The 72,089-nt window shown below is 33.3% G+C and overlaps 4 protein-coding genes and 2 long non-coding RNA genes across 6 annotated transcripts; 2 read left to right on the top strand and 4 right to left on the bottom strand.

Annotated features, from left to right (window-relative positions):
• Nucleotides 1-7,247: 7,247 nt before the first annotated feature.
• Nucleotides 7,248-9,062, bottom strand: LOC132743892 (streptavidin-V2-like). Its single transcript, XM_060732485.1, has 2 exons — nt 8,899-9,062; nt 7,248-8,376 (listed from the first exon to the last, which is right to left on the bottom strand). Exons 1-2 carry the CDS (start codon nt 8,972-8,974, stop codon nt 8,009-8,011), a joined length of 444 nt encoding a protein of 147 aa, XP_060588468.1. The 5' UTR covers nt 8,975-9,062; the 3' UTR covers nt 7,248-8,008.
• Nucleotides 9,063-13,543: 4,481 nt separating this feature from the next.
• LOC132743873 (uncharacterized) lies at nt 13,544-16,764 on the top strand. Its single transcript, XR_009627628.1, has 3 exons — nt 13,544-14,159; nt 15,407-15,518; nt 16,571-16,764. It is a non-coding gene; the product is annotated as an uncharacterized LOC132743873 (long non-coding RNA).
• A 19,142-nt stretch (nt 16,765-35,906) lies between these two features.
• LOC132743865 (multiple epidermal growth factor-like domains protein 10) lies at nt 35,907-38,694 on the top strand. Its single transcript, XM_060732444.1, has one exon. It carries the CDS (start codon nt 36,116-36,118, stop codon nt 37,811-37,813), a length of 1,698 nt encoding a protein of 565 aa, XP_060588427.1. The 5' UTR covers nt 35,907-36,115; the 3' UTR covers nt 37,814-38,694.
• Nucleotides 38,695-46,699: 8,005 nt separating this feature from the next.
• LOC132743887 (uncharacterized) lies at nt 46,700-50,411 on the bottom strand. Its single transcript, XR_009627630.1, has 3 exons — nt 50,311-50,411; nt 48,405-48,478; nt 46,700-47,698 (listed from the first exon to the last, which is right to left on the bottom strand). It is a non-coding gene; the product is annotated as an uncharacterized LOC132743887 (long non-coding RNA).
• An 858-nt stretch (nt 50,412-51,269) lies between these two features.
• Nucleotides 51,270-65,063, bottom strand: LOC132743856 (GTPase IMAP family member 9-like). The gene is made up of 3 exons (XM_060732433.1): nt 64,979-65,063; nt 63,247-63,338; nt 51,270-54,716 (listed from the first exon to the last, which is right to left on the bottom strand). The coding sequence occupies exons 2-3, from the start codon at nt 63,271-63,273 to the stop codon at nt 53,862-53,864; spliced, it is 882 nt and encodes a 293-aa protein (XP_060588416.1). The 5' UTR covers nt 63,274-63,338; nt 64,979-65,063; the 3' UTR covers nt 51,270-53,861.
• Nucleotides 65,064-68,393: 3,330 nt separating this feature from the next.
• Nucleotides 68,394-69,299, bottom strand: LOC132743816 (uncharacterized). The gene is made up of 2 exons (XM_060732387.1): nt 69,164-69,299; nt 68,394-68,968 (listed from the first exon to the last, which is right to left on the bottom strand). The coding sequence occupies exons 1-2, from the start codon at nt 69,297-69,299 to the stop codon at nt 68,394-68,396; spliced, it is 711 nt and encodes a 236-aa protein (XP_060588370.1).
• Between the last annotated feature and the right edge of the window lie 2,790 nt (nt 69,300-72,089).

Below are 72,089 nucleotides of genomic sequence, written 5' to 3'. Positions count from 1 at the left end.
TTTGGCAAAAAATAAAATAAATAAATACATAGAAATAAAACAAACAAAAAAACAAGGCCTATAACTGTTAGTTGTGTTAGCTTCACCGTTTACCCGGAGGACATCAGCTTGGGTTATATTGCGACTAGAACTCTCTAAAAAGCCTATCACTGTGGGTTTTGGGCGGAGGCTACACGAATAACCGTAAGATCTTTTGCGATAATACCCTCTAAAAAGTATCCGTGGGTTGCATGAACGTAACCGTTTTCCCTGAGATTATTACAGTGGGTTGAAGTGAGTTAGAACCTCCTTAAAGTCTATCACCGTGGGTTGAGTAATCTTGATTGTATTCCTTGAGGCTTTCACCATGGGTTTAATTTTAATTAGAGCCTTAATAAAGACTTTCACTGTGGTTGTATGAACTGGACCATTCCACGAGGCAATTAAAGGAGGTTATCTGCAAAAACAAGTCTAAAAGGCCTGTCGTGCGTTTGGTAAGTTTGACAGTATTTCCAGGGGCCAAAACCGTGGGTTTTATTGCGATAACAACCCTACTGTGGGTTGTGTAAGCTAGACCGTGTTTGCTATCACTTTTTTCTTAAAGGCGATAAGAGCATTCTATATAAAATGTATAGACTTTCCTTTTAAAAATGCACCATTCGTGGAAAAAACTGCACTAAAATATAATTTAGTGGTTTGTGACAAAAACGCACTCATAAAATGTTCTTACAAGGTTTCGCGTCATTCAGAGTAAGCCATTATTTTGTACAGTTGTGGAAGGTCTTCCTTACACAACATGAATTTCAAAGATCTAGTTCCAGAACTATGCCCGTGAGATTTCCGCATGGCATGTTTGTTTTTGGTACCAGCTTTTTGGTCTTTCTCTTTATAAAATGTATAAAATTAAGTAAAATGCACCATATCGTGAAAAAACCTCTGTGTTTTGTTACAAGAACGCACCTATCAAACATTCTTTCAGAGTTTCACGTCATCAAGAATAAGCCATTTTAAAATGAACTTTGTTTTTTAAAAAAAATGTATTTGATCCAGTATGTTGTATTTGTATAAATCATTTTCTTCACAGCAATATGAGTGTCAAAGCTCTAAGGCAAGGATAATGTTAGCAGGAGCCCGCGTAAAATGGTCGCTCTTTGGACCGGTGATTATTTATTTGAGTACTCGTATATAAAGCCTGAGAAATATCGAAATAAAGATTACATTTCAAGTAAAAACATTTTATAGACCGTTTGTCAGATTCAATTTTGTACACCTTTGGAGAGCACAATATAAGGACTAAAGTACTAACACAAGTTATATGTCCGAGAGATCTCCGCATGGCATGTTCGTTAGGAAACGTCTATTTGTTTCTCTCTACAAAGTGTATACATGTAATGTATTACTCAATTTTGTACAACTTTGGATGGTCATCTTGGCTCATGATGATCGGCTAAGCCTTAACCCAAGAAATATGTCCCTGAGATTTCCGTGTGGGATGGTTGTTTTTCAAGACCTGCAAGTTGTTCTTTACCAAAACGCACTCAAAAAACATTCTTACAGGGTTCCACGTCATTCAGATTTAGCCATTTTAAAATGAACACTGCGTACTAAAGTTATCTGATCCAATAGATTGTATTACTATAGAAGATTTTCTTCACAGCAATATGAGTGTCAAAGCTCTAAGGCAAGGACAATGTAAGCAGGAGGCCTGCGTAAAATTATCGCTTTTAGACCGGTGATTATTTCTTTGAGTACATAAAGCCTAAGAAATTCCTTCAAAATTACCACTTTTCTAGGGAGAACATTTAATGTTTTCGTTTCAGATTCAATTTTGTACAACTGTAGAGTGTCTTCTTTGCACAATATGAGGACTAAAGCCCTAACACAAGCAACATGGCACGGTCGTTTTGTAAGGCCTATTTTTTTCTTTCTCTATATGAAGTGTATACATTTTCGTAAAAAAACACCATATTTTCGAGCATACAGTTAAGACATTATTTGTCCGATTTCGTTGCGAATTCGATTTTGTACAACTTTATAAGGTCTTCTTTGAATATTAGTATTGTCAAAGCCCTAACCAAAGAAATATGTCCGAGAAAATTCCGCATGACATGGTCGTTTTTGGTAACGGCTATTCGTTCTTTTTCTATATAAAGTATATAGATTTTCGTAAAAAGCACCATATTGTCGAGCATACTGCAAAAACACCATTGGTCCGATTTCGCTGCGGAATAGATTTTGTACAACTTTGGAGGGTCTTCTTTGCACATTTTGATTGTCAAACCACTAAGCCAAGAAATATGTCCGAAAGATTTCCACATGGCATTGTTGTTTTTGGTAAGGTCTATTTGTTCTTTTTCTATGTAAATTATATAAATTTTCGTAAAAAACACCATATTCTGGAGCATACGTATAAGACACCATTGGTCCGATTTTGATAAGAATTCGATTTTGTACAACTTTGGAGGATCTTCTTTGCACATTATGATTGTCAAAGCCCTAACCAAAGAAACATGTCCAAGAGATTTCCGCATGGCATAGTCGTTTTTGATAAGGGCTATTTATTTTTTCTCCATATAAAGTGTTAAATTTTCGTGAAATGCAATATATTCCCTTGCATACTGCAAAAACACCATTCGTCCGATTTTGATGCAGATTCGATTGTGTACAACTTTAGAGGGTCTTCTTTACACATTATGCTTGTCAAAGCACTAACCCAAGAAATATGTCCGAGAGATTTCTGCATGGCATTGTTGTTTTTGGTAACGTCATTTTGTTCTTTTTCTATGTAAATTATATAAATTTTCGTAAAAAAACACCATATTCTCGATCAAACTTATAAGACACCATTGGTCTGATTTTGATAAGAATGCGATTTTGTACAACTTTAGAGGGTTTACTTTGCACATTATGATTGTCAAAGCCCTAACCAAGAAATATGTCTGAGAGACTTCCGCATGGTATAGTCGTTTTTGGTCAGGGCTATTTATACTTTCTCTATATAAAGTGTATACATTTTCGTAAAAATCAGCATATTCTCGAGCATACTGCAAAGACACCATCGGACCGATTTCGCTGCGGATTCGATTTTGTACAACTTTGGATGGTCTTCATTGCACATTATGCTTGTCCAAGCACTAACTCAAGAAATTTGTCCGAGAGATTTCTGCATGGCATTGTTGTTTTTGGTAACGTCATTTTGTTCTTTTTCTATATAAATTATATAACTTTTCGTAAAAAGCACCATATTCTCGAGGATACTTATAAGACACTATTGGTCCGATTGTGATTAGGATTCGATTTTGTACAACTTTAGAGGATCTACTTTGCACATTATGATTGTCAAAGCCCTAGCCAAAAAAATATGTCCGAGAGATTCCCGCATGGCATAGTCGTTTTTGATAAGGGCTCTATATTTTTGCTCTATATAAAGTGTATAAATTTTCATGAAATGCAATATATTCCCTTGCATACGGCAAAAACACCATTCGTCAGATTTTGATGCAGATTCGATTGTATACAATTTTAGAAGGTCTTCTTTGAACATTATGATTGTAAAAGCACTTACGCAAGAAATATGTCCGAAAGATTTCCGCATGGCATAGTCGTTTTTAGTAACACCACTTTGTTCTTTTTCTATGTAAATTATATAAATTTTCGTAAAAAGCACCATATTGTAGAGCATACTTATAAGACACCATTGGTCCGGTTTTGATAAAGATTCGATTTTTTACAACTTTGGAGGGTCTACTTTGCACATTATGATCGTCAAAGCCCTAACCAAAGAAATATGTCGGAGAAATTTCCGCATGGCATAGTCGTTTTTTTTAAGGGCTATTTATTCTTTCTTTATATAAAGTGTATAAATTTTCGTCAAATGCAATATGTTCCCGACCATACTGCAAAAACACCATTTGTCCGATTTTGATGCAGATTGGATTTTGTACAACTTTGGAGGGTATACTTTGCACATTATGATTGTCAAAGCACTAACCCAAGAAATATGTCCGTGAGATTTCCGCATGGCATTGTTGTTATTGGTAACGTCAATATGTTCTTTTTCTATAAAATTATATAAATTTTCGTAAAAAAAAACATATTCTCGAGCATACTTATCAGACACCATTGGTCCGATTTTGATTAGGATTCGATTTTGTACAACTTTGAAGTGTGTAATTTGCACATTATGATTGCCAAAGCCCTAACCAAAGAATTATGTCCGAAAGATTTCCGCATGGTATAGTAGTTTTTGGTCAGGGCTATTTATTCTTTCTCTATATAAAGTGTATAAATTTTCGTATAAATCACCACATTCTCAAGCATACTGCAAAGACACCATCGGTCCGATTTCGCTGCAGATTGGATTTTGTACAACTTTAGAGGGTCTTATTTGCACATTATGATTGTCAAAGCATTTACCCAAGAAATATGTCCGAGAGATTTCCGCATGGCATAGTTGTTTTTGGTAACGGCATTTTGTTCTTTTTCTATGTAAATTATATAAGTTTTCGTAAAAAGCACCATATTCTCGAGCATACTTATAAGACACCATTGGTCCGACTTTGATTAAGATTCGATTTTGTACAACTTTGGAGGGTTAGTTCTTTGCACATTATGATTGTCAAAGCCCTAACCAAAGAAATATGTCGGAGAGATTTCCGCATGGCATAGTCGTTTTTGGTGAGGAGTATTTTATTCTTTCTCTATATAAAGTGTATAAATTTTCGTAAAATGCACCTTTTTCCCGAGCATATTGCAAGAACAACATTCGTCCGATTTCATTGCGGAATCGATTTTGTATAATTTTTTAGGGTCTTCTTTGCATTTTATGATCGTCAAAGATCTAACCTAAGAAATATGTCCGAGAGATTTTGGCATGGCATAGTCGAGTTTTATAACGGCTATTCGTTTTTTTATATAAAATGTATAAATTTTCGTGAAAAGCACCATAATCTCGAGCATACTGCAGAGATACCATTCGTCCGCTTTCGCTGCGGATTGGATTTTGTACAACTTTGGATGGTCTTCTATGCACATTATGATTGTCAAAGCACTAACCCAAGAAATATGTCCGAGAGATTTCCGCATGGCATTGTTGTTTTTGGTAACGTCAATTTGTTCTTTTTCTATGTAAATTATATAAATATTCGTAAAAAGCACCATATTCTCGAGCATACTTATAAGACACCATTGGTCCGATTTTGATTATGATTCGATTTTGTACAACTTTGGAGGGTTTACTTTGCACATTATGCTTGCCAAAGCCATAACCAAAGAAATATGTCCGACAGATTTCCGCATGGTAAAGTAGTTTTTGGTCAGGGCTATTTATTCTTTCTCTAGTATATAAAGTGTATAAATTTTCGTAAAAATCAGCATATTCTCGAGCATACTGCAAAGACACCATCTGTCCGATTTTGCTGCGGATTCGATTTTGTATAACTTTGGATGGTCTTCTTTGCACATAATGATTGTTAAAGCACTTACGCAAGAAATATGTCCGAGAGATTTCCGCATGGCATAGTCGTTTTTAGTAACATCACTTTGTTCTTTTTCTATGTAAATTATATAAATTTTCGTAAAAAGCACCATATTCTAGAGCATACTTATAAGACACCATTGGTCCGTTTTTGATTAATATTCGATTTTGTACAACTTTGGAGGGTCTTCTGTGCACATTTTGATCGCAAGCCCTAACCAAAGAAATATGTCCGAGAGATTTCCGCATGGTATAGTCGTTTTTGGTCAGGGCTATATATTTTCTTTCTGTATATAAAATCTATAAATTTTCGTAAAAATCACCATATTCTCGAGCATACTGCAAAGACACCATCTGTCCGATTTCGCTGCGGATTGGATTTTGTACAACTTTGGAGGGTCTTCTTTGCACATTATGATTGTCAAAGCACTAACCCAAGAAATATGCCGAGAGATTTCTGCATGGCATTTTTGTTCTTGGTAACGTCATTTTGTTCTTTTTCTATGTAAATTATATAAATATTCGTAAAAAGCACTATATTCTGGAGCATACTTATAAGACACCATTGGTCCGATTTTGATTAGGATTCGATTTTGTACAATTTTCAAGGGTCTTCTTGCATATTATGATTGTCAAAGCTCTAACCAAAGAAATATTTCCGAGAGATTTCCGCATGTCATAGTCGTTTTTGGTAAGGGCTATATATTCTTTCTCTATATAAAATCTATAAATTTTTGCAAAATGCACTATATTCCCGAGCATACTGCAAAGGCACCATTCGTCCGATTTTGATGCGGATTCGATTTTGTACAACTTTGGAGGGTGTTCTTTGCTCATTTTGATCATCAAAGCCCTAACCCAAGCAATATTTCCAGGAAATTTCCGCGTGGCTTCTTGATTTTTCTGGACTTGCCATTTGTTCTTTATCTATACAAAGTCTGTATATTAAATTTTCGCAAAAAACACAATACATGTATTATCGAGCTTTCTATTAAGAAACCATATGTCCGATTTCGTTGCAGATTCAATTTTGTACGACTTTGTATTGTCATCTTGGCTCATGATGATCGTCAAAGCCTTAACCCAAGAAATATGTCCGGGAGATTTCCGCGTGGGATGGTCGTTTTTCAAGACCTGCAAGTTGTTCTTTACCTACATAAATTGTAAAGAATTTCGAAAAATATATTATTTTCTCGAGTCGACTGTACATAAATAAGAAAGATTTGACAATCTAAGTTAAATTCATTTTTTTTTTACCTCGAACAGTCAATGTCATTAAAAGGTCAAGGTGATATTTGAATTACTCAACATGCTGTTTTTGTAATAAATGTTCTTTTGTCTAAGTGAAAACAAAGGTAAAGCCAATTATAGCAAAATATAATAAAGCAAAATGCACTATTTCATTTTAGCATCGTCACTAGAGTGTTAAATCGCTGTAAATAATGTCTACTTCAAGGTCTTTGTCGGAAAGAATGCTGTGTGTGATTATGAAGACAAAACATTCAAAGACAATACACAAAAAGAAAAAAGAAAAACAAATAGGTAAAATAGTCACCGCCTAGCGGGAGTCACGCTCGACTTCTTATTACTAATATCAGGAAGAATATTATAGAAACGTGTTCTCCTAGAAAACATAATTTTATAGTAAAATAATCAAATTCAGATTTCATAGTGCTCTTATTCTGAGAATGAATCAAATCCATTAACAAATAACAAAGTAATGACAAGTTAATGAAATATAAATAATTTGACATTGACGGTCAATGTCACATAAATAAATGAAACAATAAAAGGTGATTTCTTTCTTCTTTATTGTCATTATCTATTAAGTGGCTTGACTTCTTATTTCTTGGAAGGCAAATGAAAAATGAAAATCATACACTCTTAAAAGACGATGAAAGAATATCTCTTTCGCATGTAAAAAATCAACTGCAACTTTTCGTCCCTTTCCGTTAAATACGTATAACGACTCCCGGTATTTGGCCAGATGCCCAAAATGATAAGAGTATAATACTATTATTTGTGTAAAGTTGTTTCGTTATTATAAACGTTTTATGTACAAGTACTTAAAGTACTTTTATAACTGTGTTACAAATATTTTACTTTCATACTTAAATTATAAACAATACATGTCACTTGAAAGCAAAGTTTGTATTGTAATATAGCAAATACAGAGCATAGAGATACAGTTAAGGATTTATTTATCCATTTGATTGCCAATAAAACCGAATTGTTAAAACATAAATAATAAAAAGGCCTTTAAGCTGTTACTTTTTATGAAATTGTTGAAAACCCTTTCCCGATCATAAGGCGTATATAATTGATTACTAGTAAGTACAGAATTCCGTTTTGAGGCATTTTATCATATTAATTAAGAAGACGACGAAGGCGGATACGCTTAACAGTGATAAATCATGTGAGAACACAATATAAAGATGCAAATTCACGCTGCAAAATTGCAATATAACATGCTTTTCCGCGATTGAGAATCCTTCTGTGTTGACTTTTCCATAGTTTAACATTACCATTTATCATTAATATAATTTATATAATTTATCTTATACGCTTAAACTCGTCATGATTCACAAAAGACGTTTCCCAATTATCCTTGCGTTCTTTAAATCTGGTCAAAATCCACTGTGTTCGGATAATTCCGTCTTCCGGATAATAAATTCCCGACCATGCTGTCGCTGAATGGGAGTTTCCAAATTTCTTGTTATTCCAGGAGACAACCCAGCCAAGTTCTACCACGTCGTTTTTCGGACCCGAAAGTGTGTATCTTCCGGACAAGAGATAGTAGTCCTCAGCGTGGCCTACAGCTGAGTTGTATTTGCCATCAAGCTGACCGTCCTTGCAGGTGAAGGTCACATTAGAACCTAACTGATTTCTCCAAGTTCCAGCGATACCACAGTCGCACCCATCTGTTGATAAAAAAGAAGATTCGTGTTCACAATGTTACAAAAATCTGATTATTTCTTTGCATGAAAGTATTAATACTCACATCACAAGTATTAATACATTACACAAATAAAATCTTATTTGCAGTCTAAAAACAGCTTCGGTGATTAACATTCTACTACAGAAACTGCACCTATAACAACTATGATCCTTTTAAGAACGCTCGATTACACTTGCATTTGAGAACAAACCCCTTTAAAAAATTTACAATTTCCGCTCGCTTACAAAATCCGCGAACAAATAACGAATTCCCATTTCTTTCAATAGTTTAAAACTCACCACTACTCCAGCTTTTCATTAGAAAACGTACACTTTTATAATAAGTCATTAGCATTGACGTATAAACAATATGATATTCTAGAGAAAAAATAGCACTCGCTTACAGCAAACATTGGTAAACATAGATATTTTTTCTACAAGGTTTTTATTTCATTCCATCGTTTAAATTACTCATTGTATAAGAAATGTATGAATAGTTTACAAACCTTCTGCCGAACAAAATGTTTCTGCAAAGCATGTCTGCCACAAAACTGCAACTAGAAGTACAATTACTATGAACATTCTCACAAAACATAAACTTCGTCGTACAAACAAGTGAACTGTACACTTCCACAAATAATCTATGAGAGTTACTTATGAAACCGAAAGTACACCGATTTATGACGTAGTTATTTTAATAGCAATGTGATGATTTATCACATGACTAGTGCATGCATTGTTTGTGTTTGTCGTTGTTACTCATACATAAAAAAGAAACCAGTGTATTTTGAGCCATTCCATCTGTGTTTAAATTGTAGAATTAACCTACTACTTCTTATGAAGAACGAAATGACATATCAACAAAATAATAATATTATGTTCATGTACTTAGTACATTAATGCATATTTCGATGATATTGAACTTTATATATACTTTTTATCAATGAAGCTTGGCGCGGACCCATGATGAGGTTTATGGGGCATGCATGGACCCTTCTTAGATGAAACTCGACATAAAAAAAAACTTGTAAAAACACTCAAAAATTGAACTCGTGACCAGTAAAGTAAAGTAAACCTTTCTGTAATGTGCATACACTTTACATGTATTCAGGCCTTTTAGACGATAACTTGCTTGATACATTTGCTTGTTATTGATAAAAAGATAACACGTTCCATTTAATCGATCACATAAAAGGTCTCACTTAACTGAAATAAAGATCGATTTAATATATATTTGTTTGGTTGAACAATGAACGGGATATCTTTTGAATTCAGTTTTAAAATTTCGCCAGACTAAAGGTTTGCTCATTTATAGTATTAAGACAATATAATATAATTCACTGAGTCAAATAAGTTATAAATCTGACGAAATAATAATAATTTCGTTTATGAAGTTTTTAAATTTATTTTTACTGTAATTTCTCTTTATCGATAAACTTCTTATTTTGCTTATTTTGCGTTAGGGAGTGAATTCAACTATTACCCAAGTTTGTTAAGTTTATTACTATTTGTTATTAGTATGATTTGCAGAAGAAATTGAAAATTTGATAATAGTAATAGGAGTTGAGGTAAAGTATACTAAATCGCTATTGAAAATTTTCAAAAGTGTTTTGTAAAGATGAATATTTGTAAGTTTCGAGCGGTTAAAGTTATAAATTGAAAATATATTCGGATTGTTATATTTTTTAGTAGTTTTTTTTAATTAATAAAACTAATGTTGTAAAACGTTACGGCACGTCTATGAAAATAAAATGATAACAATCCAGATAATTATGTTGACTGTTATGTTTTTGTTTTTTTTTTTTGTTTTTTTGTTGTTGTTGTTGTTGGTTTTTCTTTCTTCTTTATTATTCATTTTTAATTCTTGTTTCTTTCTTAGACAAAGTGAGCCTAAACCATTTTTTCCAAAAACATGGTTTCCCTTGCGTTTTAAAAGTAGCGACGCATATTCTTATACCACAGCAGCTTATCATGCATTAAATGCCATTCTTCACAATAATTTCAAAAAACAATGTAATTGTATTAGGATCTAACACCGGCTGCCTGTAGAGACCGGAATATCTAGCTCGAGGGTAACTGTTTACGGCGGTAATGAGGCTCTGCCAAGTTTCCGCTCAACAGTTACCCGAGAATGAGATATTCCTGTCTGTGATGACGGCCCGTGTTTTATTATTACAAATAAATGATATTTCAAAAGGTAATTACGAAAACAAATAATATTATTTTCATTGAGCACGGTTTCTTATAATAGCATATAAATTTACAACTTCATTTAAAATGGCACAATGTCGCCATCCTAAGAACGAAATTCATACATATTTAGTTTATCTCCCCTCAACACGAGGGCATGGATTTTACAGCTCGTGCAGAAATAGTGATTAAATGCAAATTCAAAACGATTTATAAATATTTTTTTTTGAATATATAGATTTATAAAGGTAGTTTCTCTATGCCGGCGAAGAGAAATAAACAAAACAAAGATTCCAAACGGAAAGAGAAGAGACAAGAAATGTCTCCATTGTTTGAAGATACAATTACACACGAATCGAGTGATCTGTATTTTATTCATATGATTGTAAGGCTCTTCTGAAAAAATCCATGTACTTGTGTTGTTTGTGTTTATATATTGTGTACTTGCTATAAACATGTATTTGTTTAATGCAATAAAATTTTGAAGTTGAAATATAAGGCGCATGGAAATGACGTCATTTAAAACACGCGACTTATTTTGCACGTGTGTACAAGACATGTTTTTCTAGCACTGTATAAACAGTAGATAATCCTGTCTGGTTTCCTTAAGTGACAAAAATCTCTTTTTTCTACCCTAAACCATATGGTACTGGTCCGCTCTTTAATTGTAACGATTTTAAACTTTCATGACAATATCGAGAGAGTGGCACAAGATTAACGGTCAAGCCATAGACACATGATTTAAATGGTAAAAGTACAGTTAGACTAGTATGCATATTGAAAACATGTATTTATCATTTGAATTTATCATGGAAAAAAAGAATTAAATAACAGGACACGTGAAAAACACAACAAACACGACGGAGTTTATTAAAAAGGTAAGTTTATGTGTCTAGTTTTAGTGTTTTGTGTAAGACTATAGGTAGAAATATATCGCAAACAAGTTTATTCAACGAACTGTACCGGTAAAAAGCTGGAAATCATCACGTAAACGTATGCTTACGGGGAAAGTGTGTGTGGACACACTCGTGTTAATGAACTTCATTTTGGGAAAGGTAAACATTTATAAAACACTACCGTTTTGTATGAAATATTTGAAGTTATATTTATAATGATCAGCATGGTATTACATTGTGATAAGCTAAGCAGAGAAATGAAAAGGTTAAAAGTGATATTTGTTTTTCAAATTGTGGACTGTTTTTCACAGACTGTCAGTGATAGGGTAATGTTACAGTTAAATCCCTTGTCTCTATATAAAATATTTGTCCCTATATTTTTGTCAAATTGCTTGTGTAAGTTAATTACACTTTATATGAACATACCCAAGTGTGTCGGACCCCTTTTGTCTGTTCGTCTTTAAAACTCTTTTCTGGAGAATAATTTAAAAGGTATGGAAGGATTTTGATTGCAATTTTACAAAATCAGTGACGGAGACCAATAAGTGGTAGTGCAGTGTGCAAGAACCATAAAACTGAACATATATTTTAAAGTGGCTTGGTCTACAATGGGTACATTTTCCTTGAGTATTTAAAATACTGATAAAAACAATTGAAATGTATCATTTAGATATTCAAATGAAAATGTGCTTGAAAAAATATGTTGATAACATTTAAAATGATTTAGTATGAGCATTTATGTGATTAATAATAATATTTTGTTCTAGAACGTTATTACCCAATAGAAAACAACGCATGTGATATCGAATCATCTGTACACCTGGAAATAAGTTAAACACACTCCGGAAAATTGGTTGTGATTGAAAGCATGATTGAGCTAGAAAATAGTAATTTGATAAGTAGCGATGATTCATACACCAGTAAATTTATGAGTTTAGTTTATTCTTAACCAAATTATTGAAGCATAAGCAAATGCGTTTTCTTTTGCTTCCTCGGTAAACCCTAAAGTAATACAGGCTCCCCGTCGCGAGCCGGCATAAGAATGGTTTACAGTGAAAAAGAGTCATTTTTCGTTGACGTGCCAATTATGTAACGCTATCATTATCACGCTTTAACATACGGTATTATACAAGTGTATCATGGCTTTATGTATACATTTAACGTTAACATGGTAAATACAACACACTCCCAATCGTGCATCTTTAGATAACAATTTCAAATATACAATGTATGAATTCCAAATAAGATTTTGAAATCATAAAGAGAATTTTGAAATCTAAATAAGAATAGAAAGTAACAGGCGGATATCCCCTTCCAGAATACCACTTCCCACCATCTTGTTTCGCAGTAAGATGTTTGACCCGAAGATATCCGAATGAACCAAACATAATTGTATGACCACTCAGCGCTTTGTCGAATGCACCAATATCATTTTGTTGACTAAGCGTTGACTGAACAACTTTATCACAGAACATCATGTTTTATTAGCAGGACCACCGAACAGTATATCATCTGAACTTGATATAATGACGGTATCGGACAACAGTTTGTGTTACTTCTGAACATAATGACCTCTTCGCCGAACAACATATCATTGCAACTGGAAATAATGAAAGTATCACACAACAATACACTGACTCAGCTAAACAAAATGATAGTACCATTCAGCTGTTTATTTTCATGGTAAAACATAATGAGAAGAGCACCAAACGGCATATTATGATAACTGAACATAATAACTGTAGCACCCCACATCATATCTTTTTAATTCAACATAATTTTGTTACCACATGCCTGTTTGTTTTTAGAGCTCAACATAACAACTAATGCATCCGACAATACATTGACTTGGCTTAATAAAATATAATCAGCACACAACATAACACTCAAATAACTGAGCACATTGAGATTTCCAACTAGCATTTTGGAATTTTGACCCAGTACATTTATCTCGGTCTCAACAGAACGTATTTAACCAGGTATATCAGTCATTCTAAACATAAAACTGCCCAAGCGTTTAATAGCTTGACGTGTTATATCATTTTTAGTTGGGACGTAGTCCCAACTAGTGCACTTACAAACCCGAAATTTCCAACCATACAGGGTAACGCCCACTGCTGTGACGTTTCATCGCCACTCTAAATGCTATATTGTATTCTAACATATCAAGCTAAGCTGAATTCATAGTGATCACCCGACCATGACCGACGCATAACCGCCGCGAGTGAAAAATAGTGCTCTGAATTTCTGAAAACTTCGATTTATTGCAAACAGAAGTGGAGACAAGAAATTTATTTTTTGAAAATAATGTGCAATTGAGCTTGAATTACGGTATTAGAAACGTAGCGGATATAATTTGAAAGGTCACATAATTCTATGAATGGGATAGTAAATTAATTGGGTCATAGTGCTTGACGGCTTGCAATATTTAACTTACTCATCCGCCTTATCATCACATTTTTTTGTATTATATTCCAGAATTTTTGAAAAAGACATTATTTATCGGATAAATTTTGTAGTTTATAATTGCAAAGTGGATATTGAAATAGAATTAGCCAGAGATGTAGATAATCTATTCGTCTCTGAATTAGCCGATAATTAGGTTAAATGAATCCGACAACTTCCGGTATATTTTTCGACCTACTTCACGAGCATAATTATCAGCCTGTTAAGCTCATAAGGTATGTTATAAAGCAAAATATGTTATGAATTTGATGACTAATAATATTATGTTTATTTATTGATGCCAATTTGTTTCCGAGGACTAAAACTTTCGTAAATAATTTCGAAGTAATTTTGGAGATCTCGAGTCTTTCGTACCCAAGACATTTCGATCATACTTAGACTGCAAAACCGACAGATTTTACAAATTGATATTACACAGATGTCTGCCTTTACAGGAAAACCGGCATATACGCCTACAATTTTTTGGTCTTGTCACGGCCGTTACGTCTCTACCAAATGGGGCACATTCTTGAATATTTCAGAATAATTTTATTTTGACCTTTATAAATTATTATCTATTTAAAGTCTAGCCATTTCATTTTGGGTCATCTTTTTACAATTTGAATAATTATTCTGGAAAAACGAAGTGCGCAAATGATCTAAAGGTTTGTACAAAGATTAGTGTTCTAAACATTCATCAAATGGTACATTTATAGATCTGGAAAAAATATTTCAGTCCCATCATGACAAAATACCTCAATGGAACCCCTTTAAATTGAATTACACTTTTTTTAATGTATGGGTAAATTCCATTTTCAGTGGTTGAAATTTTTCCTCTTTTCTGATTAATCAAGCTATAGTTTCCCATTTATAAAGCCACAGGTTGTTTTGAAAGTTGAAAAAAAAAATCACTGCCACCTTGATAATTGTTAACCTGAAAAATCTTCAGGCACTTAAAGGATTTGAACCCCAGACCTCTTGATTTACAAGGCAGACACACAAACCATGTCGCGAAAATGTTACAACACAACAGCAAGACTGTTGGAAATGATCTATACCTGTTCTCAATACATGGTTGAAGTAATTTATCAGTGTTAATTTGACATTTTATATGATTTAACAATTTTTGACACTGCTGATATTTCACATTTTTTTTCACAAATCTACATGTAAAAAATAGATATCATAATAAAATGATAGAACATTTTCTATTTTAGTGGTAATACTGTGGAGTAATATGAAGAAATATTATTAATATTTTATTATCATAAATTTTTCAAATTTTAATTATGTCATTACATGCTGTACACAATCATATTATAGTGTAAACATATATATACATTGTATAGACACATATATACATTGTATATACCAGAGACGTTAAAATACATAAAATGTATTTATATGTCTCTGTATATACACACACTAAGAGAGTAGTATTGGATGGTTTTGAAAATGAAATCTCTAAATTGATATTTTTCAGGGAAATAAAAGATTATTTACTTTAATATTCACTTGGAAAGGCTGGTACATGTAGCTAGAAAAAAGTACAGTATAAGATTAAAGAAAGACTAGAAGATTATTACAAACAACAGGTACTTATATAATATTTAATGTATATTTCACAAACCAAACTGTTTTCCAAAAAAAATGAATGAAAACATGCATTTTACCAGTGTCACCACGGGTCAGATTAACAGACCCATTCCCAGTGGCAAATAATGCCAAATATGCTTTTTTTTCTTTTCCAAGTTTAGAAAAAAATCATAAGTCAAAATTCCGTTATCAAAGGTGACAATTTTTCTTCATTCCATTTCAATCCAATATGTGGTACCAGACAGATGATGTTCAAAAACACATTCCATTGTCAATTTTTTATGTATTTTTTATGCTTTGAATGATATACAATTTGTTGGATTAACAACTTTGTACATGGTACTAAATATTTTTCCCAATCAAGATGCAAAATTTCTTAACCCATTACTTCATGAGCATATTTGTGAAAATGGCTGTTTCCATTGAAAAGTCTCCCGTTGCAAGTTCAAATTGCTATAATACTATAAAAAACTGCTTTCAACACTAATCAAACTTGGCACAAATGTTGACTGGACCATTGCCCTTGCAACAACATGCTCAGGCTTAAATTTTCTGTTCCATGGCAACGAGGGGACATCTCAAAATTGCCCAAAATCACTACTTTGCCTCGATTTTTTTTCAATCAAAATTGATTTCAAAGTGATGCCACTTCTCAATGGATTGAGATATAGTCAAATGCTTTTCAGCGTTGGTTACACGTTACCTTATGATCAATCTGGGTCATTTACAGCCTCTCACAAGTCCAAAATTTTCTTTGGCATCATGCTTAGAATGGTTTCACACAGGTCAGTAAGACCGGTGTACACAATGTACTGTCTGCACATATGTGTCAGAAAAAATATCACAAAAAAAGCAATTTAGTATTACTATGAGTATTTATAAAGAAATTGTATTTTCAAATATATTTAAATAGTATTATTGAAAGTCATTTTGTATGACAGACACAACAATCTAGTGCTCTGCATTATAAATGTAAGAAGAGACAAATAAGATAAGCATTTTTTTTGCAAATTATTGCACTTCATATAATTTTTATTGCTTTTTTTTAAAGGTGGACATGTGTCACTGTCAAGCGAATGAAGATAAGCATCACACTCGGTGGGAATCTCCAGTTTCCAGATGTAGTGATCATAACTGTATAGGCACCATTAACACTTTGGACTAGTTGGAGTATTTTAGAGGGCTAGTCTGAATTGAATCCCCTGTCAATAGTAAAGGCCAGTCATGAACATTGTGTTGAAGGAAAATGTTTAAAACTCGGATTTTCCGCTTTAAACCAATCATTACTTTACCTTATATTCAGTGCGGTAATGTAGGAAATGGTTACTTTCTGGAACAGAGCTGTCAATTATTTTTAATTTATTAGCTTGTTAGTGTTATCCGTCGGACAGTTGTGAAGTAAAAACATCGCAGTTTGACTGTTATACAAGTTGCCTTAAAGAAAGTATGTCGAAATCTTAACAGTTATTCGTTGATTTTGTAGAAATTGACCAGAATTCACCTTTGTTTAACATGCATTGCTTGGACGTCGGAAAAAAGACATGCAAAGACAAATTTAGTGAAATTTTTGGAAAATTGCTCGTATTTTGGGGCATTTGTTTGGATTTTTATTTTAAGTAAAAAAAATGTTTATATAAAGGGTACATTTTTTCCCAGAGAAAAAAAAAAGATTAAAAATAGTGGTCGGTGTATTTTTTCCCAACAGTTCTTTTTTGTTTTTATGATATTTTTTTTCTTTGTTAGGGGCCTTTATTCTTTATATATAGTTTTTATGAAACATAATATGGGTAAAGTGGGATTTTAGTGCCTTTTGGTTTTTAAAAGTATCTTAGGGTTGCCTGGTTTTAATGTAAGTAATTTAAAACCCGAGAATTTTAAACTTGGGGAAAATTGTTTTATTAGTCCCCTTCTATTTTCATTTTAAAAGGGGAAATAAAAAAACTGACCCATTTCTTGCTATGTCAATGAAAGCTGAAAGCTGAAAATTTTGCTATAACTTAAATGGTACAAAAGTAAGGTTCATCATTACTGGTATCTGATATAGAACTATACAGAGATTTAGCATTGTTATAATAATTTATGCTCCTATGATTCTGGATAAATATCTTTTTCATTCCATACAGACTTGTACTTTTGGGGAAAAAGGTTGCTCATGAGGAAAAATATGTTTTTAATGGTGTTTTTGAGATTTTAGTTGATAAAGGAAAAAAAAACATAGTCTGTACTTAGGAAGACATTTGTCCTTCACACTCTTGTCCGAAATATGAATATAACTAGATATGTATTGAAGGGATTTTATGTAAAACTTCACAAGTGATAGAGACTTTTAAGAGAAAGTGCAATGTTCCAAGAAACATAACTCTAACCTTGCTTCATTGTTTTTAATTTTATTCCTTAAGTTAAAAATGCTTATTCCAAACTATCACTGAAAATTCTACATTCAACTTGAACCGACTCGAATTTTCCAATGTGTTAAAGAACCATAACTCCATTCCTTAGTTTTTAGCTCACCTGTCACAAAGTGACCAGCGTCAAGCTTTTGTGATCCCTTTTCGTCCGGCCGTAAACTTTTACTTTAAATGACATTTGCTCATAAACACCTACGCTAATTTCATCCAAACTTCACAAGAATCTTTCCTTTGGCTGTCACCTTTAAAAATTGTGCAAAGAATTTAATTCCATGCAGAAACTCTGGTTGCAATGGGAACCGAAAGAAAAAAAACTTTAAATATCATCTTTTTAAAAACCCTAAGAGCTAGAGCTTGATATTTGGGCTTGAAACATCCTTTAGTGTTGAGTGTCTACCAAGTTTTTTAAATAAAAGCCCTGGGGTCAAAAATTGGCCCCGCCCAGGTGTCTTTGTTTTTTTCCCTATGTGCATATAGTAAAAACTATATAAAAAATCTTCTTTTAAAGAACCCAAAGAGCTAGAGCTAAGATATTAAGCATGAAAAACATCATCTAATGAGTGTTTACCAAGTTTGTTCAAATTAAAAGGCCCGGGGGTCAAAATTTGGTCCTGCCCCAGGGGTCATTAATTTTCTTTAAATGCATATAGTTAAAAACTTTAAAAAATCTTCTTTTTTAAGAAACTAAAAGAGCTAGAGCTAAGATATTTTAGCATGAAATATCTTCTAGTGATTGTTTACAAAGATTGTTAAAATAAAAAGCCCTGGCCGGGTCAAAATTGGTCTGCCCCAGGGGGTCATTAATTTTTTTAAAATGCAAATAGTAAAAACTTTAAAAAATCTTCTTTTAAAGAACCCAAAGAGCTAGAGCTAAAGATATTTAGCAATGAACATCTTCTAATGAGTGTCTACCAAGTTTTGTTCAAATAAAAGCCCCGGGGTCAAAATTGGCCCTGCCCCAGGGGATCATTGATTTTCCCTATATGCATATAGTAAAAACTTCAAAAAATCTTTTTTAAAAAGAAACCCAAATAGCTAGAGTTTTTATTATAAGTTGAAACATCTTCTAGTGAAGTGTCTACAAAGTTTGTTCAAATTTAAAAAGCCCTGGGGTCAAAAAACTGGCCCCTGCTCCAGGGTTGTCATTGTTTTTAACAGTATGTGTTTAGTAAAAAACTTAAAAAATCTTCTTAAAAAAAACCCAATAAACTAGAGCTTTGATGTTTAGCATTGAATCATCTTTCTTATGGATGTCTTCCAAAGTTTGTTCAAATAAAAGCCCTTGGGTTAAAACTGGCCCTGCAGGGTGGGGGGTATATACAGGTGAGCAACCTCAGACCATCATGGCCCTCTTATTTAATTATCTACCTTTATTATACATGTTCTTAATTATGCTTGTCCAGAGAAATACTGGAAAAGAGTTGATTGAAAATTTGATTAAAACTTTTACACAGCGAAAATAATCAAGTGAAAGAAAGTGTTTTTTTCAAAGAACCCTAATTTTTGTGTCGCCTTGAAAAGGTGACATAAAGAGGGGTTACCTTTTGTCGGCGGCGTCTGTGTCGTTGTCGGCGTCCCCTAAAGCTTTGTCCGGAGCATAACTCAGTCACTATAAGTCTGATTTGACTTCAAACTTGGTATGCATGCTTCTTTTAATAACCCGAAGTGCAGTGCACAAGGACCGGTACTCTGCAGTTCTTATTTTTTGAGTTAATGCCCTTTGTTAATTTTCATACTTTAATTTTGTCCGGGCCATTTCTCTTCAAAACTAAAAAAGCTATGGACTTGATACTTCATAGGACGATAGATCTCATTAAGAAGAAGTGCAGTGCACAAGAACCAGTTACTCTGTACTTCCTAATTTTTGAGTTATTGCCCATTGTTAATTTTTCATATTTTATTTTTGTCCGGGCCATTTCTCCTAATGAATAAAAGCCATGGACTTGAAACTTCATAGGATGATAGGTCTCATTAAGAGAAGTGCAGTGCACAAGAACTGTTACTCTGCATTTCTTATTTTTTGAGTTATTGCCCTTTGTTTATTTTCATACTTTAATTTTGTCCGGGCCATTCTCCTTAAGTATAAAAAGCTATGGACTTGAAACTTCATTAGGATGATAGATCTCATTAAGAAGAAGTGCAGTGCACAACGAACTGGTACTCTGCATTTCTTATTTTTTGAGTTATTGCCCTTTGTTGATTTTTCTTTCTTTATTTTTGTCCTGGTCATTTCTCCTCAAGTATGAAAAAACTACGGACTTGAACCATCATAGTATGATAGATTTATTGATAAGAAGTGCAGTGTTCAGAAAAACATGCTGCTCTAAACTTATTATTTTTTTAGATATTTTGCCCTTTTGTTATTTTTCATACTTCATTTTTGTCCTGCCATTTTTCCTAAACTACATTGTTTCACAAGGCCGACACATCTGACTCGCCTGGAGTTCTAGTTTCTAGCTTAATTTTTACAATTATTCATCTCTTAAAATACATGTTACAACACTTTTTAAAATAATGGTTGTCTGGAGTAAATCTTTTTAATGATATCACACTCAAACTAAATACAACAGTTGTAGAGACTAGTGAGCAGAAGTCTTGTGTCAAATAAAACCAAAATTCTACATTACTTAGTTTTTGAATTATCTCCGTATATATTTCATTATACTGTTCTGAGAGAGGATTAAAAATATTGAAGGAATTTGATTGAAACTTTATAAACGTTATTACAGTGAAAGAGATTAGCATAGGTGAGAATTGCAGTAAACAAAGGCCATTATAAGTTCTAATGACATGGTCACATTCATATAATGTGATGCAAAAAATATTGACCATTTGAGTGTTTACTTGATACTGATACAGAAAAATTTGATATATATCACAATTGATTATTTTTTCAATAGCTTTGTCTCCCTTTATAATGTCATGTGTTAAAATAGTCAAGCTTGCAGTTCCTCTGGTAGCTCTAATTTCACTTGTTGCTCTTGTCAAAAAAGCGCCAATAAACGGTTATTTGATCGACCTACACGTACATGTAACCTAAATATTAATTTTTGAACATGTGTGTCATAGAATAATTGTATCAACTATGTTCATTTACTGAATTGTGCACTTTATTATTTATTCAACCGGCAACACCCTTCACTTCATTGAATTATTCTGCCCCGAAATAGAAAAATAGTTATTTGATCCTTCATACGTCCCAAACTGCAGTGCCTTCCAGCACTTTGATTATTAAACATTTGGGTTTTATTTTCATGCTTTTTACTAGATTATACTTGATACTTTCACAGTGAAAAACTTTTCAAATGAAGATACTACTATTTACAAATTTTCCCCATGTGACGCCTCACTTTTTTATTCATGCCTTACCCCAATTCCGATATATTCAGGGCTTTTTAGAGTAAAGCAAGGTTGAACATTGATAAGTAGAACCTAAATTTTAAACGTAATCAAAAAGATATTTCTTACATCAAATTCATTCAATTTACCGAACACCAAACTCGTTTCTATAAATTTGTGTCTACTTTTTGATTTCGTTATATACACTTCTTTCATCTTGCAAAACTGCTCTTGATGACATTTGGGCATATTCAAGTATCCTTTGAGCAATAACTGTAGAAGCTGTGTAAAAGCAATGGCATTCATCTGCCCGAAGGATAAGTGGATAATCCAGCGTTCGTTAAACGGCTTTTCAAAACATTCAATGTTTACCAAATTCCCAGTCGCTTCTTGAATGTATACTCAACTGTCAACAAATAATTATTGTCTGAAACAATCCACGGATATGTTTTCATTCTTATGATAGATGTAAAATTATCATTATGATAGATGTAAAATTTTCATTATGATAGATGTAAAATTATCAAATCCAAACCAAATAAAAGCCCTTTGAATCAAACACATTTTATTCTTCCTCGCTTTTTTAAAAATGGTGTTCGCTTATATAGACCGCTGTTATAACAGAATTACGTTCGACATGGTACATTTTTTTCATGGGTCCTAGAAATTTGTTATATATATCAAGGCGGTTTTTTTCATAACGTTTGTTTAAGATAGCACACATATCATAGCCATTACCGTTTATTTTCTAAACTTAATTTTTAAGCTGAAAACATCTGTATTTATGAGAAAGACGTCTGAAGTTGAGGCTACAAGTTTTGGTAAACAGACTTTTAATTATTCAAGTAATACTTGAGGAAAGTTCATTTAAGCTGGTATCGAGGATATTGAATAAAAAAATGTGATTGTTGTGGTAAGATGCATATTTTATTACATCGAGTGGGCTTTATAAACCAGTATTCTCAGGTATATAAATGTTTTTTGAAGTTCACGAGATGAAATGAAATTGCATCTTGCACACAACAAACAAATATCCTCTATTCTTTACACTTTCTCGTCCATGGTTTATGTGATAACAAACAAATGTAACATTATCTAATACAGTTTTGATTTCAAAATTTGGGTTCAGGCCACTTAATGTTTAAAAAGTTTTGATTTCTTTTTTCACTTACCAATTTAAAAACTTGTTTTTGATGATTTGAAATCTCTCTGTACAATGTGTCTTTTCACTAGAGGTAATTTCTTTTAACATGTATCTTTTAATAAGTATTTCCCTTTTCCAGTAAAGAACATCAGTGGGGTATAAATCGCAATTCGCGATACATCTAGTTTTTTTTTTAAAAAGGTTAACAGTAATGACAGTTTGATATTAATGTTCCACGTTTCTTTTTCAGATGGAAGAAAGGACAGAAAGAAGAATTATACTTCTCGGGAAAAATGGAAGTGGAAAAAGTTCACTTTTGGTAACTCTTTGCTGGGGGGACGGTACGCTTTTTTCTCACGGGAAAACTGTCACAGTTGTAAAAGAATTGGAGATATCAATGAAAGGACATAATATCACTTTATGTAATAATAGATACACCTGGGCTGTTTGATTGCTGATGTTGCGTTAGCTGTGAGCGCTCTTAAAATAAAAAAAGGTTCTCTCGACATTTGCCCTAATCCACATGCATTCCTGATTGTTTGTTCAACTCAAAAAAGATGACACGAATATCTTGGATATACGGTGGATATGCTGCCCTTTATATTTGGCAAAGATAGTTTTTCAATAATGCAGTTATAATCGTTGACTCACGCAGATATCGTGCGATTCGATTCCTGGCTCACGGAAAATCCCTGTCATCAATTTTTGCGGGCGAACGTGTTGTAACGGCGAAAACCCTTGACGATTTGTATGAAATCAGTCAACGGTTGATGCCAATAAACTGGAACCAAATCAGGTTACTACATGTAATTTTAAATTTCCCCGCGTTTAATAGCCCCCATAAATCTATAGGAACTCCAACACGTCGCGTCTTACAGTGTTGCCAGTCTGCAAGAGAAGGGGACGATATCAGATCTCAGCTGAATGTAATTAAACATCGGGCCAGCATGGTAAGTTAATCACATTCAAAGTTATTCCATGACTGTTTTTCTTTTATATTTTTTCATGTCTTGCACAGTGTGAAATAAGTAAAAAAAAAAGGGAAAAAGAAAAATCCTGTCTGATTTGTATCGGGGGGAGGCGCTTAGCCCCCTTGTAAAGGGCTTGATTGCCGAGTGTTTTGATGTTTTCTTTTCTCTTTTGTATATCATAGGCAAAAATAAAAACACGTTCCCTCTTGTCACAATATGAATACCCCCGCCCCCCAAAAAAAAAGTAAACAATAAACAAGCATCTGGAATATGATATTTCTATCGTTATTGTCCTTTTTCTCTGTTGTCCAATAAAGTAAACCCAGACAAATGAGTTAAATCAGTAGACATGCTCTAGGATTGGCGGGAACATAAAAAAAAATTAAAACCTAGCACTTCAGTTAACGCACTGTGCATGTATATAAACGCATTACACTCTGACCCATATTTAACAGAAAGATCTCAAACTATGATAAATTTTACTGTAAAATCTTCTTCTTTTTTCTTGTATGATATAGAAATATGAATGGAAATAAGAATCATTCTATGACGTTTTATTATCAAATAGAAAATATTTTGAATTTAGGTTTACTACGCTTGTATGAAATGTACGCTCTTTAGTTGCAACAAATCTTAATACCAAAAGTAAAAATGCAGAGAATATATGAATTTTAGACTTACAATCTATGAAAATAAACGACATTCTTGAAAGTGTCATAATTTTTAATGCTCAATGATCTTTGTTTTCTTAAAAAACAAAAAAAAATCGGGAAATATTATCTTTAACAAAGTCCGTCGCGGCAATGCTAGGGGGTTTCACTTAGTTAAACAATAGGTTTGGAAATTAATATGTATTAAAATATTTTTTTTCGAAAAAAAAAAACAATTCCAGTGCTTACATACTTTCCATGCTGCAAGCACCTTGTGGATCTTCTAAAAACCAGAAGTTGTACCTAGGGGCAAAACTGTCCCGCTTTCTGGGTATAATTAATTTAGTATTATACGTCGTATTAGCGACATGCCTTTGGGAAATACAATTTTAAGTTTTCTTCTCAGAAACTACAAATAACCAGATAAAGAGCTATTAGTACTTGAATCTTGAAAATCTTTTTACTTTTTTTTCTATTTTCGGAACATTTTTCTTTTTAGATTGACTTTCTTGAAACATTTTGACTTAAAAGTGGAGCATACAGGCTTTTACTCTTGTATTAAAGCTGAACTCCTTACTTACAAAATCTGTTGCCCCAACTAGGAATCAACAAGATCCGTGTTATCCGCTTTCGGTAAAGTAAAATGAGCCGGAAAATTTAGCCAACCATTTAAAACGTTGTACTTTGTTTCTATTTTTTTTTTTAGCATTAGAAACACGTTCTTTCCCCATACTTCCAAAAGCAAAAATATAACCTCCGTTTGATTGAAAATTTAATTCAATAACAGATTCTTTAATACAAATTAATAACTGGAAACGAACTTTTACTTAATTTCAGATCCAAAATGAGAATAAGGGTTATAATGATTGGTTAAAATCTGGTAATGGGGAAAAAGTTCAACAGGCAATTCATTGGCTTGGTTGTAATGGTTTTCCATGTTGAGAAAAGTCTCAAAGCTGTCACAGCAACAAAGCAACATGAAAACTAAGCTGTTTAAAAATGCGACGCAAAATAATAAAGTGTTTTGTAGACACTCCTGGGCTTTTTGACCAAGGAAGTTCTTTGGCTGAAAGAGCACTTGAAATCCAAAGGGGGCTGTCCAAAATATGTCCAGAACCGCATGCGTTTTGTTGGTGGTTTTAAAATTCAGACAAACGTTTTTACAGAGGAAGAAAAAAAAGGACTGTCAATATGATCGCATTATTATTTGGTAGAATATATTCGAGCACACCTGTATAAGTTTTTAGCACGTGGAGCGACTTTGATAATGAAGTTAAATTCAGGAAGGGGTTTGGGAAAGAACGAATGTTTCTTAAAGGATGTGGTTCAGAAATGCAAAGGCCCGCATATTCAAAAGTAGAAAAATTTGAAACAAAGTCACGCCTCGGAACGAAGCCTTCTCAAGTATCATCGACTCAATAAAAACCTGCCCAGTTTACAAAATATTGTCACCTTGAGTGCTATAAAAATAGTGCTTGGAGGGAACATTTTAATTATACCAATCTGAGAATCAGGACATTAAACAAACAAATTGAACACTTTGCTTAAAAATGCTTAATAAACGGCCTCAGTAGAGTGGGAATTGGAAGGCTGGTTTTTGTTGTTGGTGCATCAGCAGGTATTGTAGGAGCTACAGTTTTTACAGCAGGAAGGAATTGGTTTAGCAGCACCTATGCTTGGCTTAGAAGCAACAACGGCACAAACATCCATGCTCGGAGTGGTGTTTGCTGCCAGTTTAGGATACCTGAAAAAATTATGGAGGCCCAGCTCAGAGTAAATATGATACGATTAATAAATGTGTTTTGAATCAAGTAAAATATTTATATCAATCTAAAGTGAAATACTGATTAAATTTTTGGTAGACTTACATTGTTTGAATAAATAATGATTCACTATTTATCAGTAATCTAGACAATGGACATTGCCGTGAAAAAAATGAGTATCAGGTTTGTTTCTTCTTTGTTGGTTATTGTTTAAAAAATAGTTGAAGATGATAGTTTGCTTTTAAATAAAGCGGAAAGATAAAATATTTTGTAAAATGACCATGATCTGAAGTTATGTATGCTAAACATAAAGCAGTAGTTTGGATCGTGGCCGAGTGGTTAAGGTCGTTGACTTCAAACCACTTGCCCCTCACCGCTGTGGGTTCGAATCCCGACAGGGACTTTCGATTCTTTCATGTGAAGAAGCTATCAAGCTAGCTTACGGAACGTCGGTGGTTCTACTCAGGTGCCCGTTCGTGCCTGAAATAATGCACGGAAGGGCACCTGAGGTCTTCCTCCACCAGTAAAGCTGGAACGTCGCGATATGACCTATACTGTGTCGATGTGACTTAAAACCCAAAACAAACAAAAGTAGTTTGGATTATATTTGTACTGTTACATCTTTCTTTAAGCTAAACTTTGAAGAAAACATATTACTTATTAATAATTGCATTTTTTGAGTATTTGCTCGAGTGAGATATAAAATGTTAGACTACCTTTTGAATTGTTTTGCTGACCTTAAAATATTATGTTATCTAGACGTAAAATAAGGCGGGACGTTAGCGGAGTCTAATGTCTTTTCTAAAGCTGTGTACGCGTCCAATATAATCAGTATTGTATTCAACAATGTATCTCTTTATCGAAGAATACCTTAATTTATCGAAATTATATTTCACGCCCGTCGCTCCACTTCAAAATTGTGGTGTACGGTAAAACGAGCGAACGGCATTTCCGAGATAGAGCGAAAGGCCGATTTAAACGGCTAATTGTAAGTATTGTTTATGTTTTTGTCTTGTTATTCATTTAAGTTGTATTTTTTCGAAAAACGGAAAATGTGGTTCCGTGTAGGATTGATTAAGGCTTCCAATTATCTAACTGTTATAAAAAGAAAAATTATATAAGCCCGGGGGAGAACTTTTCTCCCTGACGAAGCGAACGATGATTTGTGAAATTGAACTTCCCAACCATAGAAATGCCATACTTTCGGATTTCTTGAAAAAGTGTATTAGTAAATTATCAACCCGTAATTAAGAACTTGTCCTTCGTGCAAAATAAATTACTCCTGAAGGATTTCTTAAATTTGTAAACCGATATTTTTCGAAAGTAGTGGAGCGAAAGGGCAAGAGATGGAGCAAAAGGTTCGATGTTGAGCGCAAGGCGATATTAATTTGACATATTAGGAGGAGCGTAGTCTATTATTTTGTTACATATAACAGCTATGGAAGTTAAAATAGACGTGATCAAGTGGTTAGACCGATATATATACCTTTTAAAGAGAACTAATAAATTGTGATATCCTTTCAACGACTAATAGCGTAATAACGTAATCGCGAAGGTGTCACCTATGGCTGCCGTGTAGATTCCTTTATAAATGTTCGAATTTTGGATGAGGCCCGACCATTGAATCATACACATGTATGCATGGGCATAATACAGGGATGCCACTTATTCGAGGTCAATCATTGATTTTTGACACGGTGATGTACATTTAAAAACGTGTGTCCGTGCAAAATGCGACAAAATCGAATTTTTTTTAGTTCTACAGAAAACAAAATGTTTTCCGAGCAGGTACGTGTAACTCAATTGTTCACGCCAAAATGTATGTTTTTCGAAAAGTTAGATATTCAAAGTGCAGAACAGAAACAAAATTATGCAATGCATGGAACACATTTAATTAAATGGATCACTACTACCGAGTTCAGTTTCACAGTGACTTTCTGTAATTAATAGCTCTAACGTACCTGTTCTGAGCAAAAAGGGACAAATTGAGATGTGCACAAATAAGCCACGTTTTCATGAATTTGTAACGGTGGGGGAATCGCTATGAAAATGGTTGACAAGGTGTCCAGTCGTTATAAGGATATAACCACATGTTCCAGTTATGTTTCAAGATTACTTCCTCCCTTATTTAGCATTGTTGTTTTAGTTTTATTATTTTCGTCTGTAAGTGTAAAAGAAAATTTCTACTATAACTACATTGTAGGTCTAATTATATTATTGATTAATTTTAGTCCGACCACCGACTGAGTTTCTGCCTCATTTTGAGAGGACTTATACGTCAAATTAATATCGCCTTGCGCTCAACATCGAACCTTTTGCTCCATCTCTCGCCCTTTCGCTCCACTACTTTCGAAAAATATCGATTTACAAATTTAAGAAATCCTTCAGGGGAGTAATTATTTTGCACGAAGGACAAGTTCTCATTACGGGTTGATAATTTACTTATACACTTTTTCAAGAAATCCGAAAGGTATGGCATTTCTATGGTTGGGAAGTTCAATATTCTACAAATCATCGTTCGCTTCGTCAGGGAGAAAAGTTCTCCCGGGCTTGATATAATTTTCTTTTTGTAACAGGTTAGATCATTGGAAGCCTAAATCAATCCTACACGGAACTACATTTTCCGTTTTTCGAAAAAATACAACTTAAATGAATAACAAGACAAAAACATAAACAATACTTACAATTAAGCGTTTAAATCGGCCTTTCGCTCTATCTCGGAAATGCCGTTCGCTCGTTTTACCGTACACCACAATTTTGAAGTGGAGCGACAGTTTGCCAGGCGTGTATTTATGGTATATTATTGTGCGAAGATATGTAATAGAAAGAGCACCGAAACACGAGGCTATCTGATTTATACGAGGGGGCGAGTGTTTTGGTGTTTTTCTCTTTTGTATCTGAGTCAAACATAAAAACACGTTCCCTGTTGTCACAATTTTAAACCCCGGGAAAAAGTAACCAATGATCGAGCATCTGAATATGATATTTCTGCCGCTTTCCCTTTCTCTGCCGTCACAATATGTAAACCCCAGCAAAAATTAGCCAATCAAAGGGCATGATCTGGAGTGCGGGTAACTGATACCTGCACTTCAGTTACCGCACTGTGCATGTATATGTATAAGATTTAACTCTGACACTTTTTCAACAGAAAGGTCACCAAACTATGATATAATTAATATTTAGATTAGTACACGTTGCAACTTCACTGAAAACACATATAAAGATATACAGCATCTAGTTTCTTCTGTACATTTTATACCAGAACAAGCCAAAATTTTAAAATCATGATATCACATTATTGTGTGGATTAAAATTACCGAAAATGATTTCGAATATTGTGTATTTAATTTTAGATCCTCCAAATGATGATGTTAGAATGTCACAATATGTTATCGATTTATTTTATCTATACCTAATTATTTAAAGTTGTTGTGACGTTGTGAATATATTTGTAATCATCATTTTAATTCGTTACTTTCAAATCTGTTGGTGAGAAAAGAAACGATTGGCATTTTATATTTCAATTGATCTTACCAGACTGGTATTAGGCGACCAGTCGGTCACCGTCTTCAATAAAAAAGACTAAATTGACTAATTATTTTTTACACCACATTTTGCCAATCCTTCAAACGTCCATTAGATAGGAATGTTCTCTAGTCATTGATTGTAATTTTGTTTGTATTTAGTAACAAAACAATTGTAAAAAATAGTATTATATTTAAGAATAACAACAACTATAAAAAACAGTCGAAAGTCTCGATAAATACGCTGCTTTAAGAAAGAAAAGAATAATTTTAGTTTTATCCGCTTTTGAAAACAAAATCAAATTTGCAGAACATTATTGTCTGCAGCCAATGAATATATTTTCGTTTTTAATAGAATATTAAATTCATTTTGCATGACACAAATAATATTACTTTTGTAACATATTCATACACACAACGATCTTATTTGGACGCGTAAAGCATTTATTATACTTAGTAATAGCTCAAGGATTATAATCTTAAACTTGCAGTTGTTATAAGTATGAATCTATTAAAGTATAAGCAAAATAATGAAAACTTCAAACTTCAACAAATATGAGACCACTAAAGATTCACAAACTTTTCAAACGTGAAGTAAAATTTTTAATATCTATAAATGTAATTATGTCTGTGATTAGTAGAATATGCAAAAATATAATTTGTAAGAATGGATCGGAATATAAAGAGGATATTTAAGTTTTTTCTATAAATACTGGATTTATTTTTATCGAGTGGTACGAAAATAAATATTTTATGAGTGGCGGTAGCCACGAGTGCAATATGATACATTTCATACTATATAATATTCTGTTAATCATATACATTTTTCTCTTTTTTTTGGCATTACAATTCCAAAGACTTTCCCTTAAATTTTGTGTAAATATGTTCCACTTCATTGAAAAAAAAATACAGTGAAAATACGGTGAAATGAATATAAGCATTTTGTATTCAATATTTAATTTACATAATATAATAAACCGGTATAATGAAATGTAAAATAAAAAATATAAGGTATTTACGGGAGATTAAACAACTTTATAAAAAACATTTATCCTTGATGTAAAAGATTAAAGTGAATCTTTTAAACTTGAAATAGATAAATATTTTGATCGATTTCTGAAGCATTTTACAGGAAGTAAAAATAGTAATATATCTTACGGAGATTATGAAAGTGTTGGACAAACCAAAAATAATATTTGATCCTTCTTTAATTGTATTAGAAGAATTTAAAATCAAATATTCAAAGTAGACTAAAATGATAAGGAAATATAAATCCTTATCCCTTACTAGTAAATGGCACATCATACTTAAGAAATGAATGCATTTTTTTCAATTAAAAAAAGCAAACATAATTTACAAATAACCTTTATATTACGGTTTTAAGCTACTAGCCCACACATTGTTGATCGCGTTTTGAAATAAAATATCATCAAAGAAAAATTATAACCACCGGCTCGGCTCGTACATTTATGGAACAAGATGATTAATACATGTCTTGTCAATTGAAACAGCATCTAAAAGAAAGATTTGTTTATCAAGCTGTAAATTTAAACTGTTGCAACTTTTGTAAATATTGACCTAAATTATAAACACACCCATTAACTGGTTACAAGCAGTTTGGTACACAAATTGTAGGCTTGGTAAGTTTTTTACCCTGCAATCGACTGCTGCATAATATATCATAGAAAATTATGTCTATAAAAAGAGAAAAATAGGAAGTAAATATCTTGATAACCTGATTTTAAACTGACATTCAGATAGTAAATTGTACCTTTCTCAAGCTGTCCCACTCGCTACATAGTAACGGAAGTGATAATTGGGTTGTTTATATCTATGTCAAGTGAAACATGACAACTGTTAGGTCACAATGATCTGGGGCAAATGCATATTTAACTTGTATGCAAATGTATTAACTGGAAACAATATGTTGATGTTTTGGAGAGAGTAGCTGTAAAGCTACCATCCCACACATTGTAGTTTGGACGTTTTTGAAATAACATATCATCAAAAGATATAATTTCACCACAGGCTCGTACATTTATATGGAACTAGATGATGAATACATGTTTTTGTTTGACGAAAAAAATAAATAAATGTAAAGATTTCGCAATGTTTATCATGATGAAAATTTCAGTGAGTGAGTGAGCGAGTGAGTGAGTGAGTGAGTGGATGAGTAGTGAGTGAGGTGGTGAGTGAGTGAGTGAGCGAGCGGGCGGGCGGGCGGGCGAGCGAGCGAGCGAGCGAGTGAGTGAGTGAGTGAGTTTTGGGTTTTGGTCGGTCGGTCGGTCGGTCAGTGAGACATTACCGAAGTCAAATGCTAAATGTCTATGTAAGCTTATATTCTAAAAGAGCTTCATACTAATTTCTTATTCAAGTTTCATTGTATTTACTTTTTTAAAGTAAATAAAGAAGTCAATAAACCAAAGGGAAAATAGCAAAATAATGATTAAAGTTTTGAGTTCTTTCTAGGGCGGTGCTAGATTACATTGGCTGTATTTTGATGTAAATACTGGGTCAATAAGACACTTTTGGCAATAACTTCATGTCTTCCTTTTTTGCAATGAATATAAAAACGATGTGTGTGGATCTTCACTATATAACGTGAAATATCCATTGACAACGCAAGCAAAATTAGAATCTGTTTTCAGTTGTTCGATTCAATTTGTCGGTAGCCAAAATTTTTAAAACACTTGATTAACTCTAAATACATACGCATCGTTTGGGTCTTTTCTAACTGAACGACAAGGAAGTTAGGAACGCAGACTGAGATGCTTAGTATTCAAAATTCTGGATTACCTGTCCCTGTTTTCATTAACCGGAGTAAAGTTGGCAGAGAACGAGACAAAGTGTTCAAAACTACTGGATACGAATTTGAAATGAAAGCAGAGGATGCAACGATATTTTAAGGGGAATCAGTGACACTAAATAATATAAAATGCATATTGCCTATATATTTCTTTTTTCAGTATTATGGATTTCCGGTGAGTAAGATTTAAACGTATTTTTGTAATGTTTAAGCATTAAGATACTTGAGAGAAATGGAATTAATAATTTTTAAGGTACAATTAAAGATATATACAAGTAAATGTCAATCAAGTTTTATAATTAAGCTGATAGAGCGTATTACTTTAAACTTTTTTATTACCGATAATTTACTTAAAAAGGCATTATTTTCTTGGATGTTTTAAACATATATTGTAAGGTCTAGTAGCTTCGAATAAAAAAAACAGCATTAAACAAAAAAGAAAATAAAGTAAGCGTAAATTTTGGAGTATTTTAATATGGAACTTTTAACAATAATGGAATATCCCAACATTTTTCTGGTTGGTTTGTTGATTGTTGTCTGAGGAAAGTGATACGGATTTTATACAATATTTTTGTATGTTTGCCTCCTATTTTTGCCTTTTGTTTCGCCCTATGCTGACATTTATACTATTTTCATACAGTGTTATGTCTCCGTGATCATCATTGTAGTTTGTAAAAGATATTTTATAATTTGTCTGAAATACTTGATTCCATGGTCAATTAACTAGTTTGTATATTTACCTGTTTATCAGTGCTGATGAAGAATGTATATGCCAGCTAAAAAAACTATGACAAATAACCAGTGACTAAATAAATGGAAATCTTATAAATAGTAATGATTTATAATATGCGGAGTTTTGAGTGAATAACTAAATGGAAATTATAATAATTTATGATATGCAGAGTTTTAAGTGAGTAACCAAATGGAAATCATATAAATTATAATAATTTATAATACGCGGAGTTTTAAGTGAATAAAAAAATTCTAATCATATAAATAATTATTGTTTATAATATGCTGAGTTTTAAGTGAATACATAAATATAAATCATGTGATTTATAATAATTGATTATATGCGGAGTTTTAAGTAAATAAATAAATGCAAATCATATTAGTTATAAAAATTATAATATTCGAAGTTTTAAGTGAATAAATTTATGCAAATCATATAAATTATAATGAATTATTATAATTGATAATATGCGGAGTTTTAAGTAAATAGATAAATGTAAATCATATAAATTATAATAATTTATAATATGCAGAGTTTTAAGTGAATAAATAAATGCAAATCTTATAAATTATAATTGTTTATAATATACGGACTTTTAAGAAAATAGATCAATGTTGTATCATAGTTTGGGGACCTTTCTGTTGAAAATGCATCAGAGTTAAATCGTAAACAATTACATGCATAGTGCGTTAACTGGAGTGCATGTATTAGTTACCCCCACTCCTGAGCACGCCAATTGATTGGTTCATTTTTGCTGGGGTTTACTTATTGTGACGGCAGAAAAACGAAAAGCGACAGAAATATGATTTTCAGATGCTCGTTCATTGGTTACTTTTTTCTGGGGTTTCGTATTGTGAAACAAGGAACGAGTTTTTATGTTTTATTATGATACAAAAGAGAAAGAACATCAAAACACTCGGCAATCTGATTAATACTCGGGGGCTATGCCCCCTCGTACAAATCAGATAGCCCCGTGTTTCGATGCTCTTTCTATTACTAAATCATATAAATCATAATAATATATAACATACGGAGTTTTAAGTAAATAAATAAATGTTAATCATAATAATCTATAATATACGGAGTTTTAAGTGAATATATCAATGCAAATTATATAAAATATAATTGTTTATAATATGCGGAGTGGAGTTTTAAGTGAATAAGTAACTGAAAATCATATAAATTATAATAATCTTTAATAAGCGGAGTTTTAAGTGAATACGTAAATGCAAATGATATAAAATATAAGTGTTTGTAATATGCGGAGTTTTAAAAGAATAAATAAATGGAAATCATATAAATTATAATAATTTATAAAATGCTGCTTCACGTGGTATTGATTTTATCAAAAGAAACTCAAAGTGGAATACATTGAAATAAAATATAAACCGATGGCAATATTCATGGCGTTTCTCTATAGTTAAGAAGGGAATGTTTAAAGGTAAAAGAAACGATTTTCTCCTCTAATGATTCAATATTGATATTGGACATTTTTCTACCGTTTAATATGTAAATATTTTCCTACCCATTTACGTATATATTTTGGAATGAAAATTAATCTATACATACAAATACTTCAACTCTTTTTGGTTTAATGTGTCTTGTTAAGAATTTAAAACACGTTATAAAGGGATTTTGACATACTCGACATCAATTGCATCATAAATTGGGATGTGCACAGATTTAATTATGATAATCCTAATATATTCTTTTAATTATTATATTTTTACATTTATTTTTAAGTAGACCAGCTGAAATTATAAATTCTGAATTAACTTGAAGTCTTCTCCAAAAGTTTTCGTAAACACGATAACAGAATATATGCATTATGTCAAAGACATTTTAACTTATTAATAATCGGATAGGGTGACATGTTTGAAAAAAGCAGACTCATTCAGATTTGAATTTCTTTAAGTAAAGATAACAGTTAATTTTTATATAATAGTTAGTTTCCATATGAAATTTGTTAAATATAGTACTGTCATTTATTTGATTATGATAACAAAAAATATATTTTGATTCATGTAACATTCATTTGAATATTTTGTCATTCATACCAATCATTTAAAGCACGTAAATATTTTATATGCTAGAAATATATTAAGTGTAAATGGTGTAAAAAAATCAGTTAAGCAATTGATTTTATTCTTTATACCTACTATCCAACACTATGTAGTTTGGATTTTCTTTTTTTTCTAAATTAAATGTCATCAAAATATTAAATGTCACCATAGGCTCGTGTATGTATTTGGAGCTAGATGATTAATAATGTCTTGTCCGAAGAAAAAAAAACATGAAAGTAAAGACTTTGCCATGTTTTTAATATTGTAATTTAAAACCTTTGCAGCGTTCTATTTTGTAAATATTTGTGTTATAGATCTACACACGTCCATTAAGTGGTTGCAAATTATCAATTGGTTTCAGGTAGAACAGTTGTGTGCTTGGTATTTCTTTTATCCTGCAATCGATTTGCTGTACAATATATCATAGAAAGTTATGTCTTTAAAAACAGACCAAAAAGAAAATAATATATACATGTATATCGGTAAAACTGACATTTATATACATGTAGTTAATTCTACCTGCATCAAGCTGTCCTACTCGCAACATGTTCACTATAATTATGATAAAAGGGTTGTTTGCCAATGTGCCAAGTGAAATATAACAACCGTTTCATCACAGTTATCTCGTGAAAACTGCCGTTTTATAATAACTGTAAACAAATATGTTGACGTTTTTAGATACATTTTGTTTGGGAAAGTACCTTTAATACATATAATATTTTCAAAATATTTTATCAAAATTGGATACAAGTAAATTACCTATTAGTATTCTTTTTTGGTTTTCAAACAAGCAAACAAACTTGTTTCTTTGTATTGCAATTTAATTTATCGTTCTATGTGGTAAAAATAAATAATGTAAAACTATATATAATCCTCATGCAGATAATATTTATTTACAATACAAGCGGTAGATGGATCTTTTCTTATATCAAAGCAATATTTTTTACTTTTTACTACAAAAGGCAAAAATGTCGTCAAAACATGCCCATATGGTTACTGGGGAAGTGACTGCCAAGAATTATGTGAGACAAATTGTAGATACTCATGTCATGAGAACACAGGAGCATGCTCTAGTTGTTACAGTGGTTATTGGGATACGCATTGTCATAAAAATTGTCCAGCAAATTGTAGCTCTTCACGATGTAACAAACAAGATGGTAGTTGTTCTCCCTGTGCCAATGGTTCGTATGGTAAGATGTGCAACAATACGTGTTATATAAAATGTCAGAAATGTCATCAAACGACTGGTGCATGCACTTTATGTAATGATGGTGAATGGGGAGAAACTTGTGAGAAAACATGTGTTCCGAATTGCAAAATATGTGACAAGTTAACAGGTGATTGTCGGATATGTAAGCCCGGTTATTGGAACATTTCTTGTGAAAATAAGTGTTCTGACCCGAATTGTCATGTTTGTAGTATTTCTTCAGGAGAATGTCAGGCGTGTAAATCTGGACTTTGGGGAGAAAACTGTCAGACACATTGTGGAAATTGTACATCAGGTAAATGTGGTAAAAGTGATGGAAGATGTGCCTCCTGTCAATTTGGATTTACAGGACAAAATTGCTCAATACTTTGTAATATTGGAAATTGCAGCTCTTACTCTTGTAATGTGAATTATCAGATATGTTATGGTTGTAATTCTGGATTCTGGGGAACGTCTTGTAAACACAAATGCAATCAAAATTGTTTATCCAGCTGTGATAAAAGCAGCGGAAATTGTAGCTCTTGCAAGGACGGGCTATGGGGAGCTAATTGTAACGAAACCTGCATGTACAACTGTTCCACATCAAGCTGTATTAGATCAAACGGTAGTTGTAGCTCTTGCAGGGCCGGACTATGGGGAGCAAATTGTAACGAAACCTGCATGTACAACTGTTCCCCATCAAGCTGTATTAGATCAAACGGACAGTGTAGTTATTGCATACCTGGGCTCTGGGGTTTATTTTGTAATGAAACGTGCAGCAAAGGTTGTTCTGATATAGGCTGCATTAGAAACAATGGTCACTGTTATAGCTGCATAAGTGGATTCTGGGGTGCCTTTTGCAATGAAACCTGTAGTGATTGTTATTCAAGCTGTGATAGAAATAATGGAATGTGTAGCTACTGCAAGGATGGACTTTGGGGCAACCTTTGTGCTGAGTCGTGTGGTCAAGGTTGTTTGCATTCAAAGTGTAGAATGAGTAATGGATATTGCAGCCCCTGCAATAGCTCATATTGGGGAGACAGATGTAACAAGACATGCAATCACAATTGTTTAAGTTGTAGTAAAGTCAATGGGTTGTGCGATGCTTGCAAACCTGGGTTGTGGGGATCATTTTGTGAAAACAAATGTAATCGGTCGTGTCGTTCTGTTGGCTGCTATATTGGGTCCGGCGAGTGTATGGAATGTGGTTTCAACAGATGGGGAAATTTTTGTGAAAATGTGTGCAGTACATCTTGCTCATGGGGTTGTAACAGACATACTGGTTATTGCTTAAGATGTGAAAACAGATATTGGGGCCATGATTGTTCCAATAAATGTAACGACTCAAAGTGTGAACAATGCTCTTTAACGAATGGATTATGTTCAGTGTGCCAACCAGGTTTTTGGGGTCTCAACTGTAAGTCTACGTGCAAATCTGATAAATGCCTTGATTGCAATAAAGATACCGGCTATTGTAGTGGATGTCCCTTGGGACGATGGGGATTACTTTGTCAGAATATGTGCAGGGATGGATGCCCCTGTTGCAGCATTAGTACTGGAGCATGCTCATATTCTTGCCCGTCTATTTCAGGTATTTTCTTTATATATTATTTTAAGTATACCTTTAATAAGAAATTAATTTCAATTGCCTACGTTACATTGTGGCATATGTTTTACGCAGATATCACAAGTATCATACATATTTAAAATGTCGTACTACAAGAGCCTTTAAAAAGCACAGGCGCATGCATATTTTATTTAAACATTTACATATTCAATCAGTTAGCATTTCCTTCTATTGGCCAATATTGTGATGAACCATATTCGGTTCAGATGCGTCAGAATACTGATTTCCTGTGTTAACGACGCAACACTGCAAATTCTGAATCGTAAAATTGAAGTTTGCGTTTAAATCTCTATCATCGTAAATATTTTAAGTGAAATTGCGCTACAATGATATGTAGATATTACGTAACGTCAATTGTGTGTCCAGGCAAAATTTCAATCTTAAACATGTCTGAGAAGGGTATAAATATTCCACAAATATAAAAACTGTAACAAACGACGAAAATCAGTTTGACGGCGCAATGTTCCTATATCAATTTTTGCGTAAAGCTGAACAAATCAACGGCGAGGACCATGAAGATGGTATAGACGTACAATGTTGGTATAAAGTCCAATATGGTAGAATGGTGTTATACTTTTGGCAAAAGCATTATAGTGGCGTCAGATACACACTGAAGGGAGATTCCGGAAAGGTTAAGACAAAATGAACAGAAATGGAAAAATGGAAAAGTGTATCGAGAAGGCCGGTGCATACTTCGAGAAATGTTTATTGATTAACATTGTTGACGTCATTTCATGTTATATGAGCGCTCTGTGTGGTGAACAGTGGTTTGTTTCAAGTAACCCAACAACTTGTAACTTTTTGTGTTGTATGAATATTTAATATCTAGGCTAAATCCTGTTTAATCTATAATATCAAAATATCAAAACAATATTAATCAGGAATAATATCGTTGTCCGCGTAATATTTTATGTACCCTCGTAACTACAATACCTTGTGGTAAGTATGACAACTTTTTACAAGATACTAGGCATTGAAAGTTTAACAGCCAAACTAATACAAGTAAGATTATATTTATATTTTATTTGAAACGCATGAATTTGGAAAGAAATAATTCATAAACAATTAAACGTGATATCTGGTATTCGTTTTTATTAGTTTTTAACAATAATATCAAAACATTTACTCATTTCAATATTTATGTTAAGATTTTATTTATTTGTATACTTGTAACGAAAAGGATTGTTTTAAACTCAATCATATTAATTTTAAAACTTCCTTGATCTTTCTTGAAATATATTCGGAATATTTTTCAGACGCTGGTGAACTTTCACAAAAAGGGATACATGGGATTACAGTAGTAGTGTCTCTTGTTGTTTGTATTTTTACAATTGTTGTCTTCGTTGCAATATTCCTTGCTGCAAAATATATGTAATTATGCTTTATTGTTATAAAATGTACAAATATATTTGTTACAGTGAAACAAATTATGACGGCAGAATTTTCTGGAATAAAATATTCTGAATGGAAAATATACGCGTGTATTTTATAATTCAGTTTGTTGTAAGTTAAATAAATATTGGCAATAAAGTTGAGGTTTTAAACATGTTTTAGCAAGATAAGAGACAAAAAAGTGTAGTGCTAATGATACTCTGCATAATAAAAACTTGCTACCTTTTATTTGTTGTTTATTTGTTTGTTTTATTGTAGATTATTGCGGCTAAGAAGATATCGAAAGGAGCAAAAAGAATCGAAAGGTAAAACTTGTAAGATGATGATATTTTGTTTAGTACATTATTAAAGCCATCGGCATTACGAATCATTTAAAAAATTTAATTTGTGCGTTTGCGTGCGCGCGCGTGTGTTCGTGCGTGCGAGCATGCGTATGTACGTGCGTGTGTGCTGCGTGCATGCGTGTGTGTGTTAGAATTATGTTATTTTTTATAATGAAATCCTAGTAGTAAATAAACAGTTTTCTTAAAATCTCATTATTGAACGTTTGTTTGAATAAAAACACGCTAAAGTGAGTTCACATACACGATTATTGTCATTTATATGGGCATTCGACGTATCATAAAGCACCTTGTATCTGTGGTTATATTTGTAATCTGCTTATAGAAAATTAACAAAACATGCAACAAACATAGAAGGTCTATTCATTTATTATTATTATTTTGTATTCGCTAAGGCACAAGTGCGTCAACAGAAATGTCAAACATCACATCTACCACGACACAAGAACAAGATGAACAAGATCCAGTATACATCAATGTCACTGAATCAAGCCTTAGTGAAGCATCATCAGATCACTTCTATGAAAAATTAAGTAAATGACTATCTTATCTCAAATATTTGTTTTCACCGGACACATTTTACAATTAATCTTATCCAATAGTTTTTTTTTATTTCAATGTAATAGAAAGATTGTATTCTTTGAATATTTTGTGTATATATACAACGTTGGATTTATTGTTTGAATATTATTAGATAATATGGTAGAAAGATTGTTTATTTTGAAATTTTATGCATAATATTATGAACAAACTTAGACACCCCCATTGTCGCCTTCCTGTCGAGCATGCGACAACATTTCACTCAACATGGCTTGCTAAACTTAAAACTTATTCATTCACGTCATAACTACACATGGTATTAAATATGACTGACTGTATTCGTTTATGTTCCATTTATATAAGTGCTTGCGTCTTACATGTTACTCTCAATAACCACTTGTTGCGTTTTTAAAGCGTTCTTAATTTTGAGAAAATATGATGTTTTTTATTGTTTTTTTTTTAGAAAAGAAGTAGTATAATAATGTTAGAAAAATATCACTAGGCGGTAGTCATACCAATAGAATTCTTCATCACGTAGCTATATATTACATTTACAAAAATACTGTTAATTGAGAAGCAATGCGCAATCTAGCAATAGCACACATGCAATTTAAATAATGATTTTGTTGAAGTTATAGAAAGGTGAAATGAAGCAATATCATCTATTCGCATTTGCAATGTTTAAATTCTGTTAAATAAGCAGCAATGTGTAATGAGTATACACTCAGTTTGAAATATTCATGTTACAGTAAGCAATTCTATGAATAAGAATGCAATTGTAACATTCAGATATAAACATGCCATCAAGATACATATGATTATGACGGGTATTACCACTTATTAAGATATGTCCCTCGTTTGTTTTTGTTGTTTGTTTGCTTGTTTTTCCTTTTTCTTTTTTTTCTTTTTTTTTTTTTGGTGGGGGTCCGGGGCCGTGGGGAACGACACATTAAGACAGTATATATCATCAGTATATCTCATATCGTGACTTCCCAGCTTTTACTTTGGGAGGGAGACTTTATGTGCCCTGCCATGCATTCTTTCAGACACGAACGGGTACCTGATGAGAACCATCGGCATTACGTTACCTAGCTGAACATCTTCCATAGATGAGAGAATTCAATGTTCCTGTCGGGATTCAAACCCACAGCGGTTAGGGGCAAGTAGTATTGAATTGAGAATTTTTCAATTTTTTATTTGGATGAGTCGTGAGCCTATTAATTAATAAAAATCAATTCACTGATTCCACATAAATAATTTTTTTTCATGTTTTAATAATTGTAGCTTAAGATTTTGTTTTTGCATGAATTCTATTGTTGTATAATGACTGTTGGCAATTCTTATATATACAGCATATAAATCTGTATACATGTAGTATTTTTAAGTTTTCTTCTTTTTTTTAAATATCAAAATACCAATTTCCTTACTTTCTTTATGTATGACAATACAAGTAGAGTAAATTTATACATAACTTTGTTCTACAAAGAAAAAACTTCTATCAAATTTGAATGTGAGCAAATTCTACAAAACATAAAAAAAAAATGTGAAACAATTGTATGTAAGCGATTACTACAAAAAAAGAAAATTTGAGTAAATTTGTATGAATGTAAGCGTTTTATACAAAAATATAAACAAAACAATAAGGTATACTTATGCGTATGTGCTTTCTACAAAAAGAAATTCTATAAAATAATCTATTTAAGCGTGCTATACAAAAATATTCTAGCAAAAATGTGTTCTTCAAATATTAAAATCAAGTGAAATTGTTCGTCAGTGTGTTCTTTATATAAAAACTTTGAGTAAATTTGTTCGTAAACGTGATTTACAAAACAAAAATTCTAGTCAACAATATTACATTATTTAACTCGTTTGATTTCGTCATGATTAATTTGAGTTGTACTCCAGTAGTCTTTTCTCTCTGCGTAGCGTACCAACATCCACTGTGTTCGTATAATTCCGTCTTCCGGATAATATATCCCCGACCATGCCGTCGTTGAATTGGAGTTTCCAAAATATTTGTTATTCCAGGAGACAACCCATCCAAGTTCTACTACGTCTTTCTTGGGTCCAGAAAGTGTGTATCTGCCGGATAAAATATAGTCCTTTTCGGCTTGTCCAACGGCTGTGTTGTATATACCCTCAAGCTGGCCATCCTTGCAGGTCAAGGTCATTGTAGATCCAAGTTCATTCTTTTACTTGCCATCTATTCCACAGTCACATGATTCTATAAATAATTAAGACAAAAACACGTGTGAGACCAAATTAACTTTTTCCACAGTTTGCTATACATGTACTGGATATACTTACCAAACTTGTTATTTACAACTTTTCTTAAACTAATAATTCAGTTAACATTTCTGGGAGGCGCGTTATTAAAGGAATGGATTAATTCGTCAAAAAATGGATCAGTTATGATTAAATGATAATTTATTGTTTTAGAAATTCCGTACATTGAATTAGAAATCACTTTTCTTTGAAAATATTTGGTTTTCAATTTGGAAGTTTCATTGAATATAATTAGGATGAATTTTAAACAAAGTTCAAAGGTCTAAAACATTTTTTTAGAGAGCAAGAGTGAATTAGGACCTACACACGGCAATATTCCTATGCATTTAATTATTTTCACAATTTGTCTTGTTGAAAATATTCATTTACATCAGCAGAATTTTGACCACAAATAATTCTTTACTTTATAAAGATCTCTAAAATAAAATATGGGCTAACGAGCTTTCATGTTTGTGGGATTTGGTTCCTTTTCTACACCACACAATACTTAAATATGTTGTATCTTTGACAATAAGTTAGCCAAAATCAGTAATTCAGTCGGTCTAGAAAGTTGCCAAATTGACACAAAACCACTCGGCCATTGTCGCAATTCAGCGCTTGACATAGTTATACAAATTCTAGAAAAAGACGTAACATTACCATTTGAACAAGACTCACCAGCCAGACAAAATGGCACCAATATTGTCAAGAGAAGAATAATAAAACCCATGCTCCTGAAATAGATGTTAAAGGCTTTGTCACAGATCTTTTAAGTAAGGCCAATTTGTCATATTTCAACATAAAATATAGTGCCGCAATTTCATTAAAATGTATGCATTTAATTCTTATCAGACTTTATCGAAAATAAATTTTTAATTACCTAACTTTATTCACTTGAAATGAAAATTCGGTAATATCTTTGCAAATTATGCTTTTTAGAACTTATAATATTGATAAATCATCATTTGAGCATCATACTTATGATAAAAACTTTAGTTACAAGATCTTAAAGTACAAAGTAACTTTAATAATGATTTGAGCCGCGTCACGACAAAACCAACATAATGGGTTTGCGACCAGCATGGATCCAAACCAGCCTGCGCATCCGAGCAGTCTGATCATGATCAATGCTGTTCGATATCAGTTTCTCCACATGTAATAGAGTTTGTAAGCGAACAGTTTGGATCCTGATCAGACTGCGCGGATGCGCAGGCTGGTCTTGATCCATGCTGGTCGCAAACACATTATGTTGGTTTTGTCGTGACGCGGCTCATTTATAGTTACGAGGTTGGCATGGTATACTAAGCAGTAATAGTGTAAAATGTTTTGGATAATAAACAATTGCATGTGTACTTGAAATAAAATGAATTAATCCCACGTGTATATTACATGTTCTTAAAGGTATTTACACAATTCCCAAAATATGCATAGATGGTGTATAAGTTTTGGTTAATGTTTAAAACCTGTATAAAATATATCATTTAAAAAGTTACCACTACACGTAAAAGAAAACAAATATGATTACAAAATACATTGTCTTCATACATATTATAATACATATAAATGTTTGTACTGAAATAGCTTCCCTAAAAATAAAATTAACTTACCAAAAAAGCTTTTATTACTGGTTTCATGCACACAAAAAATGTCCCCTAGTGTCAGGCTTTTTCTTTACCTATATATATGTCGATTCAAGATTACAAAGGAAAACTTAAAGATAAAACTCTTTTAACACAAAATTATATAAATAAATGTTTAGCCAATTTCGTACTTGAAATCAAATGTCCTGTATTCATGTGTATTAAACAGAAAGTAACAACTGTGTTAGACTCATTTAGCCGCACCTTAACATTATTTCGTAGTAAAAACCTTGATATATGTAGTTTTTACATTTCGCTGAAATCATGTTCCGGAAATAACTCCTTTTTATAAATTTGTATGACTTGTTTACCAAATTCGTTGAAATAAACAGAAAATAACATTTTAAGTTTGTTACATTTATTTTAGCGCACCTTAAGATTATTTCGTAGTAAAACCTTGGTAGTTTTTTCATGTTCCGCATGGTAACTATTACATTTATTAATAAATTGATATGACTTTTTAACCACATATGTTGAAATAATGCAAAGTGTCACTGAAGTATATCATTCGTAAATGAATTTCACACTCACAATTTCACTGACCTTAGTATGTAAACATTTGCGGTAATTAAGACCATTTAACAACTGGTTATATACAGTGTAAACCATCTTTTAAGACCACCAGAGGGACTGGACTAATGTGGTCTTAATAGCGGCGTGGTCTAAATTGTTGATATTATGATCAATGCATTATATATATTTCGTGACCTCTATATTTTAATCAGTATAATACTACCATAAATATTATATATTCGTTCCTTATTAGAACATACGTCTGAAGAAATTTAATATTAAAGATTAAATTTTCATAGATATTGTTTCATGTAAATAATTCATCTATTAAATAAGTAATTATATTTGTGTGTGCAGAAAGTAACTTTAAACCACCCTGGTGGTTATTTCCTCACCTAACTTTATACAATTTGTCAATCATTACAGTTTTAAAGATCCTGTATCTCAATTTTTATGGTTTACTGTCTTGCATATAATGCTCAAATGAAGATCCCAAAGCATTATTTTTAATATTACATATATTAATGTGGACAAATATTTGCAGTTCATATTTTACATAGTCTTTGATGTTTGAAATTTTTTTTAGAAGTATAATTATATACATATATAAAATTTTACTTAAGTGTGGTTACAATCTTAATTACAACATACAGGATCTTTAACACCTTATAACATCAGGTTTCATGCTTTAGAGTATTCAACAAACTTGTGAACTGCATAGGTAATGGATGGATTATACGTGGTCTCAATAGTGGGGTTAGATAAAGAAAAGACTGAAATTGGTGGTCTTAAAAGTGGATAAGGAAGAGCAAGAGTGTGCCAGGTCAATATTGTTCACATAATAAAAACGAAATACAAAACAGCAGTTTTTGTCGTCGATATCCTTTACTAAGTTTGTTGTTATACAATGTACACAATTTAGCTTAAGTTATGTTCATGTTTTTAATTATTATCACTTATAGAAAAGATTGTAAGATACAGTTAACATAGTTGATAAAACGAATTTTTTACATTTATGAAGAGTAGCCATTTTCGGGGATATATGCTTATTAAACTTTATTCATATTCACAGGCGTATCGGTAAAAATTCTCGTGCCATCCATAAAACATCTTCTGTGTACAAATATTCAAATTTATTTTAAGTTTTTAGTTATTATCTTGGTCTAGTTTTTAGCTTTATGTATTGTTGATCCGTTCTTATTCTTATTAGGTTTTTATTTGTATGTGTCTTTTTGTGTTTCATTTGTTAGTCTGCTGTTCCATTAGAATTCTTGTATGTGTAGTTGTATATGTTCTTCTCGGCAGGACGTAAAGAATTCAATCTGTATTGGATTCTGTTATTTTGCTGTCTGTATGTGTTAATTGCTATTGTGTCAAGGTTGCATTAAATAAATATGTAAAAATATTTTGCCGTCGGCCTAAAAACCATGTTTGTATATTATATTCTTTTAGTGTCTAAAGTACTATCAGTCTCGTAATCATTTCATTCTTTTAGTGGAGTAGAGGGGGATCGAACTCACGACCCCTTGATTGGTAGACAGACAGTGTTACCTCTGCACATTAGCGCCCGCTCTGAATACTAACTGTTTTCGAAAGTCCTATATACTTAGGTAGTCAATCCACGGGACTTTTGTTTGTTTTGTTTTTGGGGTTTTTTGGGGGTTTTTTGTTCGTTTATTTATTTTTCTATCTATATTTTTTTTCTTTTGGAGTGGGATTCGCAGGGGGGTGTGACACGGCACATTAACACAGTTTATGTCGACAGTCACATTGCGACTTTCCAGCTTTATTGCGGGCGCACCAACACAGTATATGTCATCAGTACATGTCATATAGCGACGTTCCAGCTTTACTTGGGAAGGAAAACTTCGTGTGCTCTTCCGTGCATTCTTTCAGACACGAACAGGTACCTGAGTAGAGCCATTGGCATTCGTAACCTACCTGGATAGCTTCCATAGATGAGAGAATTCAATGTTCGTGCCGGGATTCGAACCCACATCGATGAGGGGCAAGTGCTATTGAATTCAAAATGATTCAAATTTTCAATGGGATGAGTCGTTACGCTATTTACTCATAAAAAATCCTTTAACTGATTCCAAGTAAATAATTTCATTTCATGTTTCAATAATTGAAGCTTAAGTTTTTTGGTTGTTTTTGTTTTTTGTTGTTTTTTTAGTGCTTAAACACTTTTGTTGAATAATGACTGTTGGAAATTCATATAAACAGACAGAGGGTATTTTTAAGTTTTCTTTTTTTTTTAAATATCAATGAACCATATTCCTTACGATCTTTATTCATGACAAAACAAGTACTTTTGTACATAAGCATGTTCTAGAAAACAAAACTTCTATTAAATTTGAATGTCAGCGAATTCCACGACGCATAAAACAAAATATAGTAAAATTGAACGTAAACCATTCTACAAAAAGAAAATTCTAGTAAATTTGTATGATTGTAAGCGTGTTATACAAAAAATAAAAACAAAACAGAATGCTATAATTATGTGCTTTCTACAAAAAGAAATTATATAAAAAATCTATTTAAGCGTGCTATACAAAAAATATTCTAGCAAATTTGTTCGTTAGCATTTTATAAATAGGTGATATTTAATTAGTTTAAAAGCGTGTTCTAAAAACATCTTCTAAATTTGTTCGTGTGTTCTACAAATATGAAAAAAATGATTTAATTTGACCGTTAGCGTATTTTAAAAAGACATAGGTTCTGGTAAATGTGTTCTTGAGCGTGTTCTACAAACATTCTAGTCAATTTGTTAAAAGTGTGTTCTACAAATATAAAAAAATAAGTGAATTCGTGCGTCAGTGTATTCTATATAAAAAAAAAAACCTTGAGTAAATTTGTTCGTAAGCATGATCTACAGAAACAAAATTCTAGTCAACAATATTACATTATTTAACTCGTATGAATTCGTCATGATTAATTTGAGTTGTACTCCAGTAGTCTTTACTCTCTGCGTAGCGTACCAACATCCACTGTGTTCGGATAATTCCATCTTCCGGATAATATATTCCTGACCATGCTGTCGCTGAATGGGAGTTTCCAAATTTCTTGTTATTCCAGGAGACAACCCAGCCAAGTTCTACCACGTCATTCTTGGGTCCAGAAAGTGTGTATCTGCCGGATAAAATATAGTCGTTTTCGGCTTGTCCGACGGCTGTGTTGTATATACCCTCAAGCTGGCCATCCTTGTAGGACAGGGTCATTGTAGATCCAAGTTCATTCTTTTACTTGCCATCTATTCCACAGTCACATGATTCTATAAATAATTAAGACAAAAACACGTGTGAGACCAAATTAACTTTTTCCACAGTTTGCTAAACATATACTGGATATACTTACCAAACTTGTTATTTACAACTTTTCTTAAACTAATAATTCAGTTAACATTTCTGGGAGGCGCGTTATTAAAGGAATGGAATAATTCGTCAAACAAAAATGGATCAATTATGCTTAAATGATATTTTATTGTTTTAGCAATTCAGTGCATTGTATAAGAATTATCTTTTCTTAGAATACATTTGGTTTTCAATTTGGAAGTTTCTTGAATATAATTAAGATGAATTTCAAACAAAGTTCAAAGGTCTAAAACATTTTTTAGAAAGCAAGAGTGAATTGGGGCCTACACCGTGCAATATTCTTATGCATTTAATTATTTTCACAATTTTTGCTTGTTGAAAATATTCATTTACATCAGCAGAATTTTGACCACAAATAATTCTATACTCTATAAAGATCTCTAAAAAAGAATATGGGATAACTAGATTTTATGTTTGTGGGATTTGGTTCCTTTTCTACATCACACAATACTAAAATACGTTGTATCTTTTCGACAATAAGTTAGCCAAAATCAGTAATTCAGTCGGTCTAGAAAGTTGCCAAATTGACACAAAAACCACTCGGCTTTTGTTGCAATTCAGCGCTCAACATAGTATTACAAATTCTAGAAAAAGACGTAACAATACCTTTTGAACAAGATTCACCGGCCAGACAAAATGGCACCAGTATTGTCAAGAGAAGAATAATAAAACCCATGCTCCTGAAATAGATGTTATACATTTAATCTAAAGGATTTTTCATGCTAATTTTTAAATAAGGCCAGTTTGTCATTTATCAACATAAAATAACGTGCCGCAATTTTCGTAATTTATCTTAAGATTCCTAATAAGCAATTGTTAATTTCGAATTGGCGAGTTAGATCAACGTTTGTACTATCAGGATTTTGACACAAAGGTGTGCACAGTGACGCCGCATAAAGCTAACTTAAGGTAAATATTTTTTTCCGGCGGTAAAACCATACAACATGTAAAGAATTTTCCCCGTTGAGCTGCATAACATCACTTATTACACATTTTGGTGGATGGAAGATAATTTGATTATAAAAATAGGAGATATTGAATGATTGTCGATTTAAATCTTAGTTTATTGAACGGGTTGAATGAAATCATATTATCTGAGCCCTCTGGCGAGCATAATATTGTTTTACTCAACAAGTTGAATGCATTTAATATTGAATCTATACGAAAATAACATGTTTTATCACATATCCAAAATAAGACGGTTTGCAGTTAAAAATGGACATTTTTCAATGACCAGCCTTAAGCGTAACGCCAACATTAGCGCGCTTTAACAAATGACTTAAATATACTCCTGCGCATTGGTTTATGTGATCAACACTGCTTGAACACATTATTTGCCGGCAATTATCACCATCAACATCATCATCAGCAGCAATGGTATGTGTAGCTTGTTAACCATCATAAACATCAGTATTAACGTCATTTACATCTTTGCTAGCAACAGCATACGTCGATGACGATCATGATGACGACAACGGCGATGATGACGACGACGGGGATGATGACGACAACTAATATACTGATACTTTGATAGTGATACTAATGATAATATAGTAACGACTTTGAACATTTTTATTTTGAGTTGAAATCATCATGATTTTAACAGACTTATAAACTGCATTTGTTTCTTGTTGACAAAGTATCAGAATGATATATGCTATAAATGCCAGTAGCATAGATAATGGACAGGAAACTGTACTGTACTGCCAGCCCACATAGCTCAATCGGTTAAAGCGCGATGCTTGTAACCTCGATATTATAGGTTCGATTCCCGGACTGGTCAACTAAAATTACTAATCAGTCTTTCGAATGTATCGAGGAACCGTGTATCAGTGCTTAAATATTTGGTACGCTAAAGAACTAGGAGAAGCTTCTGGAATTAGGGCATCTTTCTGTATCTGTTTTTTGCACTATCCTCCAAAAAAAAATCTGAAATGACTCATACGCTTCTTGAGGACAAGCCTATATGGGCCACCGGTCGCGAGTATAAATGAGCCGCGTCATGATAAAACCAACATAATGGGTTTGCGACCAGCATGGATCCAGACCAGCATGCGCATCCGGGCAGTCTAATCAGGATACATGCTGTTCGCTATCAGTTTCTCTTCTTGCTATAGGGTAAGTAAGCGAACAGCATGGATCCTGATCAGACTGCGCGGATGCGCAGGCTGGTCAGGATCCATACTTGTCGCAAACCCATTATGTTGGTTTTGTCATGACACGGCTCAAATGATCTAAAATACACACACAACTTGACAGGACGATTTTGTTTTGTATGTAGTTTTTCAATGATTTGTTTCAATTATTTCTAATATTTTAAGAAAAAAGAATGTTGCACATGTTCTGATTCATGTTGATACTATTTTGCATACAGTATCTTGAATAATATAACATTTAAAGCAAAAGTCTCCGTCATTCTTAAAAACATCTACTATCTAATAAAAATAACAAAAATAAATAATTATATATGTATCACCGAGAATATAAATATGAACAAAAACAATGTACTTACGTGTCTTTTTGATGTTACCGTATGCAGTCCTGTTCAAGTTAATGTGCAAATGACAACTAAACACAACGTGCAGGGGAATTTAACAATTCCCGGATGTAACTTCATAAATACTGATTTATAAGATAAATTATTTAAGCGGTATGCCCACAGATGAGTAAACAAATTTCAACAAGAGCGATCAGCGATCACAGGCTGATGACCGCCAATTAAGGGATGATAGGCCAGTTTGTTGGAATTGATTTTTGAGTCTTTTCTGTTATACATGTTAGGAAAGTAAGAATTTTCCAACTGATGACAGAGATAAAAAGAAAACGCTGTCAGTAATGTCTTGAGAGTGATAAATAACAGTGTCAGAAATTTTATGACAGAGACAATAAATTCTTCTGTTAATCAGAAATTAATAAATGATATAGGACTGTTTGTTTCTTTGTTAAAATCAAATCATGAACAAAGTACGATTCGTGAGACAAAACAAGTTTCACGTTTTCATACGATTATATCTGTCCTGTTCCTGACTAATTATGAAAAATTGCACCGGAAATATTTAAGCGTCTTTACCAAAATAAACCCGGATCTTATTGCACTTTTATCTTAAATTTACAAACACTTGTGAAATTATTTTAAAAGGATAATAAAAGTTTCTTATCAGACCTAATTTTTTATACTGATCATTTCAGTTCGTAAGTTTTTGCTAAATAAGGAGTTTAAAGCGTGGGCGCAATACCGCTCAAAATTATACGCTTTGTATTGATGATAATAAGCTTGTTTCTATAAATAGAATGAAGTTAGTTACTTTTGTCTGTTTTTAGTTTGCTCAGGAATAGTTGTTGAAATGATTTTTAAGATGAAGGGAAAATCTGATTGTCAGGATGACACCACCCTTTGAACGCAAAGGGGAGTAAAAGAAATAAACCACAAATATTGAATAAGTTTAAATCAACCAAACTTTTAATGACGTAGGTTTTTATTTACACTTAACTAAAAGTTACTTAAAACCAAACAAGTTGACAATATGTACCATAATATAAACTGTTCTTATAAAACCAAAACTATGATAATCAAAATAAACAAGTGAACTAAAGATTTAAACCAGATGAAAGATAAATGTAATTACGAAAAATATGAAAAATAACCTTAATGATTATGTGCTATTAAACTAATAAATCTAAATAGTAGCAAGCTCTTTTTTAGTCTATATCAACAAAGAAATAGTTTTTTTTCATTCAAGATGGCTACCATTTTGAACAAAGAAAAGATATTCATTAATCTTAATTACTTTTGTAAAAAGATATTACTAAAATTACTTACAAATTTATAAAATTTAGATTATTTCTAAGGTTTACTTTAATGCCAAAGTGCCATAAAAATAATTTATTAACCTTAGAGAGCTTTAACAGATGTTACTTTACCAAAAATTAGCAGCAGAATATCAAAACTCCAAGAGATGCCTGGTTAAATGAACTTCCGAGTCCCAAAGGGAGCTAACATCTACATACAGGTGACACTGTTTGTAAAAACTTATCGGATTCGTCTGCAAACAGCCAACCAGAGTTTACTTTACAAATGCTTTAGGCTTATCATTTCTTTACATAAACTATTCTAAACATGGAAAATTATTAACATTGACTATAAAAATAGTAGAGTTTAACAATATGTACATTAGAAACTAATATTAAACTAAACAAATTTTATATTTCAACTACTTTTAAGATTCTAAGTTTCTAGGAAAGACAAAGTAAAAGTTGAACAATTTGTATTTTGGCCAGGCTAACTGAGTATAATATCATTGTCTATTAATAAGTTCAATCTACTCTAAAATAAAAGAATACAATCATTTAGAGCCTTTACTTCTGGTAAAAATGAAAGTTAATGAAAGGTCTTTTTAAACGAAATGCTTCTTTAAATCAATATAATGCAAAGTAAGGTAATTATAACAATATGGTGCAATATAACATAATAATTATTTCAAATGTTGTAAGTGAAATTAAACTTAAAAATAATGATACGATTGTGGAAACACGAGTGTATCTTTTGTAATTTACATTAAGAACATGACATCCAATTACTCAGTATGGCACCTTTATATTTTATCTTTTTCACGAGCAATCATTCCTCACTGACCGCTGGTGACCGCATAAATGATATTACACACTGAGCATTGGGGGAGTGCATTTGGCAAAGCCCATTACCAAAGCATGACGGGAAGTGCTAAAAAGACAGAAAAAAGTATATGATGCCAATTATTAAAATGAGATAATGAAAAATAGTTATATAAATTCCATTATCGAATTATGACAAAACAGGCCGATACATTGACATGAATTATCAGACAGCTGTTTGCACACATACAAAACTTGAATGAAAGTTAGAATCTTTATCATCAATTCAGATGGAAAAACATGATGCTAGCTATACTCAGCCTACATTGTACATTACGGTATGGTTAAACAAATAACAAATAAACAACTTACCAAACCATAAATTTAAACATATAAACAAAATTTTGTATTTGTTTTCAAAAACAAATTGTCAAAAAAGTCAGAAGTGAATGATATATAATACAATGGTAAAAAAAAAGAATAATTAATAGTAGGTGAGTTATGTTGTGTGACGTGGATACTGCTACTTTAAATCTAATTTTAGCTTAGTGTAGTTTTTCTTCTTTGATTGCATCAACTTTATATTGTCATATGCATTTTCAAGACGAAAATGCAAAACTACTAAGTGCCATCAATAAGCCACCATAGTTAAATCGGTTTATGATCAATTCGATAAAAAATCAGCTCCAAAAAACACACACCGGTAAAACATCTTTAGTGAAAATGCATCTATTTTATAACCTGATAATAAAGTTCGACACTTAAAACGATAATAATAAGGAAAAAACGGACTGGTTATATTACAGTGTAATAAAGTAACGCTACCAAAATAAAACACCAAAATGGACTTGTTCAATGTTGGATAAAGCCATTTACCATTTTATAAGGAAAATTTGAAAAATATATGCTACTTAAACATCTCCTTTTTAAACACTAAATGCTGATTTTTCTCTAAAAATATAACAGGAAAAGTTATTAAACCAGGCTGATGTATGAATTTAGTTTCCGAAGAACACGGGTTGTTTTAATATTATCCTTTAGCTCGACCAATATGCCTCTTAAGTTTCTACGTTATTTTTTATTTCAAAGATTTAATGTTAAATACAATTATTGAAGAAGCAAGCATCTTAAGCCTATTTGCAAATACCATATAGATAAAATGTGATGATGTTAAAACTTCACTTAATATAAAACAAAATAAATGGAAGGACATGGAGATCAGCGGTCTTCTTGTTGCTAAAAAGTTTTCTTTATTCAGTGGGATTTTTTGTGAGAACTTTACTGGGATGATAGTCATGTTTCCTTTAGTTAGATGACACACTTTCTGATTACTTTTAGGAAGAAGACTCAAGACTTCCACAAAGAAACAAAACTAATGTTTATCAATTTATTCAACTATCACAAACTTATTTATTGTAATAACTTTAACTTGAAATTACAACTTTTCTTGTTCTACTTTGACAATTTATTCATGCTATAACCAACAAACCCACACCCTAGCCCAAGAGCTGTTTTTGCAACAGCTTTTGGTGCCACAAAGACAGCAACTCCAGTTGCTGCTACTGATCCTACTATGGCTACTCCAGTAATAAGTCTTTCCTTCCAAATTTTTGGATCTATTCGTCTACTTAGCCTGACATCCAAGTCTTCAATTTGACTTTTAATGTCCTTATTCTCTGATGTGTACTTATCCTGATGTTCTTTAAGTGCTGCCTGGTGTTCACCAAGGTATCTGTACTTGTACTCGGGGCAAGATTGAATTGTATCGATGAGATTTAGAAAGTCTTCATCCTCATATCGATTCTGATTCTTATTCTCTATTTTGAAAACGCGGCCATTGCATCTTTTGACCAAATCTCTTACATATTCACTTTCTTCCCAAAATTTTCTGAACTCTTCGCGATCTTGAAACTCGCTTCCATGTGTAAAGACTATACACATATGCTCAAAAATCTCTTTTCCAAATATGATGCGTATAACTTCAACTGTACAGAGTTCTTCCTCTGTAAACCGACTTGGATTTAATACTAATAAGAATGCATTTGGATTTGGACATTTTTCGACTGCTTTCAGGATTTCAAGAGCTCTTCCTCCCAAAGTGTTACCTGCGTCAAAAAGTCCTGGAGTATCCACGACTTTAATTCTTTGCCCATTCCTTAAAAACCGCGTTTCCATGTGACATTGTTCTGTGACGGCATTTAGACTCCTCGCGACAGTGAAGTCTTTGTAACCGAGCAGGGTATTGCCTGTTGAACTTTTACCATTACCGGATTTACCGATCATGATGACTTTTATCTCATTTTGAATCTGAAATATATCATTGTTGGTCACCAGTATTTGTAATAATAATTATCATGATAATTATTGTTCTGAAGTTGAAGGGTTTGATTTCATTTTTTTTTCAGCAAGACGGGCATACGTTACTGTTTATTTGAAACGACTTAAATTATGATCATAATTACAATCGAATTACCTTTAAAGGCCCATAATGCACCAGAAACGTTAGTTGTACACTAATTAGTGTTGAAATAGGGTAAAATGACATCAAAGTGATCAGCCAACAGCAAGGTTTACATACCAAATTGTTCGTCTGTATTGATTTGGCTCAAGTCCGATGCAAAATTTTTGATGGCGTCAAAGATGCCGCAAAATATTTAAATAATCAAAAACTAAATGTTGGCTTATATTTCTTTATATCTTTATTTTTATATTTTTTGTGTATTTCAAATAAAATTTTCCATGCGAGATTTCATTTATAGCGTTTTATACAAAAGGGAAATATTAATTACTTATTTTGTTTACCGCAATTGTTTGTATTCATGAGAGAAATGCATTGATGTATTGATATCATATCTGAAAAAAATCTATATTTTTAATTAAGCAGTAAGACAAATATAGTGAGATGCGCTACAGTAAAAATGATTAAACATTTAAGGTTGCAAATAGTACTTATTAGCTTTACCAATTACTTTTCTTTGTATTGTGTTTCTGTCAAATCATATTTTCTTGGATGCAGTCCATATAACAGTTAATGAATAGATAACTTGTTTCTGGTTGTTTAATGAATTTCTGGTCTAATCGTACCTTACCCACTATTTCGTAGAATATGCGTATAAAGTCGACTGATTATATGAAATGACAGTATTTACGTGACATAATTTGATCTCGAAAGAGTGATACCATTAGAGGTATTATGTTAGATTTAATATTCTATTAAATATGTTTTACCAATTAAACAGGTAAGGTCACCTACGGATTTGAGCAGTATGCAAAAATTATTTTCTATCTATCAATAGGTAAGACACCATTTCTACGTCAATTCAAATGTAATTTCTTTGATAAAGTTAAGTTAATCGACAAAACATTTATTTGAATCTGCATGTATAATTTCTCCGATGACCTACAGTTGCATAAAACATAGTTGCATAGTAGTCGAAAAAAAAACAACTTATGAATGAACATCATTCAGCTTGACATGATTGTTGTGTTTGCGGTATTTACGATTTCTTCTATTTGATCTTATTTCTAGTAGTGAGGCTCCAGAATTCATACTGTTTAAGGTGATTCCACATTGTCAGCCATGTTTGTTTTCACTAAGTCTGTCCAAAGTCAAAGTAGGCCCAAATTCATATAATAACAAAGCTCACGATGTAAAATGATGAACCATTTGAAAGTACACTTCCAGGTTTATGTTTTAAGGACAATTATCAACCAAAATAAAAATGATATCAATAAGAATATTTACCTTGAAAGTGCTACATTTCTGAAGACCAAGAACATTATGTTGCAAAGTTTTATACACATTTCATGAATGGCAAAATCCATTTTAAAGTCTGCTTTAGTGCCAACAAACAATTTTTTGCAGAAAATACAAAAATGTTTCAAAACTTAATTCCAAATAAATCAGTATTTCATGTCCTTCTAAGCACATGGCCTCCATTATTTTCTGTAAAGAATAAGTGCAAGAAGACAATCACCATTTATAGCCTTATGAACTACAATTAAATTGAAAACGCAATCAGACTTTAAAATCTAAACCTTTATAGTGTAACAGCGAAGTGTGTCTGTTTGTCATATACACAAGAAATAGGTAAATAATGTTTATTTCCATGGTACTACTTTTTTCACATGGATTAGAGGCCATGTTTTTTCAAGGTCAGATAAACTACTTTCCTAAGATTTAAGTTTTTGCAAGTTGTTTGTGTTTTCTGCAAAAAAAATAGCATTTGTCTGCACTAGAACTGACTTTAAACTGAATTTTGCCCTCATAAAATGTGCATAAAATTTACAACAGATTGTACTTGGTCTTCAGAAATTTAGCACATTCAAGGTAAATTTTCTTATTGTTATCATTTTTATTTTTGTTTAAAAAGTCCTTAAAACATAGAACTGGACGTGTACATGCAAATGGCTCATCATTTTACATTGTGAGCTTTGTTATTAAATGAATTTTTGCCTAATTCACTTTGGACAGACTTTGTTAAAACAAACATGGCTGACAAAGCGGAATCACCTTACATTTCCTAATTATTTTTCGAGCATTATCCGATAAAAATATCATTTCGACATCGTTCTAGACTATCTTGATTATTGAAATATTAATACTGTCAATAAAATTGCCTATCATACTGCGAAACATCAATTAAACCGGTTGATGTCGACCATGACACTTACGCGATACATCGTATGACGTAATTCGCGATCGGAACCACTTAGAGTACTGGCATGTACTATATTTAGAACATCTTTGTTGGCACATGATTTCAATACACCAGATTTCATACGTTTATATACTTTTTTTATTTTACAGTATAAGATAGTAGAAAACAAGTCAGCAAATCACCTTTTTTAATTTTGGAAATGTTGGAGGCTCGGTTCGGTTGAGCCTGTTCATGGACATTACTGTCAAATGCAAACTACCGTCCACGGCCCCTAGCACAAACTTTTAAAGCAGAACTCATCATTTAAACATGAAATGGTAACATTTTGAATTTAGAAACATCCTCGTACTCATGAAGTCACATTATCAAAATATTTGGCCAGATGGCGGCGAAATGGTGAATATTTTTACTGAAAAGGAAATTATAAGGTAGTTTATGTTCGAAATGAGTGTTATATATGTCGTATCAGCATATGTTTCACTTTACTCAATTGAGTTCTTCAGAAATGAATACGTGCCAAATTCCTGCCATGTTTATTGGTGGCGTTGTCTTCAACGTGTACACACGTCCTGTCACAGTATTATCAAAAGGGCTGCAAGCTCTGTGGTATTTTCTGATCTTTGCAATCTAAATCGTACGAAAAATCTGTATGTTCTCTTCTTTATAAGTTTATTTCTATATACTAAAGTTTAACTTGCAGGACACCGAGATGCAGCGACTGCGTTTAGATGTTTACTATAACAGTTTGAGTTTGATAAATACGGAACTTTGCATCAAAAATCATTTATGTTCATTTTCTTTATGACAGACACACTTAACTTTTCCTAAAAAAAGACACTTACAAATAAAAATAAAAGTAAATAAGAAAAATGGTTGCCTCGACTGGGATTTGAGTCCTAGACCTCTTATACCGTACACGAGCGCGTTACCCCTGCACAATGGGAAGTTATGCGTAAAAAAAAGCCTGAATAAAATCAAATTATTCTAAATTTAGAATTTCCATTGAGGATTTGTAATCCTTATTAATTTCGAGGTATTTTGTTTACGATAAACCTGTTGTTTAACACTGATATAAATAATGTACCGAAAATCTTCTCGCCAAAACAGTCCGACATGTATATATTCCACTACTCGACAGTCAGATTTATTTGTGTAATACGCTCCGAAATCTTCGGTAATCGATATCGCTAAAAATAGCATTTTGTTTACGTGGATTATATAATCGTTTGTAGATATTGATTATCGATCGTAAAATGCCCTAAATTTGTCCCTGTCCTAGAATCAACATAACATCCTGACTTTATTTTTCAGAAAGTCTAAATTCCAAATGTTCATTAAGGGGCGTTTAATTCCGATCATAATAATCCGAAGATTTACAGAAATACCCGAGCAATTTTCATTGATTAAAATGATATCCATCCGCGTAATTTGTAATTTTGCAATTATTGACAATTCTATATGCCAATGCTACTTTTAAACTTTGAATGCATTGTAATTTGTTAGATACTTGTAACAAAATAAAAATATTGCTTTCTTTTACTTCGCTAGTTTTAAGCTGTTTTGAGACTACCATTTGTTAGGTTTGTCGTGAAGCGCTGTGCCAGGGATTGAGTGTCAGCATTGTATTTCTTGATCTGCGATCAAAAAAAAACAAAAAACGGGTAGTCTACGCTGAAGCCCTTACGCTAAGCCTACCCTTCTTAAGGTAGTTTATTTTCGAAATGAGTGTTATATATGTCGTATCAGCATATGTTTCACTTTACTCAATTGAGTTCTTCAGAAATGAATACGTGCCAAATTCCTGCCATGTTTATTGGTGGCGTTGTCTTCAACGTGTACACACGTCCTGTCACAGTATAATCAAAAGGGCTGCAAGCTCTGTGGTATTTTCTGATCTTTGCAATCTAAATCGTACGAAAGATCTGTATGTTCTCGTCTGTAGAAGTTTATTTTTATATACTATAGTTTAACTTGCAGGACACCGAGATGCAGCGACTGCGTTTAGATTTTTACTATAACAGTTTGAGTTTGATAAATACGGAACTTTGCATGACTAGACTTGCATCAAAAATCATTTATGTTCATTTTCTTTATGACAGACACACCTAACTTTTCCTAAAAAAGACACTTACAAATAAAAATAAAAGTAAATAAGAAAAATAGTTGCCTCGACTGGGATTTGAGTCCTAGACCTCTTATACCGAACACGAGCGCGTTACCCCTGCACAATGGGAAGTTATGCGTAAAAAAGCCTGAATAAAATCAAATTATTCTAAATTTAGAATTTCCATTGAGGATTTGTAATCCTTATTAATTTCGAGGTATTTTGTTTACGATAAACCTGTTGTTTAACACTGATATAAATAATTTACCGAAAATCTTCTCGCCAAAACAGTCCGACATGTATATATTCCACTACTCGACAGTCAGATTTATTTGTGTAATACGCTCCGAAATCTTCGGTAATCGATATCGCTAAAAATAGCATTTTGTTTACGTGGATTATATAATCGTTTGTAGATATTGATTATCGATCGTAAAATGCCCTAAAATTGTCCCTGTCCTAGAGTCAACATAACATCCTTACTTTATTTTTCAGAAAGTCTAAATTCCAAATGTTCATTAAGGGGCGTTTAATTCCGATCATAATAATCCGAAGATTTACAGAAATACCCGAGCAATTTTCATTGATTAAAATGATATCCATCCGCGTAATTTGTAATTTTGCAATTATTGACAATTCTATATGCCAATGCTACTTTTAAACTTTGAATGCATTGTAATTTGTTAGATACTTGTAACAAAATAAAAATATTGCTTTCTTTTACTTCGCTTGTTTTAAGCTGTTTTGAGACTACCATTTGTTAGGTTTGTCGTGAAGCGCTGTGCCAGGGATTGAGTGTCAGCATTGTATTTCTTGGTCTGCGATCAAAAAAAACAAAAAACGGGTAGTCTACGCTGAAGCCCTTACGCTAAGCCTACCCTTCTTAAAATTGTCTTTTTACCCTTTTTCCCATTGGCACGATCATTTCACATTGAATGCTCCATGATCACGTTGTATGAATATATCTGTAGAGGTTTCTTCACTTCATTCATAAAATTACCACAATATGTTTGTCATAATATAATTAAGTCGGTGGTAGGTGGTTGGCATTGGCAGTAGCTTGCAGGTTCCACTACAGTCCATGAAAATCCTTTGTCAAAATGAGCCTTCAAAATGTTCTGCGCAGTTTGCAAATTTTATGTAAGTATGTTGTTTATAAATGATTTCAAGGGATCACACTTTATCCAGATATTGACAACATTTGAAAAAATAATAGGAGTGATTTGTTTTTAATTGAGCTCTATGAGCTAATTTTGTGTTGAACTAACGGGAAGTTTAGGACAATGAAACATGCGTTATTAAGTCCACCGGCTCGGTTAAATTGAACCAGTTCATGGTCGGTACTGGAACGTTCAAGTAACCATTCACACAACTTATCACCGAGAATAACTATCATTGTGTTTTAATTATAAACTCTTCATAATTCCTTCCAAGAAAAATAAGAACGAAGATCAACAATGCAAGGCGACATGCACAGAACGCAACCTTCGACACAACCCAGCCACACCAGCAATGTACTCAGGACAGCCGTACTCAGAAGGCACCAATCCAGAAATGGGAGAGGACACAAGGGCGGCAAAAGGATGAAGTTATGCAGAAAAGGGATATGACAAGAATTTAAACGGTCGATACGTGAATTAAAGTAACAAGGTTTGGGTGTAAGGAAAGGGGGGTAGAGGGCAAAAAATGGGACATAAGGCACAATGAAAAGGAAATACTTAGTAACACAGCTTACAGTAATTTAGTAAGATAGGACATCATAGAACGTGTAAACATAATAATAATGTAACATTACAATTTACATACATGTGAAACATGGAATAGTCAGTAGTAATAACACTATGGGGGAGTTTTTAAAAGTTTTAGGCGCCAAACCTCACTCTTATTCCCAATATGTTCCTGTTGGGTGAGAAGTGTAAATGAAATGAAACGCTGTCTAGTTTAAAAATTTTAATTATTGTTATGGTAACATAAAACGAAAATATAAAACGCATTGATGATCATGTAAATATATACAAAAAGATACAGCCCAATGACCATAACAAATTTGCTCGATACCTTAAAGGAAAGCAAAGCAACAGGAAAATCCTCTACAAGGGCCGATGAAGCAAGACAGAAGACGAGATGACAAAATTTGAACAATTCAGTCCAAAAGGGAACTTGTTCATAAGGTACGTTAGATGAAACTGTAAAAAGGTTGAACACCAAGCATATGGCTGTATGCCTTGCACAATAAGGTCAAAGCCTCTTTCAGAGGGATACGTCAAAAATATATATTTTATCTTATGTTCTCAAATCACGCTAAAATGTCTTTTTTAAAGTCCCAGCTTGAATTTATGTATAAATTCTATATATTTTAGGTTCGAAGCGTAAATATATTCTATATATGTTGAACAAAATTTAGACGCAGGTAAAATCAAAGAGAGGTTTTGAAACAAATCATGTGATTTGAACAAATCCTGGAAGTTCAAGTAACGGATATTTTGGATATTGTATCATTGAAACAAGTCTAAGTCATTCATAGTTATGTTCTTTAACATTTCCAGAGTTCACTGGAAACTTATAAGGAGCAAAGTTTCTTTCCTGTGACTGCCTAGTGTATTCATTTTGAGGACATTTACAGAACAATGAATGAAAAATTCAAAACGAAGAAATGAGTAAATCTCTTTAATAAAACGTTTGATAACTTAGCTAGAGACAGCAGAAAAATTACCTGTGATTCAAAACAAAGAAGTTGCAAAATGATTTAAGAATTTACTCAAAATCATAAAAATCTTATATTTTTATTTCACTCACCATACCATTTTCATTCATAATTCAGGTCAGATCTTGCAAGCGATTCCCTTACTGTAAACTGCATTCCCTGCCCGTTTCAATGTTTTCCAAAGTAACATTTCAGCTTTAATGTTAATATCATTGATATGCCCAGATGTAATATTCTTTGCAAATCTGTGATAAGACGCCAAAGCATTTAAGGCATTGCCTTAAAACAAGAGCTTCAAGTTGGACAGCACGCTTGAATATTTAAAATCAAAAACTTGCATAATAAAGGACTTCTCTTACTTCCTTACTTCACAAAGTGTTATCTTTCATTGAAAAATAATCTTGTTACAGTGAAGTGACCTACAATAATGATCTCCAAAGATGTGTTAAGTTTCACATGAGTCCCTCAATGGTTTTTAGGGTTTGATTTTATCCGAAAATTCTTTAAGTTTATAAGTATAAAGGGATATTATTCTTTAAAAAAACCATGCTACAGTCATAAGTTAAACATGGACTACAAATTTAATCCAAAAATAATGTCTGGAGTTTACGAATGCATGTTTATGGCTGATGAAAAAACAAATTTGCAGACAAATATTTTCAAGATAACTTTCCTTTACGAAATCATGAATTTTATTCGGTTTGATAATAAAGAAGCCTATAAAGCAAGACATTTTAAGCAAGGACACCTAAAGCGATTGTTTCTCTCTTTTTTTCATTTAAATACGACGATGAAAAGTAGAAAAAATGCAATAATGTTAAAAATTCATAGCATTTGGTAGCTGAAAATAAAAAAAAATTAATGTAAATTTCAACTGATTTACCAAACCGAAAGCAGAAATATGCCAACGTTAATATTCTAGAATATTTAGGAATTTGGTGGCCATCTTTGAAGCTTTTTTAAGTATCTCAGCTTCGCATCGGGGTTGGGTCAAATACATAATTATCCATTTCAGAAAGTACAGAGCCAGGCAAATATTTGGTATATGAAACATGATGCTGGCTGACATAGGCCAGTTACCCATCTGAACAGGCTAAAAATAGGCTTATTTGTAGCACTAAATGGAGAAAAAATACAGCAATGATAACCCAGACAGTTTCATTATAAAAACATAACTGTCAAAAGACATCGCACTAACACGTGAAAATCACGACGTAACATGTATTTGCAGATGTTTATATACGAAACCATTGAATAAACCTTCAATTTAGTATAAACCCTTTTATATAGAAAGATTTCTTAATGGACTAGTAAAATAAATAATGCAGGTAATGCAATAATCATTGAATATATTAATTGATAACTTACATTGCTGGATTGCTTTATTTTGAACATTGTTTTATTTGAAGTATAATGCTTCTTCCAGTACTATTTTCCGTCGGCAATGTTAAACTGTCAACCTTTAATAAAAATGAATTTAAAAAGGCTTTATAAATCTAAGCATGATCCTTCAAATATAAAGACCCTGATCTGAATTATACTTAAAGTATAAAGACGAGACTTTAAAGGGGATAAATCTTTTCCTGATCGAGATCAAGATTAAGTCCGGGCATTAATATTACCACATAATTGTCAGGTTCGATGCACTGTGACTGCTTTATCAAATGATAAACAGATATAAGACTTTTGATAACTAGAATGAAGTTAAGTTTGTATTGTTCATCATTTCATTAATTTAATTACTCCATTCGCAACCTAAGATATTTTAACATATAAATTATCTTTCCTTAAACCCGATACCTTGAAAGCCAGTCAGATGTATTGTGAGTATTGCTGATTGGTTGAACACATGAAAAAAATTGCTGTAAAGATGTAAAGATGTAATGCTAACCGTCAAAAGATGGATTTTATCATTCATTTCTATGAACACGATTATTTTTCTACCCTCTCAGGCACTTGAAAGTGTATAGCGAATAGCGAGTATTCCTACTCAGTGTTTATATGGGCAGTGCTCCAACCACAAAGAAACATTTAGGAAAAAATAAATATGTTTTGACTTCATTTAAAGTAGATATGTTATGTTTTAAACTCTACACACTATAGGTGGTCACAATATGAATATATAGTGTCATTAAAAAAACTGGCAGTTGTTTTAAGAAGAGACCAACTTAACTTGACCCGTAATAGGGAATGCAGCTTCCCATACATAGTTTATTCATTATTTTATTCAAATTAAACATATTAAGTAAGAATTTCATGGATTTCAATACATTTCTAAGATAAAAATATGTTACCCAAAGATGAGCATAGTATATCTTTAAAGTCAAAATCCCCAGTACCCAGTCACCTTTGTCCTTACCCAAATATGAATATACATTTATATATTAACTTCTAGCCTGTGTTAAGACATAACAGTCATGTTACCCTTGTAGTTTGTCCACTGTCACGATAAAGAAAGTGAACTTACATAACTTTTCTTAATTTCAACGCGCACTTTTTCTAAAGGAACATGATTTCTCTGTGATATCGCATTGTGCATTATTACCAGTAAAACATGTTAGTGGCGAACAACAGCTAAAGAACATCGAAGACAAATAACATAACCGCATCATGGATAATTTAAAAGACAAACCTTGTAAATTCAATGTACTTTAATAATAAAATATTCAAACTGAGTGGCCGCCATACAAAACTCTGGTCATTGATAAGGCTGGACCGGAGTAATACTTGTCCATTAACATTCCTTTGCGATAATCCGTTGAAATGGTCAGATTCATCAATAGTTCGCACTCTTAAGAATATGACCAATAGGCTTTTTTACAAATGAAATCAAACGATAATCTTGCTGATTCTTTGCAGAAAGATCAATAAATTCAAAAGGTTTCTGTTCGTGACTGTATTTATGTCTGCCCGGAAAATCGCCAGCTATTCTCTATCCACCATCTAAACGTGTAAGCAATGGTGTATTATTAACACATTTCCTGCATTTTTTTCCGAAAAAAAATATCCCCATGTTTATTACTGCTTTAGACATAATTATGAAAATCTTATTGTTTTATTAATGAAAGTGGACAGATTTATTGCAAAATTCATAACTTACGTTGGATGACAAATACTAAATATCCCTACAACTGTACACACACTACTTGATATTTCCTCAAATGACATTGGTTACTTCTTTGATCAAAGACGCGTTCAAATTACAGGTATCAAATATAAAATCGCGTATTTTTATTGATTAAGCATTGCAATAATCATTATAATTATTGTGATACAGTTTAATTTAAACTTACAAAAGATTTGTAGCTATTGTTAATTTGACACCTCGTGCTTGTGAATAAAAGGTATTTTTAACATTAGATAAATCTTGTTACGGTAGTCATTAGAGCATTGATATTCTTTTAATGATGACATTCAGTTCAAAGTTATACGCATGTAAACTGACTACAGTGTATATCTATTGAATGTTTTGTAAAATTTTTATTAATTTTGTCACGCAAATACTTGTTTCTTAAATACATGTCTTTTAATTTCTCTGCGAATGATACAGGTACATTTTTGGATGCCATTTGATAAAAGATTTATTCAGTATGTAGTAAGACGATGCCGTTCACGTTTAAGAATGTATACAGACGTTTATTGTCGATTGGCAACAAGGCAACATGCATGTTAGAAATATATCATTAACCTAACTCTATGGATTGATTTTACTTTTCGCTACAAACATCATTCTAAGTGGCTACTATGGTGGCCGTAGCGTCCATTTTAAAGCAGCAAGAAATGTTGCCATCATTTTATAAAATGTCGGGGAACTTTTAAATCCGCGTGTCGAAATTGTATAAAATGTCGCGATATTTTCTGTCTACATTGTAGACTTAGCAACGCAAACATATGCCTACTTTAGGTAGCCGATTGTGGCCATTGTAATCGCGATATTTTGTTTTGATGCATACCTTATTTTGAGAATTAAGCTGAGACTCTTAATACCGGGAAATGTTCATGGGCAAAATCTCGCGGCTGAAAATTGCTATCACTCGACGCGATATGTTATGATACCGATGTTGAGGAACAAAAAATCGCAGCTTATAAGTTTTACCTCGCCTTTTGTAGAATTCTACAACACTTGCAAAAGAAGTCGCGGATTTCTTTCTGTTTTTCGACTTTTTAATGGCAAACGAGAGAAAAATGTAGATTAAAACCATGGACGCTATTGGGCCACTGAAGTTAAAATGTTCCTTGCTGTTTCCAACAAATGTTGGTTGAGGTTTACACGTTCCCGTGACATTTTTCACGATTTCGCCAGAAAATAATCGAGGGTTTGTAAGATGCTCTCGACATTTTATGATAAAACGATAAAATTTCTCGAGGGTTTAATGGGCGCAATCGGCCACCATAGGCTAAAATCAAAGCGTACAAGATAGTATTTATAAATTAGCGTTCTATCTATTTGTAAATATCTTAATTCAACTGTATTACACAATGATCAAGATCTGATGATAGAACAGAAACTATAATAAACTGATGAACTATCATTAACTGATAAACTATTACAATTATCCTATATCTCCCCCAAGTCTTTTAGCAGGCAGTATCTATTTAGTTTATGAACATAATCAACTGAATGAAAAAGACTGATATTTAACTTGACAGTAAAGAAACACATGATAATATTAATAACCAATGATTTATCATTGTCTTTTAGAATATTGACCGTTCAAAGTCTTCATTTATTCACTTTATACACTGATTGTAGAGTTCATGGTGTGTGCATTTATTCGCAAACAAAGTCGTTTTGCCATTCTGGGACATGCCTGATGCGGCTGAACCGTCGTGGCGGGGTGGAAGTAGACTCAACCGTTGATGATGGAACAACCTATGCTTTAGCACAAGGTGGTCCTGTGGCAACATCTGGTGGTGACCTGGCATATTGAGTTCTTGGTTCAGTGTATGTGAGCTAATGACATGGGATTTGTACCTGGGTGCAAGTAGGTGTCTTGTGTGAGGCTTCCGTGACATGCAGGTATGCAGGCACGGGTGACCGTTCCAGCGCTGTTACTGTATTCATCGGTGTTGTTAATTCAGGCTTCACAGTTGTGTCCGTAGTAACAGTTGGGGAAGTGACAGACTTCAACCAAGAAAACGATGGTTGATGTACATGTAGCGTAGTGTCAGTGTCTATGGTAAGTCGCTTTGGCGGCAACTGAACTGGAACATATTTGCAAAAGAAATTTCCTGTTCCGCAGAGTGACACGTCTAGCACCATCAATGCGCACAACGTACTGGTCAAACGGGCGCATCTCAATGACAACTCCTGTCTTATCCCACTTGCGAGGGAATGAACCAATTTGGTTTTACATCCGATCGAGAACAGAATAAGGTGGTAGTCTTGGTGTATGTTCCGACAGTCTTTCTGCACATTGCATATGTCTGTTGCGCAGAAATGAAATCTCTTATTGATCGACCAAATATGCATATGGCTGGTGAGAGCTTCGTGTCTCTGTCTGGTGTACTTCTGTATTATAACGTGGCTCGCTAGAAAGAGTCTGTGTCAATTTTGTCAGAAGAGCTAGTATGGTCCATTAGAAGGCGTTTGACAGCCTTGACTCCAATCTCTGCTCTGCAGTTGCTGTTGGGGTGGCTACTGAGGATAATCTATGATGAACATCCCAGTCTCATAGGAACTGCCTTGTAGCTGTAGCTGTGAATTCTGGTCCTCCGTCAGATGCAAGTTCGTCAGGTATCCCGTATGTTACAAAGATGCGCCTGAGGCAAGTTAACAGTCCTTGACCTCATACGGCTGACTGCTCTACGATGGGCCACAACCACCAGGTAATGGTTACCTTTGTAAGTAAAGTAATCAGCACAGATGCAATGGAAAGGATACTCATGGCTCATTGGTGGAGCACTCGGGTTGGACAGTGCATTGTGGTTGCATTGTTGGCATCTTGCACCAAGGATGCTAATGTCCGGCGTGATCCCTGGCCAAAATACGGATGTCTCAGCTCGAGCTATCATGGATGTAACACCTTGGTGAGCTGAATGTAAGGCATCTAGAACTTCTTTCTTGAGTGATTGCGGGATAACTACACGGTCCTTGCAGAATAACCCATCAGTGGTCGAGAAGCCTTCACGGTACTGGAAAAACTGTCGTAGATATTCTGGTACTTCATGGCGGTGTTGTGGCATTCCACCTTCTATGATCTCACTCAGTAGTAACATATCCATGTTTCTCAGGCGATTGTTGAAATGTTCGCAATAGATTGGTCACTGAATATCTTGAGAAGTGGGGGCTGCGTTCATTGAACGCCGCCTTTCCTTGTCGATCTTGTTTATCATAATTTACTGTCAACCGCAATGGTTAAGTCATTGCATCCTAATACAAAGTATCTGGCCTTGTCCAGGGAATCTGCAACTGCTAGTGCCTCACCCTCAATAGGTGCATAGCGTGATTATGCTGAATGAGTGAATCTGCTGCCAACAAGTGTGATTTTCCACCCAGATGGACAATAAAAAAGTTATGTCTTATCACATTTACAGTGTTTTTGAAAGAGCCAGAACCCGATACCTGATTTAGACCAGTCATTTGTGAAACATGTGGGTCTGTCAGGGTCAAAGATGCGAACCCCTTCTTCTGTTTCTTTTACAATCTGTGCGCATAACGCATCAAGTACTGTCTGAAGATGTTCATTCCAATGGAAAACAGTACCTTGCTTCAAGAGATTACGAAATGGTAACATGCGCTCCGCCAAACTGGAAACATATGACACCTGATTTACAAGGCCAAGCCATGAATACACGTCTGTGATGCATTTTGTTGTCGGAAATTCCTTAATGGCTTGCAGGCATCTCTGACAGGATCTGACTTCATCACGAGTGATTTCAAAGACGGCAAACTCGACCTCATCTGCTCCGAAGACAAACTTTTCTGGGTTTAGTGTTATAACGTTCCTTCCACAGACGTAACGCCAACGCACTGCCTGGAAGAAACTTTCTTCTAGGTCATTTGCCCAGAGTAAGGCATCATCAATACACTTGGTTTTGTTTGTAATTTCTGTAACTACCTCATCATAGCGTCTCGTGTAACCATCACCTGAGGTAATGTAGCCTTATGGGGCGGTTTTGTATCGGTTTCTTCCCCATGGCGTGATGAATGTTGTGAGATGTCGGTGTTCTTAATATAGTGGGACACTATGATAGCCGTTCTAGGCATCAAACACTGTCGTTTTCTTCCCATTTGGAACTGATCGCGCTTGGAGGAATGGGGAAGGTGTGTGATGTGTCTCACGTGTGACATATGTTTTGAGAACCTGGAAGTCAGCTGTTCGTTTGAGCTGTCCATTTTTTAGCATATATGATAATCCGATGGCACCACGTGACAGGTTCTCCGACGGGGACGGATTCCTGCACGCCCAGTCGTACATATTGATCAAGGCTTTCTTTTACAGCAGCTCGCTAGTATATTTGAACAGGTACTGGTGTGTGGTAGGCCACTGGTTCTGTATTTGGATCCACCATAAGCTTCATAGGTGGGACATCCATTAGAGGCAGAGGCTGGTGTTTACATGTGTTGAATGTGCTGGACCTGAAGAAATCAAGAAGATACTCCTGTAGTTTTGAGCGGTTTTTTTTTGTAGGTGAAAATGGCAGAACACATGGCGGTTGAAGTGGAGATTTGCCCTTAGGACATCCGCATGGCGCAGTGTTCTCTCCATGGATAGCTGCTGTACCGGTTTGAAGGGGCTGTATCTCTGGAAACCTATTGCTGATGATACCGAGCTGTACACATGCCTCTCTGCTCAGGAACAGTTTGTCTGAAGAGTCTGTAACATATGTCATCTGCCTCGTTTCCACCACTCTGGCACTACTGTCTTTGCTTGAGAACCGTATCAAAGAGGTTCCAATGGTGGGCGCTGACGGTGTTGGCAGGTCGGCTCCAAAGGCTGAGTAATCTTCAGGAAGAGCTCGCACAGTAATTTTCACAAATGGCTGAGGATTTGAGTTTCTGCGAAATCACGTGTATGTCGTAGATGGAATGATCTAGTGAAATTCTTTGCCGTTGTCCGGTTTGAATAGTGTTTAGATTGTCATCCTTTGGTTAAGGGGAATTCAGTGTACACAAGGTGTTAAACACAGCACTTTCTTTGCCAAAGTTGTGTTGGCTAGACTGTGTTTGGCGTTTTGAGTTGTCCTTGCTGCGGCCGATATTCTCAAAATGGTGATCTTGATGACAAAGTTCACACCTGTGGCCTTATGCAGGACACTGAGTCTAACGCAGTTGTGTTACACTTTTCTTGCCATGACCGCGTTTCTCAAAATAAGAACACAAGTGTCGATTGTCCTTGCTGAGGACTTGCTTGGACCCTTTGTAGCAGCTGGCTGCCTCAACCGAATGAGAATCTAAAAGCCTTGAAGATGATCGTTTCCTGGCTTCCTTCGCTTCAACGAATTGAAATACTTCCTCCAAAGTCATATTTTGATTTTTGTCGCCAAGTAGGTCTAGCTGAATGTCGGGGTCAACAACACTTCGTGTGAGGCCATCGCGCATGATGACTTTTGTGTGGTTGATTTTGGCACTAGAGTCAATCACGAATTTGCAATTGTCAGCTTGTCCTCTGTAACGTGCACCAAAGTTTCTGACTGACTCATGGCGGTCTTGTCTCACGTTATGTAATGTCACACAAGCTACCATTGTGTTTTCTTCACGAACAGCAGGTTTTTGAATGGCGGCTAATACATTGTCTACTTCCTTTTCAGTTAATTTTCCACCTGTTGTTCGAGTCAGGTCTCTGCGAAGGGGTTCGTCACAACACTCAAGCAACTGAATGACTTTGTCCTTGCCGTCCAGTTAGGTTGCAGCCACATAGTACTGTATGTCCAGCGTGATAGAAAGTAGGCCCAGTCGTCGCTGGTTCCAGCAGTCAAAACAGGTAAAGTTGTGTGAACGGGACTGTGGACTGTGATAAGGGCCGAGACAATCGCTGCATATAGGTCGGCGGTGCTGTAGTCACAGTCAGGAAACGGACACTGTACTGCAGGAATTGTTCTTGCGTCACTGTATCTTGATCATAAATAAGAGTTCTATCTAAGTATTTGTAAGTATCTTTATTCAACAGTATTACACAATGATCAAGATCTGAAAATGATAGGAACAGAAACTATAATAAACTGATGAACTATAATAAACTGATAAACTATTACAATTATCCTATAATTCACTGCTAGAAGTCTGGTGTTTCAGGCGATGTTCTTTGGTCGATTGGTTGACAGGAATGACGTATGCAGTGATACTGTGGACATTTCTGCAGAAACAGTGTTTGAAATTTTGCGTATAGCTCACCTTTACCAAGTTTCTAATCTTTACAGTATTGTGCAGACTTATTGATAATAAGAGATTGGCCGGGAAGGCGAAAATCGGTCCGCAAAATAAATAATCGCCCCGAATGAGAAATGCCTCCTTTACATTCTAAAAGGTGATACATTGTACATATGCGACCGAAACAGATATACTGGAAGAAGTTGATAAATGGGCAAGAAAGAAGATTGCAGAAAATTAAGAAATAGGAAACGGCACGATTGTCCGTGAATTTCTCGGCGTGTGTTTTTATCAAGTTCGTGAACAAACAATGACAAATAAATCATAACTTAGAAGTGTAAGTAGAAAGGGATGTTTTTCAGTAGAAGAATATGCCGATATGTCATGATTTATCAAAGGAATACCTGATATTTCCGTTTCTACAAGCTCCGGTATAAAGTGTATTCGGAAGACAGAAAAATTAATGACAGAGCGTGTTGCAAGTGAAGAGAACAAATACAAATATGACAGCATTTCCAGTACAGTTCAAATAGATGAAGAAAGAGATGTGTGTTTATCAAATATTGTTCTTTGAAAATAATGCCGTATGAAAACTTGAAAAAGTCTCTGTAAACCCCGTATGAAGAGGAGTTTTACATACCAACACAAAGTATTTCTCAAAATGATAATGAAGCGTCAGAATAAAATTTTATAAGTTAAGTCAATGTCATGACATGAAATTAAGGGATGCGTGTTAGAGCCACTTGAATAGTAAGAACTCCCTGAATACCTGAGCCTTGATTTACCAGGCAGTGTCGCTATATCTTAGCTTTATACAAGATTCTCAAACACGACAAATGCACAAAGACGATAACATTATTAATTTTTTTCCAGAGTGAATATTCAAGAAGGAAAGTTC

This window comes from Ruditapes philippinarum, unplaced genomic scaffold, assembly GCF_026571515.1.
Source record: "Ruditapes philippinarum isolate M1 unplaced genomic scaffold, ASM2657151v2 ctg1964_1_1_1_1, whole genome shotgun sequence".
Lineage (NCBI taxonomy): Eukaryota > Metazoa > Mollusca > Bivalvia > Venerida > Veneridae > Ruditapes > Ruditapes philippinarum.
This window is presented reverse-complemented; position numbering and strand designations above follow the sequence as displayed.

Coding starts and splice junctions, on each gene's coding strand:
- LOC132743892 (XM_060732485.1), bottom strand. CDS start 8,974: ATGTTCATAGTAATTGTACTTCTAGTTGCAGTTTTGTGGCAGACATGC. Junction 8,377..8,898: donor AACATTTTGTTCGGCAGAAG/GTTTGTAAACTA, acceptor TTTTATCAACAG/ATGGGTGCGACTGTGGTATC.
- LOC132743865 (XM_060732444.1), top strand. CDS start 36,116: ATGTGCAACAATACGTGTTATATAAAATGTCAGAAATGTCATCAAACG.
- LOC132743856 (XM_060732433.1), bottom strand. CDS start 63,273: ATGTTCAAAATAAAGCAATCCAGCAAT. Junction 54,717..63,246: donor AAATAAAGCAATCCAGCAAT/GTAAGTTATCAA, acceptor GATATATTTCAG/ATTCAAAATGAGATAAAAGT.
- LOC132743816 (XM_060732387.1), bottom strand. CDS start 69,299: ATGTACGACTGGGCGTGCAGGAATCCGTCCCCGTCGGAGAACCTGTCA. Junction 68,969..69,163: donor TCTCAAAACATATGTCACAC/GTGAGACACATC, acceptor ACATTACCTCAG/GTGATGGTTACACGAGACGC.